The sequence below is a fragment of the Lygodium microphyllum genome, chromosome 19, assembly GCF_053477565.2.
Source record: "Lygodium microphyllum isolate KBCC chromosome 19, Lygodium_microphyllum_v1.1.10, whole genome shotgun sequence".
In the NCBI taxonomy this organism is placed as follows: Eukaryota; Viridiplantae; Streptophyta; class Polypodiopsida; order Schizaeales; family Lygodiaceae; genus Lygodium; species Lygodium microphyllum.
Window position 1 is genome coordinate 36,342,325 of NC_141153.1, and position 72,089 is coordinate 36,414,413.

A 72,089-nucleotide genomic window follows, 5' to 3' on the forward strand; every position below is an offset into this window, starting at 1 on the left:
TAACTCCACACATATATGTGATCCTACGTGTATTAATATTGAGATTAGTTTTCCCGTTCAGAAGGTGAATAGAAAGAATACTACAAGGTCAAAAAGCTCTTGTACACTCATTATAAGAGAAAGGTCAAACATTAGGGGGAACTCTTGTAAGTTAGGCAAGTCAAGGAGCGAGTCTTATAGCAAGAAGGATGTGAAATACTTCTTTTGTAAAAGGAAGGGACATATAAATAAGGATTGCTATTAGTGGAAGAACAAGAAAAAGTGCAAAAAAGGTATTGAGGATCATGTCTTGTATGTATCTGCTTTTGGTGATGCATTCTTAGGTTTCATGGACAATGACATATCATAGAATTGGCTTGTGGATTCTTGAGCATCATTCCATGTTACTCCTCATAGAGAGTGGTTTATTACTTATGATGTTGGGAGGAGAGGATGTGTTTGTCTTGGTAATAACTATGCATATGACATTTTTGGTATAGGGGACATACGGAATGTACATCATGTTCCAAAACTGACTACCATTTCAATTAGTATATAATATATCGATCACAATTTTTGAGGGGTGATCTTTGGAGATCATAGGGTCTCTTATTGTTGCCAAAGGGCCTAAATTTGGTACTTATGTATCCTTTGCATATTTTTGGGGTTAAAGACATGTTGTAGCTATCACTAAACAACAATTGGTTTTTAATGGGATCGTAGTTGGGGGCACATGTCGGTTATTGCAATGAAAGCTTTGTGAGTTTGAATTATCTTTTGTGTTTGAATTTCTTCAATCTTGGTTTTTGTGAGCATTTTCTTTTTGACAAACAAACTAATGTGCTAGATACATTTCAAAAGTTATTGGCATTTGTGGAGAATCAATTTGGCAAAAGACTTAAGTGCTTAATAGTAGACAATGGTGATGAATAGACTTCACATGCCTTTAGGAACTTTTGTGAAAGTCGAGGTATCATATTCTCTAACATTGGTCTCATTAATGAGTTTTGGGTTGTTTTTGTAGATACAAAAATGCACTTGATCAACAGATCTCCTAGTAAGACATTGGATAGCAAAATTCCAAAGGAGTTATGGTTTGGAACAAGGCGCAGTTATGATCAGTTACATGTCTTTGGATGTGAAGCATTTATGCATGTACTTAAGGACAATTGGATTAAGCTTGATCCTATGTCCAAGAAGTGTATCTTTGTTGGATACAGGGAATTAGGAGAAATGGAAAATTTCTTATGGGGTCTTGAATCTAAGAAGGTAGTTTGTAGCCATGGTGCCATTTTCAATGATGATAAGATGCTAAGGGGCCCATTAAAATGCTTGAGATTCATAGGGTATTGTCTTAGGAGGATGGATGGCCCCATCACACGACTAGTGTAACCTATTCCATATGATATAGGACTTGGATACCCAACTACTATTGAGTTTTTCAGAGGATGGACACACTGGACAACCACAGGCTCCTCTTGAGCCAGTTTTATGATGGTTTATGAGGGTTTCTAGATTGCTAGATAGATATGCTTAGTCTGTAGATTGCCATTACAATGAGTCTTCTTATTATGTTGATGCTGATTAGGAATGATAATCATAAGTGGAAAAAGTATATGTAGTTAGAGATGGACTCTTTGGTGAAAAATGCTAATATAGGAGTTAGTTCCATTGCCTAAGGGCAAACCTACGTTACCATGCAAGTGGGTCTATAGGTTGAAGGTATGTCCATCTGATGTATTACTAAGCAAGATTGGTGGCACTCAAGTAAGAGAAGGGGATTGAATTTGATGAGATATAATCATTAGTAGTTGAGATGGCCACCCTTTGCAAAGTATTCACTTTGGTTGCCAAAGAGGACATGGAGCTTATTCAGATGGATGTAAAGACAACTTTTTTGCATGAAGACTTGCACGAGGATAGTAATATGCAACAATTTGAAACCTATGTATATATGCTTTGGAAGGAAGGATGTATCTTCTCTTAGGTATGTAGATGTTTATTTTGCATGGAGTGGAGACTCTAGGTATGTATTTGGTCTTAGGTATGTATATATGCTTTGGAAGGAAGGACGTATCTGGTTTTAGGTATGACGATGTTGACTTTGCATGGAATGGAGACTCTAGGAGATCTACTTTAGATTTTGTCTTTATTTTCATAGATGATGCGATCTCTTAGGTCTCTCAATCGCAACCATGTATGACTTTATTTGTCACACTAAGGCTAAGCATGTTCTAGGCACTAAGGTTTGAAAGGAAGCTATGTGGCTTACTTGTCTATTGGGAGGCTTAGGTATTGCAGATGAGGTGCCTCCATTGCACTATGATTGCCAAACTGCCATCTAGTTAGCATGGAACCATATCTCATACAAAGACAAAGCACATTGAGGTGGAGTATCACTTCATTAAGGAAGTGCTTGAGGACAAAGTACATTGAGCTTCTCAAAGTCCATATGGATGTTAACCCTACATATCTTCTCATAAAGATTTTACCTTCTAAGTGTTTTGCATTCTCTAAATTGTTGATGGGCATTGGACAATATCTTCACTTTCTTCTTATACTCCCATAAAGACACATTAGCCTTTAAGTGGGAGGTTGTTGGGGTCAAGGCCAATGGCCAATAGTTGGGTGAGCACCCCTTGTATAAGTACACACTGTACAACCATATATAAGGGAAGATAACAAAGAATAAGGGCACCATAAATTGTACCCACTAAACTCTCTTATGTGTTGCTCTCTCTGAACCCTCTTTCACTCGATATGTCTACCTTGTATCTCACCATTATTTCCCTCTAAAATTGTAGTCTCCTTGATGTATTGAGCATTGATTACCAACCATTTGTACTTAGCTTCCAGTCTTTGATTAGGTAAATAACCTTAAAATTAAAATAACTACTGCATGATTAGAGACAAGGCATGTATAATTCACCCCCACCTCTATCATGTGAGGAATCCACTCTCCTCATTCTATACAATGCCATTTATTCAACCACGCCCAATAACCCTTGTGAGCTAGTGAGCTAGTGAGTTAAAAGTTAATTGTGCTTCACCGAATTGTAGATAGTCTTTTACACCCACAAGCCTATCCTTGTCTATTTCTTCTTCCCAAGCTTCAAGTTTCTATCCATGAATTTTGGCTATCCCAATTCATACATCTCCATCTCTTGTCACCATGTTGAGGTCTCCAGCATTAGTGTTCTTCGCCACTCATTTTCTTTCAATGCTTCTTTAGGAGACCATCATTGTAGCCATAGATATTGATTGAATTTATTAGTTATCCTTCACATTCTATCTAAACTAGTACAAGTATCCCATCCACCTAATTGAAGTTGAGCTTGGGTTGCCTGCTAAATTTGATTAGTATTACACATCTAGGTTTCCTCCTTGCTGCTTTGTGCCAACACTCAAACATGTATAATTCCTACGTGTGAAAATGTCACCACTATGAGAATGCATTTTATGTTACTTCATGAGAATAGTATCACAATTAATGAAAATGCTTGATATTGTTCGGATTTTTAAGTAAGCACATGTGTCCTTCCTCAATCTTCTCTTCCTCCATGACTCCTCTTCCTCTTCATGTCCACCTCAAATCCTTAAGCTCCACCAACTTAGCCAAACGACTTCAATTGCTACTCCTTTGTCTTCACGTGTACTTGTCCTTCTCTCCTTCCATATTGACATAGTTTTTGTCCTTTTCATCCACCCTTCACTCATGAACAACATGCCTCTTCATGATTACTTTTTGGGCCAGCGGCGGTAAAACCACCTTGCTATCTCCAAAAGCTTTTTATAAATCTCCTTTATGATCAAGGGTTGGGACCTAAAATGTGAAGGTAGTATTGTGGTTGCTCAAAATGGCAACCCACAAGGTTTGGCCATATGAAAGAGGGAGAAATAAATAAATACATAAATAAAGAAATGTGATATTAACAAACTCAGATTTTTATACAATTCACTTTGGGCATTGGTACACAAATGAACACGAACTACTAAGGTTACAAGAGTTATCGTATAAGTTAATGACCCTAAAGTAGCCTATTGCTTAGGCTTTTTGAACTCTTTTATAATGGCTTTGCCACCTTAATAAACTGCCCATTTTCCCTCTTTTCTAGTTGCCTTCATCTTGGTCATCTCACTTGGTTGTGCTTTGAGTTGTGCTAGTACGAGCTCAATTGTGATCCACATTTTGGTTCCCTTCAAACATTTTGATTGCTTTAGTGCTTCAATTTAATGTCGTACATCTCCAAACTCCAAGATTGCTTGGTTGTTTCTTTGTTTGGTGATGTGCCACGATGTCAACCACTTGAAACCTTGATCTTCTAATATTGAATCTAGTTTGCTTTCTAACCTATATGACTCTGAAAATTCTTGGCATTCTACATCCTCTAGTTCCTTCTACGTTTCTTCATGCCCCCTATAAGGAAGTCCTCTTAGTTGTGCAAAAGATTCTATCTTCTTTTGTAATGTAGCTTCATTAAAAATGGAAAAAATAGTGTTTGTCATACTTTGTTTATCTTCTTTCTTGTTTTTTATTTCCTTATGTACCTCCTCTTGAACTTTTATTGTCATGTTTTTGACTTCATGTTCAATCTTCTTATTGGTTGTAATCACCTCCATAGCTAACTTCTCTAGTTGAGCCAACTGCATATGCTTTGAAAGTGAGCTTCAAGGTTGCATTTTCTACTTCCAAGTTGTAAACTTGTTGGCATAGATATTCTTCCCATGGGCTTGGCTCTCCAATTTTGGCTTAGGTGGTGTTGCCAAGACAGTTGAGAAAGTCTTTAGGTACATCTTGGTATTAGGGTGAGGACCCTCTCCCCTTGTGGTTTTGTTCTTGTATCCTAGGGGGAGGTAAGCTAAGAACGGACTACTATGCAAAGAGACTAGATTATTGTAAAACAAAATATTGCTATGAGGAAAGAATGGGTTGCTATGGAGAATGGTATTAGAGAGGGTATCTTGGGGATTGCCAAATGCAAAAAGAGAGGATATGCACGCACGCACGCACACACACACACACGCACGCACGCACGCACGCACAGAGAGAGAGAGAGAGAGAGAGAGAGAGAGAGAGAGAGAGAGAGAGAGAGAGAGAGAGAGAGAGAGGGCCACATTGCTAGTTGCGTTGTGTTGCATCAAGTGTGACCTTTGGCAAAATTTCATGTGAGATTTGTTGACACCACATTCCAAGGCTCACAAAGCAAGAAGAAAATCATCAAATCTTTTTGTGGTAATAGACTTATCTTGCAGCTCCCAAAGCTAGGAGAAAATAATCAAATCTTTTTTAGGCAATAGAATTATCTTGCTTACACACACACACACACACACACACACACACACTCTCTCTCTCTCTCTCTCTCTCTCTCTCTCTCTCTCTCTCTCTCTCTCTCTCTCTCTCTCTCTCTCTCTCTCTCTCTCTCTCTCTCTCTCTCTCTCTCTCTCTCTCTCTCTCTCTCAAATACTAGTCGATCATCTTGGCAAGAGTTCATTGGTATGGGTAGGCAACCATGCAGCTCTCTTTGGTTAGATTTTAAGGGCACACTAAATTATGTGAATTCTATATTAGCTTGGGTTTTTAGAGGGATAACAAGAGGGGAAAATGCCTTTGTTGCATTGGCTATGTGAATTGGAGCAAATTCCATGTACCTAGCACAAAATTAGGCCCACAAGGAAAACATTTCTACTTATCAACATAAGTAGTCTTAGTGAAATAGAGCGCGTGCGCGCGCACTCACGCACACAAACAATATACAATTTAGGCAAGACAAAATTGGGAAGGTGAACCCAATGAAAATGCTTTGAGAAGGTGATTGTGGGAAGTCAAGGCAAATCATGATGATTGAGAGGTGGAAGGTTGGATATCACAAAATGCTCTTTACTTTCTACTGTACATATTTCAAATTTCTTCAGGTCTTTCAAATTAATAGTAGGCAAGCTTTCTTGTAAAGCTACCATTTTATAGTATAAAGATGTAAAAGGGCCCTTCATGTCGCTGTGGTGGGTACCCTTTGTGACCTTTCTAAACCTCATAATTTGTTTCCCATATTTTCCATGGATTTCATGCCCTCATTCAACAAGCACTAATTACATGTTGTGTGTTATTAAAAACCATGTGCAAATTCAAAGGCTACAATTACTTGAGTTTCATTAGTAGAACCTTTCAATCTAAAAGTGTTTCCCTTGCATGTATAGAAATATTTCCAAAAGTGCCAAAATTTACCACATTTTAATTTAGTCACATTTCGCATATAGCATAAACTGCAATACTTTAACTATGAAGATCTTGATCCCTTCTATCTAATGGTATGCATCATTCAACTTAATTCTAAGAAGTGCCCTCAAAAAAAATTTCAAGAGAAAAATATCGTCAATTTTCTTTTTCACAGAAAAAATGCCCTCAATTTGGTCCTAACAAGAATATTAACCAAAGAATGGCTCATATTAGATATTGACTTCTTTCTTTAATGCTCAACTTCACTAATAAAACTAATTTCAACATAGTATCGGATTCATACTTTTCAATTTTTGTAGGATTGCATCCATAATGCTAAAGTAACATTGTGCCAATTGACTATTGTTTGGCACATACCAAGTTCCCCTTAGGCTAATGAGACCTCTACCTAGGTCTAAATTTCTTGAATATCAAGCAATTCTCAAGTTCTATGTTTAGCTCCTACATTCTACAAGAAGGAAAATAAAAACCATTTCCCTCCTAACATTTACTACAATGGAGGGAAAGAGAGAGAGTGTCCTTTTGGAGACCTAAGCCATGACTTTCAAAGCCCTATCTATGTGTAGAAATTTTTTCTTCGTAGTAAGAGTCTTGCTCTATTACCACTATTTTTGTAGATTGTTGTATTCATAGGTACCATGTTATTGTTATAAGTCGACACCCTACAAGCTTGAAAAACCTAAAGCACCATCTTGAGAATCTCATGTTGCAAGCACACTTGAAGTAGTGCATTTAGCATGGAATACCATCATACATGTGTTTAGACTACTCAAAGATAGGTCACATGCTCATCATTAGCTTCTAACACTTAAGGATTAGGTTTTTCACAAACTTGTAAAATGTGTATAATACTCTTGAATAGAAATTACAAGTGCTGCAATCAAAAGAGCTAGTTTCCAATTAGCTCTCTTACAAGTTATGTCCTCACAAAGCACCAAAGAACAACACTTACATGAGAGATCCACAAGAGAAAAAACCACTAGCTTCCTGTCATGAACTCAAGTGCACCACTACATTAAGTATTGAAGTCAATAGCAACAATAAGGCAACCTAATTGCAAGACCAAGTACTCGACGTGTTGATGCTCTTTGTATTCATGATATCCATTGAGCACAAGGTGATCTCATATTAGTTCTATAACATATATATATGTGACATTTCAATGAGCATGATGCTACATCTTCCTATTACTGGTGCCATCTATGATGATGATGGTGATATTTTAATGGTTTCCAAGTGCTACTTACACTCAAGGCTATACAATATCAAGTCTATTATGATTGGGCTAAGAAAAAAAGAAAAATGCAAAACTCGAGACACCACTTGCAAGTTAATTACTCCAGATTGGATATGACTTGCACAAAGCCCCAAAGGGTTTCTACATGCACTACACTTTCTTCATTGATGTGTTTCTACTCACAATCTAGTACTTGAAGCTCGAAAAGGGCACACAATCTTTTATCAATACAACCATCTATGTCGTACACAAGTGAGATTAGTAACTTACTAGATCTATGTTATTATCAACTTAAAATGTATGATTCGATGTATGCTTGATTTTAACCAATATTTTGTTGAGTAGGCTCAAGCCACAAAAGCTCAAAAACCATTTCAAGTAATTGATTTGCTTGCATTAAAGTATCAATGAATTCTAATTTGTGATTTGATTGTTTTAATTTTGCATATGAACTATAAGTGGAGATGGCTAACATCAAAACGGTTGCATCAAACCAATTATCATAAGAGCATAACATTAGATGGAACAAGTGACATAAAGCTTTTGACATGATGGCCATGTAAAGCAACTATGTTAAAATATACCTTCCTTTGTCTTAAAAGGAGGTTTAGCTTTGATATGTCTAGCCAATTTCACTAAATTGGCTTGCCAATTCAATAGGTTCATAATGAGAAACCTTTTGCATAATGCATTCACACAATGTGTTCTACAAAACAATTCTACATAATTTGTGCATATGAGTGCACAATTCATGTCTTTTGAATCAACCAAGTCAAATTATTTTACACATTTGTCTTTTAAATTAACTTAGAAACATAGCTCTAAGTATTATCGAAGGGTCTATGTGAGGAGCAACATTTAAAGAATCCTTTGTATGTATATTTGGGAAAACTTTAAGAGGGGTTGCAAGGGATGCATCCATGGCTTGGACAATTGTGTGCACAAACCCACATGCTCAAGCCACTTAAGCTAAGCCTTCATGTCTTCATTTGAATGCTTTTACATGGACAGTACCACCATGTTTATGATCACAAACTAGGCTAGAATTTGCAAGTCCACATTGAAGCTCTTCTACATACTTCTACTCTTATTTACAAATCATAATGGACAAAACAACATTAAGGATACAATGATCAAGGATTTACAAGGATTCGTGTAAACCAGGTATATGAATTCTAATTTGACCTTTACTATATTGTCAATTTTACTTAAGTCCTACTCTTTGTCGCTTGATAATTTGTTTCAAATAAATGCTAGTCCCTTTTTCACTTATCATCGATGTACATTATTTTTTATAATTTCTAAATTAACTTTTACAGAGGTGTGTAAGATTCATACTGTTGACGGTCGTTGATTATTTTGATAAAATTCTGTGTAATAGCTTTTAGAATGGAAAGGATTTATAACTTGGATATCACTAACATGTCTATTTGAACTTTTTGAATTGAAGAATAAAGTTACAAAGATAGATCCACCTCTAACCCAACCCTAACCGAGATGGGGAGAGAGTGAAGAATGAACTCATAGAATAGAGATGCTCATAATTGCTGCTGATATGAGGCTGAAAGAGAGAGAAATATAACACTATTGTGATATCAGAAGTGTGTTGGCGTTTGGACTTTCTATTGAATTTTCTTTAAAGATATTCTGAGCATATAGCACTTGGGTGTACAGTAGCCATTGATAAAGTAAACATACCAGACCTTGCCGAAAATTGCCCCTTGTTAAAAGGGTGGCTCATACCTATCATTACAAAGCCTCCACCATCAAGAGCAGGGACAAGCTGATGAGTTGCAAATTATAAATCTTTTTTCAATGGAATCAGAATATGGGCCTGGACCTTGTTTGCATTACAGAAGGTTATTACGCCACAGGGTACAAGACTATCCACAACCAATATGTCATATATGTTATACAGCAAAAGCTTATGATATAGCACATTCACCGAGTATTGGTAACAGGGATCATTTTATTGAATGACTTCTATATTACAACAATGATAAACAACGAATGACCACCTCTGAAGCTATGCAGGTTTAAGAGGAATGCTCTCCAGCAGTAAAAGAGGTATGACCTTGAAACCACCACATCTTGTTAGTTCGTTTCTTGCGGTTTAATGATGCAGATGGCAACAGCCGTGGCAGGCAGGCCTTCTTTGAGACCTTGGACTGCTGCAAATCTGATTTTACCTCTTTGAGGGCAGGACCAAAGGTATGTAACATAAGCTCCAGAAGTCGGAGATACCAAAATATGCTCTACATGCACAACTATTAGCAATTCCTTACCTGTATCTAACTGTGGGTGCCCTGGTTTGCTTTCCAAAGTTGAATTGCCTTCTTGAGGTTGAGTTGTGAGGAAAAATTCACCCAATGTCTTTTTCTCTAGTGGGCTTGTTCGATCCTCCAATGATGTAGTTGGGTATGGACTGCCTTGTCCATCAGGGTAAATGCTAATGTTGCCTATTGCAGGTAGAAAATCTGCTAGTAATGGAAAGGCATCAATTACCTTACTGGCCATACAGCCTGCACAGATAAAATATGGGTAATGAAGAAACATTACCACCATATACACTTTCAAACTCATCCTCAGAGTCTGATTGCAACCAAACATGTGTGTCAAACCAAATCTCATCCTTGCTTCCTGACATGCACAAGCAAAGATAGCAAGGAAAGAACGTGTTTCAGTAAGGATGTGTTTGATAATCAACACCGACACTCACTGGCAAAAATGAGTGATAAACACTGCTTTAAGCTCTTGCAAACCCCCCAAATGGCTCCATCAAAAATCATAACAGTCAAATGTTTGTCATGCAATGTGTTTCTCACTGAGCAGTTAAAACATAGCCAACACTTTGCTCATCTATACTCGTTTTATTAAGCACATGAGTATGAACAAAGTCATGTAATATAGCTTTTACTGAGCACCTGATAACAGTCAAAGCAGTGTACCACCTGGCTCAAAGTAAAATGAGTATATGTGCCATTTTTGCCTGCATGGTTGTAGTTGGGTCAGCAACTCAGGTGAAGTCGTGACATGTTAGTCATGGGGGGTAAACTGTGGGTGGATAGAATTTCAATAAAGATGTCAAACTTGAAAATATACTTGACATCAAGCTAAGAGCTAAATGTTCTTGGCAAATGCGAGAGATGTTGTAGTGGGGTCAATGACCAGGACAAATGCGATTTCTAAATGCCACAGAACATTTCCTGGGTATCTTTGGAAAAGTGAGTACCGGGAAGCTTATTGCTCTCATCTCTCCCTAATTGAATGACTAGCCCACCAACAACCCCTGAGCAACAGTCATGGATCATTGCAGTTCTTCTTCTTCAGGACTTTGTGCTGAAGAAGATGAATGTCAGGTGTACAAGTGTTTTCGGCATGTACTTCAAAGATTTGGGGGGCTTTTAACCTAAATCAAGCATAGTTGAGAATATCAAATGCCCACAAGTTCTCCCTTATCATCCTGGTTTGCAGGGATACTAAAGCTGAGGCTCTCTGATGATTTGGGTGTTTGGACTCTATTTCACAATCTTAATTTCTGCAAGTCCTTTTGCAAAAGAAAATCACTTCACAGCATAGAAATGAGCAGCAGCTTCTTATACTCAACCATAGGCACACTGAAAGCATGTATGAAATTTGACAGATCAAAAGAATGTAGAAAATGTATGTTAGTAGGAAAGCAGAAATAAGAACAGATATTTCAAAGAGTTCCGTGAAGTATTACCTTTGTGCTTAGTTTGCTCGAATTGCTGGCCATCGTGACTATCATCAGGCTGATGATAATCTTCATCCTTGTTTCTCAATGTTTTTATTACCATCCCCTCTTCTGTTTGAACAAACCTACCAATTCCATTCTTTCGAATTGGCATTTGCATGTCCTTACGACTTTCCTCTTTGCTCACATTAGTGTTCTGTAAACCTTGTTTGGATGAGGCCCGTCTTTTCACAATTTTGAATTTGATAGATATGCAGCCTCCCATCTCTCCTAAAAATTATAATTGTAATATAATATGTGGAAATGTAATATAAAGCAACACATTATGAGCTGCAGGAAACCTTTAAGCAATAATGTTCAAACAGTACAGCACTACAAAATATACAAATCACCATGGTAGGAAAGAGATCATTCTGCACTTGTTGGTTTCCCCTGGAGCTTTTAGTTTCATGGCAAGCATCTTCCCATATTTCAAGCAATCAAAATCTACCAACTGATTTTCAATACAAGCTATCCATAGGTAGCCTTATTGGGAGATAATAAATATTGGAAGTTATATGATCAAACACAGGCTTATGAGCAAGCTAGACAATAAATGGCAATCACCTTTTATACAAATGAAAAAATGAAATATAAAGTGCTCCAAACTAAACACTGAAGTTTCTCAATTGATATTGCATTAAATTATAGAAACCCGTGCACTTGCTACACTAAGTGTTAATACATCCAAAGTACATCACACTGAACCAAGAGTTTGTGGGTGTGTGCACATGCATGCATGCGTACGTGCATGAGAATAACAATAAATTTTCCTTTATTGCCAGAATATGATACTGAACAATGCTACACTTTGCATATTGAGGCACCACGCATCTTTGCATACAATCCAGCTCAGCGTTAAGCTAGCTAAATGCCCTTTTGATGCGATTTTCAAAATATATGTGCAAGCCAATATCTGGTGGAAGTTGGAGCACTCTAGAATCAGGCCACAGTTTCAATGCACCATCACTTACCTTGACACACGATTGGCACCAGCATAGGAGTTAAGGACGAAGATGGCTTTCTATAGAGAGCATCTTCTCCACACAACAAATGATGGATCATTTGCCCGCCCGAGATATATGGACACCAACTCTCACATGAGATTAGATGTACTATTGGTCAGCTGCGTACCTCTTCGTACCTGTTAGAGATTGAGACTAGCAGTTACAAATCCATACCCACCAAACAAGCGCATATGCCAAAATGTCAACCAGAGCTAGAGACGAAGGAGCACTACATTTTCGAATGCCCAGCATACTATGAGATCCGAGGCTGTTTCCACTGTCTATTTAAAGACAGGTTTGGCCCACTATCTAGGGTCATGGATTTTGCTGACTAGCAATGCCTTGATCTCTTCCTTCTAGAGATACAAGCGCTTTGGGACTCACTTCTCAAGAATACAGAAGCTCTAGGAGACTACGGCCCCACCCAAAGGCAGCTTACAGATTTCTTCACAAGCGACATCCAAGAGGTTTCAGCACAACTATTGTCTCAGTCATCTACACATACATGGGGGGTATTGTCAGACCCTGATACAGGCGTTGATGACACTTCCATATAGGTAAAGGATATTATTGCCTATGCTAGGCCCTCTACATCCCCATGAGATAGTATCAAATAGAGCTCTTTTATTTGTCAACTAGAGTTTCCCTTAAAGTTCTACTATTTATTACATTGTCATTTTACTATTTCACACAATTGTACCATCATACATATGATTGTAACTCATGGTCTCATTTTGACCTTTTTGAAAATGTTAATATATCATTTCATCCCCCTCTCTCTCTCTCTCTCTCTCTCTCTCTCTCTCTCTCTCTTTTCATGACTGAGTGTATATTAATATTGAAATATTTACATCCAGCCTTCAAGCCATCCAAACAGAAAGGATACAAGTCTCACGTTAGGCCTTCTGGCCAGCCATCAGAAATCTTGTCAAGCACAATGCAAAGCCAAAAGGCTACTATGAAACAACACATAAATATCATGCTGGCTGTAGAATTGGAGTAGAGCGAACAATATCCAGCCAAGGATCAACCACATCAAGGATGACCACATTTGCTGAAATCATGGAAGAAATTTGCCACAAGAGTAACCCACCAACACGGGCCACATGACCATGAATACTTGATGCCCAGTCAAAAATAAAGACATTACAAGTAATGTGCTAGAGAGCTCTCTTCTTTACTTTCGTAAGCCAGAGAATCCTCTCTCTCTCTCTCTCTCTCTCTCTCTCTCTCTCTCTCTCTCTCTCTCTCTTCTGGTAATCAAGTGACTATCCTAGTGGTAAGCCACTTATTTCATTAACCCACTAACCTGTGTTCAAATCTTCTGGTCCCTAGAACAATGCAACTTGGGCCAATTCTTAGTTGAGATTTAGAGACTCAGAATATCATTATTACATGCAAGCACCACACATAGCAAGGGACATTAGTCACAACTTACCAATTTCTTCCACATAGCGACTCCAAATAGAGCAACCACATGGAGAGGGGTGACCATCTAGAGAGCTTAGGAGATCAGAGCATCACACTAACCATGGATACAAGGATACCACACACACACATGCGACACCAAAGAGAGAGGAGGGAGATCCGCCATTGACATAAGCAGCACATGACAAAGTTGAGGGCTCAATCGAAATACTACTCCCATACAATTTCATCAAGAATGTATAACATATTCTATCCACCGAACCTGACTGGGTGGAACAAGATGTATGGATATCACTTATCCACATAGCTAGATATATACTCGTCCATCCTCCTGTTGTTTGTCTTACATATCACTTTAGGTTCTTTTCACAGTATATCACTGATCATCTTTTAGCATGTCACACTTGGACATCTAGTGACAATTAGCACTACACATGTTTTTGTCTCATGCCAATTGGCCTTAGAAGATGTTGATCTCTCTCTCTCTCTCTCTCTCTCTCTCTCTCTCTCTCTCTCTCTCTCTCTCTCTCTCAAACACGCGCGCATGTGCACGCACACACACAATGTCTCACCACACTTCATCATTAGAGTTGCAGTGGATCATGCTTACCTGCCATTAACAATAGATCTCCAATTTACTCATGGACAAAACACCTCATCTGGCCCACTAACACTCCAAATATTACTTCTCCAAAGAGAGAATATCTACTCAACGGAGATCTTTAGAATATTATATGATCTTGATGTTGACACTTCATTACATGAGCTTGCCCAATAGTTTCATAAGGCTCTACATATGACAACAAGTGCAATATTTCCTCACAGCCCACGCAAAGAGTTCCTTCCAAGGTAATACCTCGAAACACCTAGTACGATGCTGAGGGTTGTGAGATTAAGGCTTATCTACAAAGAGAGGTAGCATTAGGATCCACCATCCACTAATAGGCACAGTTACTCATCAAACACCTATACAACAAAAGAAGAGAGCATTCTTAGCCTAGTTAAAGAGATTTATATAGTTGTTATTGAGGTAGGTGTAACTGGCCTGTTCACTGGGAAGGGCGGTAGTGTACAGCCAAAATATATAAATGCTTTCACCCAATTTACAGTCGTCCACTTTATCTGAACTTAAAGACACAGAATCAAGAAGAAATAAAGGAAGCTAGAATGCTCCTGTTGCCACATAGAAACCCTGTTGGCCCCTAAGTTAGGCGCCCCTTGCGGTATTTCTTTATTTTTAAAGAGAGAAAGTACAATGGGCTGTCTTTCACCTATTCTGGGTGAAATTTGGCAACATAACAATACAATTACTAACCCAAATCAAGTTGACCAAGAGGGGAAGCTCTGCCCAACTTTGAATCTTCTGGTTGGAGTGCCGAATTGACCATTTCAGCCTGCTGTATTTACTGGTTCAAACCTGTTCTGAAACCTGTTTACAACTCTTACTGTTCCCTGTACTATTCAGCCCACTGTAATTACTGGTTCAGACCTGTTCTGACACCTGTTCTCAGCTCATATTGTTCCCTGCACTGCCCTGCATCATCTGGGCCAAGTGCCCCTTGATTGTGACATCAATTGGGCTCTGAAACAACCTCTGAACAGTCCAAAAACAGTACTGATTCAGTGCTGTTTCAGACACTTACTTGGTGAGATTACCACCCTCACCTGTCCCTGCTGGGACAGCATACAATTGCTCCTGTTCCTGGAGAAAGGAGGCTCTTGCCTCATGCAAAAACAGCATATTCCACACAGCTGTACCTGAATCAGAAGAAAGGCCCTTGATTCTGCAGCATAACCATACTGTCAGGGGGAGAGAGAGAGAGTAGGAAGCAAGCTCAGCCCTCTGTGCATCATAGACAAGGTAGGCCAGCTCTCAAGAGCTCTCCATCTGCAGCAATCCATCTCAAATGAGCCCCTCTAAGCCAAAAAACTGCACGCCAGCCCTCTTTAAAGAGGTAAGTGCACACATTCCAGACTTGTACCGGACCTTAACTGTCCAGTCTTGACTCATTAGACATTCCTGTCCGTTTCACATACTGGCCATGCAACTCAGGCGTTAAGATTTCAAGAGGGATCCTTCCAAAAAGAAAAACCAAATAAAATATGTAATAAAGAAATCAACAAAAAGGTAATAGTTGTCACAATCTTGTGACAGTAGGATTCTTGAGAGGGTTGGAGGCTTTTCTGAAAAGCATTGTCCAACCATGCCCATTACATCTCCCAATACATTGGACAAACATGCAGCCAATTTCTACACAATGGTAAGGTCATTCCCCTTCTCCTTGATCCATTGGAGCCTTGCCCAAAGCCATCCACTTTCTTTATAGAGAGTAGGGTCCGAAAAGCTATTGATAGACTCATCCACTTAATAGAGATAGGGCATAGGATCATGACAATTTAGTAATTGATGTGAGAAAACAGGACTAGCAATGGAGAAGAGAGAAACGAGATAGTGACAACGAGTGAGTTGTAGCAAAGTATAGTGTACTTACTAACTTACTCTAGTTGCTAGTGTCACTACTTTAATGTCTAAAGACACTAGATACACATACTACATTAACACTTGAGTAAGTATCCACCACACGAAATACATTGGGCACTACTCAGAATTATTAAATTATAACACCCCTTTGTAGTGCCAATGTCATGAACTACAAGGATAATCAATCACCAAAAGGGTAATAAGTTTAAGAACTTTTGAAAAGCCTCAAACTTCTCACGGGGTAATGCTTTGGTAAAAATGTTTGCAATATTTTCTTGTATGGATACATACATCAAGTTGATCTCTCCTGCATAGCATCTTTCTCTAACATAATGGTAATGTACCCCAATATGTTTTGTGTGTGCATGAAACATAAGATTTCATGCTACTGCAATAGTACTCTAAATGTCAGAAAGAATGGTTGTAAGACTTGTGAAGATATGCTAGGATTTACATTGAGGAAACACACCATGTATGACCAAGATTGAAAGACAAAGACTCAGACAGAGACGAGCAACACTCAAACCCTAAACACAAAAGCTCAAAACTCAAACATAGAGACAAACACAAAGAGAAGAAACTTTGAAGTGAATGAATGTTGTAAATGAATGCAAGAGAGTACAAAATGCCCAAGAACAAAGCCATACAGTGTTGGAGAGTGACATCCACCGAAGGCATATCACAAGTGCAATAATCAGCAATCGAAGATGAGTGAGTGCTAAATAACAAAGGGCAGCAAGCTGGTCACCAAAACACACTAGTCCAAGGCTGAAATCTGGTAAAAGTAGCAAAGTACTACTGAAGGAAGATTGAAAACTAATCACCCGAGACAGAGAACTGTCAGGTGACAATAGGAAAGGTATTTGCTGATGTAGACCGTCTGTTGGATAACAAAAACGTAAGTATGCAATCACCTGGTGGGAGAGAGAGCAACAACTTGTCGCCTGGCACCACATGCTGAAAACGCACGTTGATCAGGTGCTATGATGATGCAACAGATAGAGACCTCCAAACAACAAAATGATAGCTGAAAACATGCCGTCTAGGGCTGGATAGTGATGGGATGTAGCCAATGATGGTTGGACAACAGATGGTAGGTAGTTGATGGTTAAAATTTACCTGGTAGAGTGAGAAGCCCGCATAAAAGGATGAGACTGAATGGTGGGCAACTCGTCTATTTATAGATGTTGAACGGTGCGGTGCCCCAAAAATTTAGGAAACATCATTGTGGCCATGGATTACATGACTAAATGGGTTGAGCTCATAAAAATGATACACAAACCATTGTGCAATTTCTTTGGGAACAAGTCACCTCGTGCTTTGGTTGCCCCATTGAAATCATCAATAATTTGTTTTTGTTTTTGTTTTTTGAGTCGGGTGCCTAATCAAACTCAAAGGCGGAACCCTGTGCCACTAGCTTATGATTTCACTACTTCCTTCATGACCAAGGTCCTTGGAAGACTCCTCCCAAGGGAAGGGGCGTGGGTAGGCACCTAGCACCCCGGTTCAAGGGTCTAGGTAGTGATGGACTCTCACTAGCTAAAACCGCCGATCTCGGAGGTTGGGCATCAGCTCGAAGGTGTTGTCCCGTCGCACTCAAGCAAACGCTGTCTCCCGATAGCATTTGCTTGCTTGAGCGAGGCGGTGCCATCATTGGTACGAGTATGAGCTTGCGCACAAGATCGCAAAGGGAGGATATCGTCATCTCCCTACCCGCAGAGGGCGGGGATCATGCATATAATGTTCCCAGGTACCTCGGCATCGCCTCGCCGACGAATGCTGCCACAAGGCGATGCCCCGAGACCACATTCCTTGAGTGCGGACCAGTGCTCGCCCAGTTGGGTGAACACCCCCCGCCAATCTCCCTACCAAGGAGTAGCAAATCATCAATAATCAAGGGACACACTTCCTCAATGAGGTAATTGAGCACCAAATATCTATGTTCTTGGGTCATCTATAGTAAGTCTAGTCCTTATTACTATCCCCAAGCAAACGGCTATGCAAAAGCCATGAACAAAGTTCTCATTAGTATATTGACAAAAACTGTGTTAACATTACCTTTAAAGTGGAACCATAAGCTCATGGCAGCATTATGGACCTATTGGACATCCTACAAGACTGCCATAAGACAAACATCATTCTAACTTAGATAAGATATAGATGCCATTATGCCTCTAGAATTTTTAGTCCTTGGCCTACACATTGGCAACCAAGAGTGTTGGAAAGGCACTAGAGTTTAGCAACATTGCCTTGAATAGCTCAATTGCTTGACTAAAAAATGCCTACTAGCCACTCACATCCTACTTGCTAAGAAAGCCTTGGTTTGATTAGCATGTCAAGCAATGATCATTCGATACGAGGGATCTTATATTACTCTATTTGATTGAAGACCATAAGTAAAAGTTGAAACCTTGAGGCCTCTAAGCCTTTCATGTTCATGTATCAGTAGGATAGGGAATGTTGAGCTAGAAATGCCAAATAGGCAACCCATTGGCCATTTTAATGCCCATAGAATAAAAATGTATTATCCACCAGCACACCCTTTCCATGAACTACTGATTGTACATAACAAAAGTTCCTTGCTACAAATAGAACAAACCTTATATGAACAATTCAAGTGATAGCAATAATACATGCCTCCACCACACTCCAACCGATTGAAGCCAATTGGCTCTATTTTAAATATTCGAGCCATCAATATTAGTAGTTTAGAAATAAAAAAACTTGCCCTTGATTCTAACCGCTTATCTTTGTATCATTCATATAGCAATTAAGTCAATCAACTTTGACTGAACCACTTACTAATGAGGGATAGGATTATATTATGCTTTCTTATTGCTATTGGAAAAGCTTAGGTGAGCTAGCACCTGCAACCCGTGGATGCAAAGTTGAATCCCTAAGATGGACAACCTTACTCCTTGTTAGGCAAATGTAAATTGACCATCACTATTGAGGCTAAGCGCATCTCACTCCTCTATATACTTTCGAACTTTGAAGTGAGTGGCATTGAAATTCTTTTGAGATGAACGTTCAAGTTCTTAACCAATTATAAGGTTAACTACATGGATCAGCACATCCATCTATCACTGGTAGATGTACCCATAATCACGATCATTAGTTCTAAAGAGATGCAATGTGAGCCTACTCAAATCACCCCCATGTCTCAATCCAAGTCAACAGCTAAGACCGCCACATTTTAACCCAGCTATCAAATGACCAAGCTTGCAAAAAGTCACCTATTTGCTCCACCACTCAATGGAAGTGACAGCCCAAGGACTAAAAAAATGCTAATCAGTTGTAAAGCATGTTTGAGCTCAACATGACCCTCCAATGGTAAATGTAGTTCAGCCAACAATCTGCGCAACCATACACATTCCACTGTTGCTATAAAGGCTTCCCTATATTCAGTCTCACAAGATGAGGTAGCCACTATAGGTTGTTTCTTGCTTAGCCATGAAATGCATGAACAGCCCAGAAAGAAACAATGTCCACTAGTAGACTTCCTAGTATCTCCATCACCAACTCAATTTGATCACTGTAAGCTTATAAGTGTAAGCCCCCCCCTCCCCCCCAAGAAATAATAATGTGTGATTGAGTACCTTGCAAGTATCTAAAGATTTGCTTAATAGCTTGCCAATGTATAGTCTCTGGGCTACATATATATCCACTCACTTGAGATACTAAATGTCAAGACCTTTTTTTGTAAAGGTAAATGTGACAGCCAACAACCTGGCTATAAATTGCAATATCATGCATCTCTTCACATATAGGTTTGCAATCTTACATATTAAACCTATGTAACAACATATCCACATACTGTGGATGTGACATGATGATACCATGTTGATTTTGGGTGATGTCAATCATAGCATCAACTTTATGTTTGCCTTCTTGCCAGGTGGTAAATCCACAAGATCCCATGTGGAGTTAATGGCAATGGAGTCTTTAACTCCTCCGCCATGGCTTGCATTCAATATAGATCTTGCTAAGTTTCATCCAAGGAAGTAGGCTCATCATCATCTAGCCATGAGTTCATAAACACATGCTCATCACAATCATCTATTTCCATTATATCAGCCAAATATCCCCCCTTGCATCATGTGCTGCATGTCTAGCAGCCCTCCTAGTGTGCCAAGATAAAGGGGCATTCATTTTACCCTCTTGGAGAGTTTGTAACAGCCATCTTGGGACTATTTTTGCTGCATTTACAACAGCCCTTTCATGTTGAACTGCTGCCTCCATTGGATGTGGCAAAACCACATCAATACCCTGCTCTTCAAGAACATATGGAGGAGCAACAGCTTGCTGTAACAGGTCTGTCCTGCCATTTACAGCAGGCACAAACTCCAAAGAAAGTGGTAAAGGGCCTTCAAAAACATCAGCAATGTCATGTGTGGCTGGGATTTGAATCTGGTTATGTGAAAATGCTGCATTTTCAGCAAATATGACATCCCTACTGACAAACACCTTCTTCATGCATGGGTCATACATATGATAGCCTTTTCTTTTTCAAACTATAGCCAATAAAAATGCATTCTATAGCCTTATAATCAAGCTTCCCATGAAGCTTTTTCAAAACATGCGCATAGGATCTAGGCTATGTCACCAAACACCCGAAAGTCGTCACTTTAGATTTCTTGCCATGCCAAGCTTCGAACAGTGTGATCGTCTTCAAAGCCTTTGTAGGTGCACAATTTTATACATGATTTGCAAATTGAAGCCCTTCTAACCAAAATTTATGTGGCATCCCCTTGCTTTTCAACATACAACAAGTCATTTTTACGAGTGCGCGATTCTTTCTTTCAGCAACTTCATTTTGTTGAGGAGTCGATTCTAACAATGGCTTGATGTGTAATGCCACAATCCAATGAATATGTCTCAAATACACAAGACATATACCTCCCAACCCCCCTCTATTTGTGCAAAGTGTTTGCATTGTTAAACCAGTTTCAGCCTCAAGCTTTGCCACAAGATGTTTAAAACGCATAAATACATCAGATTTAGCCTTCAACCCATACACCCATGTATACCATGAGTAGTTATCAATAAATGTAACAAAGTAAAGATGAAAGTATCCTCATGGAACAAGGAACATCAAAGTGAATAAGCTGCATTTTTCAGACAACACATACTGCACCATCATTTTTGAAGCCAAACCTGTGTATCTTGCCCAAAATACATCCCTCGCATACATATGAGGTGGAATCTCCATTGGAGATAGAGCATCTACCATATGATCCCTTTGAAGAGTCATCAAACTCCCAAAGCTCGTATAACAGGCATGCCAAAGCATCTTGAGACTGTCATAAGTGTCTAATAAGAATAAACCCTTATACACGGTGTCGAACAACCTAAGTGAACAATCCATCTCTCTATCCTTGACAATGCATTTGTCATTCCTTAAAGATGACTTGAAAGCCCCATGCTTGTTGAAGGCAAAAATAGACAATGAGTACTTTGTAATGCCAGGCACAAACAATACATCGAGAAGTATGAAATCAGAACCATCTGCAGCATTAATAGTGAATGTCCCAATGCCACATATATCATAACTATTGTTGTTCGCACATGATACACTTTCCAATAGGGGCTGAATGCGAAGAAGTGAACAAACACTTCCTGGAAGTGGTGTGCTTTGATGCACGACTATCAAAATATCATGCTTGCTACGTTTCAACAAATTAAATGCTGAATCAACCATAGAAGAACCATAACTGCATGTGAAAAATGTATAATCCTTCTCTACCAAGTTGATTGAAGCATCACCATCTATTGATTTGTTGGTCAATGTCTCTTGGATATTTAAACCAGAGTCTTTCTTCTTCTCCTTGGCCAATCTCTTTCAGTACTCATCATCAATATAGTGACCAAGCTTCTTGCAATAATGACATTATCCCTTCTTTTAGACTTATATGAGTATTGGATAGCCTTGTTTAATGGTTGTTTGAGACTCCAACATCATCGTTTTGCTGATTTTTTACATAGTTTGTTCCTCTTGCAACAAAAGGCCTTCTAGCTCCACAAATTTAAGGGGTTGTTCCCCCCCCCCCCTCCCCCCCAACAAAAAAAAAAATCTCAAGTATGATCCATGCTGATTTTAAGGTCTTACAAGACTGAATGTGTAGAATGATGGCCCTTTTTACTGACAATGCAAGCAAAGAAACTGCATGAGTATTCCTTCAAATCCCATATGATCCTCCGTAGGAGAGGAAGAAGAGGTAGCAGCAACAAAAACAATAACACCAACCACTTGTCCTCGAGCGTGACACTAAGGTGTCTGAGGTGCAAGACCTCTTGGTTGCTGCAAGTCACCTACAACATAGTCCGACAAGTGATACTGCTCTGATCATTATTTCCCTAATGTGACATGCTCCTAGTAACGAGCAAAAATCTACAACCAAATACTTTGATGCTGAAATATAGTGTGTACTCTTTAGAGTACCAAAAATTGCTCGCAATTATCAAACAAGTGCCAAACTGTGCACAATGTCACCCAAATCAGCACTTAGTCACAAGAATAACAGCAATGCACTGTTTATACAACTGTAATACACATGCCTTGTAATGCATGCCTAAAAAAGTACAAATTAAAACATTTTAGTGCCAATTCTCACTAAGATTTCTGAATTTCCCCAAAAAAATGTGCTCAATCTAATTGTAGCAGCACTTAAATGTTGTGTTACAACTGATTTCTTGCCCGGAGTGCGTGCAAGGTAAAAGCCCCAAATTTCTTTCTGAAATTTCAAAGAAATTGAAGAAATTCTCATCTTACAGCTCGAATTTCTGTAAAATGTCACCTTGGGATATGTACCAACGAGGAGCAATAGCTGAAATCTACTTTAGGATGCGTGTTGGAGCTTTTATGCCAAAAAGCCCCAAATCTGTTGCATGAATCTTGGGATGTGGACAAAACCCGAGACCTTTGGGTGTGATGGTGGGCAGTAGGGTGGCTTGATAGGCAAGTGGATCTCGAGCAATGCAAGCGGCATTGCAGATAGTGATGTTGGCTATAAAGGAGGCGCTGGAGGCTGTAAACAATGGATTGCAACAAAAACACCGCTATATGGGCGGTGCTGCCATAGAGTAGCAGCAACACATACGTTGCAAGGAAGGTAGGAGACAAAAATGCTAATAGTGCTGCGAGGTAGTGCAAAAGGTGTAGTGGACACAGGCATCAATGAAACATGTGGGGCTGGCTAGCAGAGGTGCTACTAAGCGTTGGAGGTGGCAAGCAGGCAAGCAATTCAGTGGGTGTGGCGCACTGTTGGTGGCGTTCTGGTGAGCAGTACTTCTTTGGTGGCATGATGAGTGCAATAGGAGACGGCCTAGGCCGCAAACTAAGTGGTAGCACTTCTAGGATTGGCCACACCATACGAAATACATTGGACACTACCCAAAATTACCAAATTCTAACAGTTGAGCACTCAATACATGCTAGAAAATTGGTGGCAAGATTGGTAGTATCACAATTGATAAAGCCATGTGCAAAGGCTCCTAAAGAGCTGGATAATTAATCCTATTACATCTATCCTTGAATCAGATGATCCTATCTTACCCAATAATTACGGACTATTATGGTTGGTTATACATTGGCTAAGTTATGTGCCTCCATTCTTAAGAATGAGTTTGAGTGGTTGGGCAAAGAGACAAGGACTTAAGAGCATAGCGATAGGTTGATTTTAGAAGAGGCTTTTCTACACTGGGTCACATTCTTATGCTCAGAGCAACTATTGAGGAGGGTAGGCCCATAGTTGACACATCTATTTTTGCTTTGTGAACTTTTGCAAAGCTTTTGATATAGTACCGAGAGATAAATTGTTACACAAAATACATGATATGCGAGTATGTAAAAAGCTTATCTGAGGAATTTTGGCAATAAATGAGAGGGTTATTAGTAGAGTATGTGTCACGGGGACGTGAAATGTTGACATGTTTTAATCTTGCCAATAACATTTAATTAAGTTTTAATTAAATGTGCAAAGTTGTTTAGCACATATGGTACACACAGCAATTATTTGATGATAATTGGCCAAGGATCCCAAGGATGCAGTGGATGTCAAATGCAAAAATTGTGATGAGTGACGTCAACTGGGCTTTGGGAGTTAGTTGGTGTTAGTTTTGACCCTAGAATAGTTGTTCGGCCAATAAGTGTCAGTGGTGACACTAGGGAATAGCATTAATTAATTAATTAATGTTAGTCTAAGGGTCAATAGAGATTGGGAACTACTCCAAGTTGCAAATGGCCTAGCCAAATTAATTATGAATGGATACATTTAATTTTGGGCAAGGTCAGAAGGGCTGACATTAATTTTAAAGATTATTTAATTATAAAAAAAAATTAAATGGCTCGATAATGTTGGAAAATGGGTTTAGGAGGTTGCCACTTAGCAAAAATGTCTATGCAAGGCTGAAAAACGTTTTTGGAGGCTAGAGAGATTTAGTTCATTAAATCTTGTAAGAGAGAGAAAGCAGAAGATGTTGTTTGATTACAACCATTAGAGGACCATCTAAAATAGCTAGGGGCAAGAGAAGACCAAATTGGAGCAGGAGATAGCAATTCTTGCCTTCCCATGAGCTGGCAACAGTAGATTGCAGCCATTGGAAGACCATTTGAGATAGCCAAGGGCAAGAGAAGACCAAATTGGAGTAGGCGATAGCAATTCTTGCCTTCCCATGAGCTAGCGACAGCAAATTGAGGCTGAGGACAGCAATTTGGGGCCTCCTGAGCAGTTGGCGATAGCATTAAATGCTGTTTGGTACAAGCAGCAATCAAATTTGAGGTTTTTCTCGCGTGAAAATAAAAAAATTATCTTCTGGCATTCTCTCACCTTCTCTAGCCTTGGCTCAACCATTCTCAGCATTTCTCAACCATTTTGATCAAATCTCAGCCATTTTGGTGGACAGCAGAGAGATCTCTCTTGTGAACCCTAAATTTCTGCATAAATTAGGGTTTGACAACCACCTCGAGACCCATGACAATAGGAGAGGGCATCACACATTGAATTCAGCATCTGAATTTTATGTACTTGTCAAGGAGTTCAAATGCCAATCCATTTATTGTAAATTGGGGGTAACATTTAGCCAATTGGTGGTTCCATTTATGCAAGTTCCGAGTAAAAATGAAGGGGCCATTGGCCCAAATTGATTGCTGACTTTTATTATAGCAAGGGGTTTTGGAACAGCAAAGAAGATTTTGGAATCTCAACTTGTACTCATTCCATTAGCAATCAAAGAAAGTTAAAGAAATACCGAAAGGGGTGCCAATTTTGGGGCCAACAGGGTGTCCAATGTCCAAGATTATTAAGGTAAATTGTGCATTTCAATTTATGTTTATTTGTTGATTAATATAATTAAATGCTTAATCATGGAATTACCACCCTCTTTGCTGGTTTCAAGGTTCCATTGGCTGATACCACTCAATCCCTTGATTTGGTGGGCCCAAGGCACTTGATTGCAAGCCAAAGCTTTGTGCTAGAGATGATTTTTGCTCTTAGCTAAGAAATTACAGCAATATGTCTTTATACAATGAGATGCAATCAAGCAGTGATAATGCCTCTCGCTATGAACATTCACATGGGAATGAAGGAAATGCAATGCTTGATCTTATATAAGGCTCAGACCATGGATAGTAAGTTGAAAATGTTGTTGTTGGGCAAGATTAGGGCCTTCCAGGCATAATGAGGCTGATGATTAGCAAAGTGAAGAGGAATTTGATGACCAGTTTAAGAATCAGTTGAGGACGATAGCAAATCTCTTTGCTGACTTGGCAAAGGATCTTTAGTTCACCAGATTTTTGAGTGCTCCGAAGAAGGATAGCAAGGGCAAGAAAAAGAAGTCATCTTCTACACTTTCGGGATAGCAAGGTGCATTGAAGGAAATACCAAAGCCTTCACTTGAAGCTCCCAAAGTTGTTAATGAAGTTAAACAGTTGGTACTTACAGGGCAAGAAATGCAAATGCAAGGTCATCATGAAGTGCCAATCCAATGGATTTTGGATAGCCAAGCATGCATGCATGCTATGATGGAGCAGCTAGGATACTTAGGTGGAAGCATGATTTTTCATACTATGGTTGGACACGGACCGCATATTGGAATGCATGGCACAAATCCCTATGGTATATAGCAACCAATGCATGGAGTTCAAGGCCCAATGTATTCGGGTATGGTTGGAAATGTGCAAAACCCTATGTATGGCAACATTGGTTTGATGCACGGGGCACAAAGTAGAACGTTTGCTAATGCATATGCACCCCCCAATGCTTATTATGGGACTCAAGGAATGAGTGGTGTTGATTTTGATGTAAATTCCGCAAATTCATCCTTTTTGCAGCAATGAGTATATGACAACCTGACACCCGAAAAGCAACAAAAGACTATGATGAGGGTGGAAATGCAGTGAAGTTTAAATCCTTCAGCAGTGCACAAGATGGGTTGAAAGCTTTGACTTTCATTGAACAGTTTGATACACCCTATTCAAGGGGAAACTTCACCTAGTCCTTGAAGATTCGAAAGGCAACCACTTTCTTAAAAGGAAATGCATTGTAATGGTGGTCCACTCTTTTGGTGCAAGATAGCGCACTATCAACGTGGGTACAATTCAAGCAAATGTTTGCATCAAATTGGTTTACAAGTACCTTTGAGGTGGACATCATGACAGCTTGGAATAAGTTAGATGCTAAGGAATGCAAGAATTTGGAGTAATATAATAAGAAATTTTGGGATGCATTGCTGCCTATCACTTCTTATTGCCCCATATCCCTTCATGGGCAAGTGGAAAATAATGTTTGTGGGCTGCTGCCCAAAGAAATCATGGATTTTTGCATTAAATCCATTGTATCTAGCATATCTCAACTCATAGAGACTCCTACTACAGCAGATGCTTTGCTGCATGGGAAGGATTTCAACTTCCTAGAGAGTGGGGAGAAGTTGAATAAAATGTTGTTTAAGGATGAGAAAAGGGGTGGATCTGAAAATCGATTTGAAAAGAGGCCAAAACAACAAAGAAACGGCTCAAAAACATTGGCACAACTTAGGGAATTAATGGTTGCAAATAAATGTTTTATTTGTGAACAACAAGGTCACATTGCAAGGGACTATCCCAATAGCCAGCAAGCTAGAAAGCTCAATAAAAAGTTGTTTAAAGCTGAGAAAAGTGGTGGATCTGAAAATCAGCCTGAAAAGAGGCCAAAACAGCAAAGAAACGGCTCGAAAAGAGTGCCACAACGCAGGGAATCAATGGCTGCAAATAAATGTTTTATTTGTGAACAAGGTCGCATTGCAAGGGACTATCCCAATAGGCAATAAGCTGGAAATTCAGAAAATCAGGGAGATTCTAGAGGAAAGAAGGCAAAAACATCAGTGAGATTGGTGCCCAATGTCATTAGTGTCCAGCCCAATGATGATGCTACTGAGTTGTGCAGAGCATAAGGCAAAATTAGGAATCAGCATACATTGATTTTCTTTGATAATGGTACAAAAACCAACTTCATCTTTGTTGGCATGGCAACCCATCTAGGCTTCAAAGAGAAGGAGATGGGACCCATGGGGAAAGTTCGAATGGCATGTAAAGGCCATGCACCGCCCATCACACCACTCATTGGAAAGCTTCGGTTGCATATACATGGATATGCGGACAACGAAGAGTTCTTCATTGCTCCACAAGGGTTGTGATGTTTGCTTGGTATGCCATGTTGTCACCGTATGCATGCAATGATTAATTCTCGTACAAAAGAGATGACTATTTAGCATAAGGGAAAGACACTCACACTTGATGTAAATTTGAAAGGTGACTCTCTTCCTGTTGTATCTACAACTACCATTTCTAAAGTAATGAAAACTCATCTTTCACATACTTGGTTTTTACTAAGGATGAAGATGATAGCGAGAATGTTGGGAATTTGTCTAAGTTAAAGAAGGATCGCATATCATTTCTAAAAATATATGCTAATTGCTTCTCTTAGTCACTAATAGGGCAACTACTGCCTGAAAGGCCAAAAGATCATGGTATAGATCTTATACTTGGAAGTAGCCCACCTGATAAGCCACCCTACAAAGTGCGTGTAGCCCAACAGGGGATTACGAGTCATGTGAATGAGCTGTTAGAAAAAGGGCTAATTAAGCCCAACTCTCATCTCCTTTTTGTTCTCCAGTGCTTTTGGTGCAAAAAAAGGATTGTTCATGGCATATGAGCATGTGTATGTGAGCGATGCCCATATGCATTACATTCTAATTTCTCCCCTACTAGAACTATGGTTATCCCTAGTCATATAGTCTCCTAGTAGACCCAAAGCAAAGGCAAAGAGTCATCAATGATCAATTGAGACTCATCCAACCATATTGTCTCATGTATCAAGTAATCCTAAAAATTGAGCAAACACTAGCACTCTTTCCTCTTTCCTCCAAGTACCCTTCTTGTACTGATGAAACGATAACTGTTCTAGCACCACCAAATCCTCAAGCCTGTCAGCATCCATTGACTTTGGCTCTAGGTTTGCAATAGAAATAGGTCCATGATATTTCAATGAGATTACTCACATGAATACCGGATGTATCTTCCAATTAGAGGGTAGCTCTAATCAATAAGTCACATCACTTACTGAAAGATGATTCGAACAACACAGAGAGAATCGATGAACAAAATCCTGAGCACGAGTGATTCTTCTCCTCCCAACCACGCCTAGATAAGTGCTGGCCCCCCTCATCCGTATTCCTTTGCCAGCCGTCCACTTCTCTGGAGTCCTACTATTCTTGGACTCTCTTACTCTCTAGGCTCCCCTTAACCCCGTTCGGGCGCCCAAATGCCCGGACGGTCATTCTCATGCATGTTCCCCTAGATTTACCTTAATGTCACTTTTAATGTCACATTCCATATTTATGACCTTAACGTGACATTAAATATCACTCTTAATGTCACATTTCCTTCCTCTTAAGAATCGGTTTCATCCTCAAAAACGATACTTGGAAGGTCTAACTGTAAATTGGAAAACCTTTTTTTTTAAGTACTTACTCGCTTCCATGTTGAGCTTTCTTCTGAACAATCTTTCCACTTAACCAAACATTCCTGATAAATAGTGTTCCTTGTTCATCTATTACGAACATTAAATATTTTTTCTGGTTCATGTGGATTAGATTGGTCATTGAATAGCTCCTCAATATCATCATTTAAGATTAAATTATCCAAATCACCCAGCTTCTTCCTTAATTTACTTACATGAAAAACTGGATGTATTTTACTACCAGCAGGTAGTTGGAGCTTGTAAGCCAATTCTCCCACCCTTTTAAGTATTATGAAAGGACCACAATACCTTGGTGAAAGCTTTGGACATTGTCCCTTTTTCATAGTTTTAGTTTGTTCAGGCACTTTAAGATAGACCAATTCTCCTTCTTCAAAGGAGATGTCTCTTCGGTGAGGATCTGCATATGCTCTAGCTCGATTTTAAGCTTCTTTAATATTTTCTTGAGCAAATTTTAACATACTATTCATATCCTCCAAAAAGTCTTTAGCTGCCTGAACCTTTTCCTTATGCAGTCCTACTGCAAAAGAAGCTCGGGGCTGAAACCCATACATTAACATAAATTGACTATATCCAGTGGAAAAGTGCTTGGCACTGTTATATGCAAACTCTGCTATCGGTAAATACTCTTCCCAATTAGTTTGCCTATTACTTACATATGCCCTAAGCATATCTTCAAGAATTTGGTTAACCCTTTCAGTTTGCCCATCTGTTTGCGGGTGATCCGCCGTACTCATGCTAAGTTTAGTATCCAATTTCCTAAATACCGCACGCCAAAAATGGCTATCAAATTTTCTATCCCGATCAGAAACTATATTTGCCGGAAGGCCATACAATCGGTATATGTTCTCTACGAACAATCTAGCCAATTCTGGTGTTTTAACATCAGTTGAAGTTGGAATGAACCTAGCCATTTTGGTTAACCTATCCACAATCACCCACACAGAGTTGTGCCCCCTCTGTGTTCTAGGTAAAGCAACAATAAAGTCCATGGAGATACTCTCCCATTTCCTCGAAGGAATTTCTAATGGATGGAGAAGTCCTCCCATTTTTAATCTTTCAGCTTTATTAACCTGGCATTTATTACATTTAACCACATAGTCAAGGACGTCCTTATTCATTCCAGGCCAATAGAACTGCCTTTTAATAAGACTATAAGTCTTATTAACTCCTGGATGTCCCGCACTAGGGGTATCATGACACTCAAAGAGTATCTGGCGCCTTATTTCTATATCTTTCGGGATACATACCCTACCCTTGTAGAGTAAATAACCATTATCAATGGTAAAATTCTTCCACTTGAATCCAGTTTGAGCAACCCCTGATGCTCCATTTCCTTGTTGAACATCGTCAGATATTCCTTCCTCAGTAGAAGCACTTCCATTTGGATCCCCATTTTTTATTGCTTCCCATATATTGGAATATGTTGGATCAACCTGGCATTTCCCTTTTAAAGATTCAAGCAAATTGGAAGTGAACTGAGTAAAACTCAATTCATTAATTATGGGCATTCTACTGACTGCATCAGCTACTATATTATACTTTCCTTTTCGATATCTTATCTCATAGTCGAACTCTTGGAGGAGTTCGGCCCATCTGGCTTTACGCCCGTGTAAATCTGGTTGATCATTAAGCCACTTAATGCTTTCATGATCCGATAAAATCAAAAGTTTGGCACCATACAAATAGTGCCTCCATTTCTTCATTGCATGTACTATTGCATACAGCTCCCTCTCATAAACAAAGTAGTTCTGTTTTGCACGATCTAATTTCTTGCTTTCAAAAGCAATTGGTCGACCTTCTTGTAATAAGACCGCGCCTATCGCCTTATCACTGGCATCAGCTTCAACCACAAATGGTTTATTGGGATCCACTATTAATAATACTGGAGCTGTAGCAATAGCTACCTTAAGTTTTTGAAAACTTTCATTTTGATCTGTTCCCCAATTAAAACTTTTCCCTTTCCCTTTAAGTTGGTCTGTCATTGGAACAGCTATTTTGGCATAATCTCGAATGAATTTACGATAAAATCCAGATAAACCTAGGAAGATCTGCAGCTCTTTCAGGTTCCTTGGAGGTGGCCATTCAATAATCGCCCTTACTTTTTCTGGATCCATGTTGATTCCCTCTTTCGAGATAATATGCCCCAGATATTTGACCTCTGGTGCAAAGAATTCACATTTAGTTTTCTTCGCATAAAGGGAATGTGTTCTTAACAGTTGGAATACTAATTGTAAGTGTTCCAAATGTTCTTCTCTTGATTTACTAAAGATCCAGATATCATCCAAGAAGACTACTACAAAATGTCCTAGATAGGGCCGTAAAACACTATTCATCAGCTTCATAAAGGTAGCTGGTGCATTAGTGAGGCCAAAAGGCATCACCAAAAAAGCATAATTCCCGTATCTAGTATGAAATGCTGTCTTGGAAACATCTTGTGCCTTAATTCTTATTTGGTGATAGCCTAATCTTAAATCTATCTTTGTGAAGAATTTTGCCCCTTGCAATTGATCAAAAAGATCTTCCATTCTGGGCATAGGAAATTTATTCTTCACCGTTATTTTATTAAGTGCTCTATAGTCAACACAAAGTCGCATAGAACCATCTTTTTTCTTTACCAATAAAATTGGTGAAGCCCAAGGTGAATTACTGGGTTGAATAAACCCTTTATCCAGGTAATCCTTAATTTGTCTTTCAACTTCTTAATGCTGTGTTTCACTTAACCTATACGGTGGTTTTGAAATTGGGTGTATATCCTTATTTATATCAATTGGGTGATTTATATCACCCCTATCTGGTGGAAGGCCACTTGGTAAATCAGAAGGAAACACGTCTTTAAAATCATCTAACAAACTATTCAATTCATTATTAACATTCAACTCACAAACATAAGAAAAATATTGCTTTATATTACAGAAAGTAAAAGTATTCTGTGTAGGAAGAGACCATAGCATATATACCTCACACACTTCCTTCTTTATCAACTTCTGAACTTCAGTAGAACACAGCAAAGGATTATCAGATACTTCATGTTCACCTTGAATGACAAAAGTCTTACCATCCCTTTCAAATTCCAGTGTATTATGGTGATAGCTACGTTTTAAGGATGGTTCCAATCCCCATAGCCACTCCCTCCCTAGAGCAATATCAGCTCTTTCCATGTTCATTATTTGGAAATCAAGCTTATCTTTATATCCTTGAATCTCAATTTCCAAATTGGATACCATTGTATCCCATATTTTATTGTCTTGGCCTTGCATCATACGAACAACATATTGATGCTCACTGTTTTGTTGGGGAAGTTTCAATTTTTTGACAAGTGCATAATTTATAAAATTATGTGTGGCAGAGTCATCAATCATGACTCTAACCCGTTTTCCAGCTATCAATCCATGTACTCTAAGTAAATCATATGGCCCAAAAGTAGGCTGCCACATAGAAGTTGACATACAACACTTATGTTGTACATCCATGTGCAATACCTCTAAAGATTTGTACTTTTCATGGCCCTTTAATTCTAAGGTCTGCACTACATGGATTTGTTTTTCTTTTCCCTTGCCCTTGTCCTTATCCTTTACTTTGTCTTCCCCCTTTTTCTTTTGAGGGCAATTCCAAGCAGCATGGTTAGGGGATAGGCAATTAAAACACAACTTTTCTTTTTCGGCCTTATCAAAGTCATCAGGACTTAACTTTGGCCTCATATATGGTTTCTTTTCAAAAGGTTGTTTTTTACCCTTAAAAAATGGCATTTTTCTTTTAAATTTGCCCACAAATTTTGAGGTTTCCAATTCCTTAGACTTGGGCTCCGTATCAGTGAGACTAGTGAGTGTACCTGGACGCATACTATCTTCATAAATTAATGCAAATTTAATTGCCTCTTCCAACGTCTTAGGTAGACTCCATTTTACTTCCTTTTTACAGGCTTTATCCAGTCCCCTAATGAATCCTCTTGTTTTTTGGAATTCATCTATTCCTTCCAGTTTGAGGATTATCTCACGATATTCCTCCAGATATGTCAGCAGGGGTCTTCCCTTTTGTCTGACATAATCCCAATCTTCCCAATTTCTTTCCATTTCATTTTCAGGAAGAAATTCTTTCAAAAAGACGGATTCAAATTGAGCCCAAGTTTCAGGTATTTTATTCGCCTCCTTAAAAGTTCGCCACCACTTATATGCTTTGGGCCCCAAAGTTAAACTAGCCTCCAATGCTTGGAGATGTGGTGGGGTATTTTTTAATTTATGTAAATCTTCCCATTTTTGGAGGAAATTAAAGATTGTGTCTTTATTCCTATCTTTTTCCTCCCCGTAAAATTGAGGTGGTTTCATATCCTTTAGAACTGGATTATCCCTCAATTTATGGTAAGATTGGGGTTCCTTAGGATCTCACATAGTCACATCTAAATCTTTCGATGAAGATGGGACATCCGAGGTTTCTATCTTATTTTTATCTCTTTCCAACAATAAAGTTAATTGAGATTTTACTTCAGTGAGTGTTTGGGTTAAAGATTCCATTTGAACCCCCTGAGCTTGCACACGAGCAGTAAGATCATCAAATTGCTCTCGTGTAGCAAAAAATTCTTCCCACTGTTCTTCTTGCATTTCTGGTTCTTGGGGATCTGCCATAAGGTGGTCCCCAGAACTAAAACTTTCCATTACTTTCTCTTTCTCTCTTTCTGCCATTAATACACTGGAATTGGAAAGCAAAAATAAGAAATTTGCATACAAAGTAAAGTATTTCCCTGATTTTAATGGCACGCAGTGGCTGTTGATTTGGAAAGAAACTCAAAGAGTAAGAAACAGATTGTATCTTCCCGGATTAGAACAGTGAAGCAATCGTGCTGGAAATTCAATTTCCTGACTTCAGTCGTGTATGATATTTTTCCGTCCGTCTCACAGCAGTTGTCTCACGCACAGCAATCGTGACAACAGTCGTGTCACGTTTCATATTTTGCCTCCATTGATCACTATCAGATCACGTTTTGCCTCACTGCTGATGCCTCACGACTAATGCAGCTGACGCCTCACCTTTGTTAACCAAAAACAGGAATCTTTTTGTCTCACGCTGGTTCATTCGGCAGGTCGGGGACCAGAGACGAATCCCCTTTTCTTTTTCGCCTTACGCCAATCGTTTCACCCAAAAAAAATGTCACTTACGTGACATGGCGTATCACATATTACTTCTTCGAAATGTCCTTCATCGATTAATGATTTTCGAACCTTACGCGGCTGGTATGCTAGCGAGCGACCCGTCGACTGATAGCGGGCAACTCGTCCACAGAAATGCTGGCGAGCGAGCTTCAGCTTAACTAGCGAATGGTGGACAGGCAACTCATCGACAAAAACAATCACCAGACCATCGATGAAGAAATCCACACATCCACACGACACTACATGTCGGCTCTGATACCAATGAAAGATGATTCGGACAACACAGAGAGAAATGATGAACAAAATCCTGAGCACGAGTGATTCTTCTCCTCCCAACCACGCCTAGATAAGTGCTGGCCCCTCTCATCCGTATTCCTTTGCCAGCCGTCCACTTCTTTGGAGTCCTACTATTCTTGGACTCTCTTACTCTCTAGGCTCCCCTTAACCCCGTTCGGGCGCCCAAATGCCCGGACGGTCATTCTCGTGCATGTTCCCCTAGATTTACCTTAATGTCACATTAAATATCACTCTTAATGTCACATTAATGTCACACTTACCTTCTTAACAATGCAAAAAGGGCCCTTTTCTCAAGGTGCTAGCTTGGATGAAAGCTCCCCAAACTGCTTCAAAAGACCTTGTGATAGCACCATTGACCTTCCCAAAAGATCAAGTCACATCAATGTTTGTCAACCTCCTCCTTTTGCTTCTATTGTATCCATTGGATATTCTCCCAAACCTGCTTCAACAATAATCCATTTCCATGATCCTCTAATCCACCATATAGCTCCTGACAAAAGTCTCCAAAGCACAATTGAAGGTGTTGCTAACCAACCACCAATAAACTATCTCAAGCAAGGTTTGCTTGGTAGATGTGTGGGCCATACAATTGATCGCATGCTCAATCAATGGTAGATATTCCTCCTAGGCAACATCATGATCTTGAAAATAGTGACAAAGCATAGTAATCATAGTGCAATTGGAATTCTTCATTTACCCAATCAATTTGTGTGCGAAAAGTGGTAGAGAATGCTAACTTTGTGCCAAGCCCATAAAACAAAGCCTTCTAAAACCCACTAGTGAATTTACAATCACGATCAAACATGGTCCTCTTTAGCAAGCCATGCTCTCTGAAGATCTCTTTGATGAACTACTATGCAATGCCTACCACATCCACAACAGATTTTTATGGAATCGACCTCGCTTGTTGTTGAATCTATCCACCACTATAAAGATGGCATCATTTGAGATATACTTACTCTCCGGAAGCATAACTGTAGGCCATCTCATGGGCTATGTATTGATCCCCTTTGATCCGTGATCCGAGCTCCCTAGGCATTTAAACGATCATTAAACACAGTTGTTATCCCTAGTATCCTAGGTACTAAGTGAAACTAGGGTTAGGGTTTATTTTAGGGTTTCCTATGACGATTAAGCCATTAGGGTTTTATTTTATTATAAAAAGACATTTTGTGCCATTAGGGTTTTATTTTATTATAAAAAAACATTTTGTGCCTCATTAGCACACAACTGTGGCAGCATTCATTGTGATTGCCTTCAACGTTGTATTTTCTCTCACTCATTGATACATCGCCTTTCATCTTGTGATTGAGTTATTGTGCATCGACTAATTAATTCTCTATCTTTCATTCTCTACCAATTAATCACACAATTACTTCACGCTAGGGCCAACAGTAGTATCAAAGCCACTACCTTCATCGCCCTCGCAATTATCCTTCTTGCAACCATTGCCATTAAGTGCCACACTTCAAATTGCCATCGTGCCAGCTTTTGTTGCCCCAACGCAACCAAGTGATTATCAATTATTGCACATCATTGTGCTACCATTGTCGTGATCATTCAAGCACTATCACTAGGACGAGCAGTAAATACTATTGTTGTAGCGGGCATTGCTATATTACCTCCGCCCGAGATCCGAACCACTACATGCGTGCCAATATTTGTTGGCAATCTCTTGGTCAATGCAACTCCGAGCTTGCATCCACTAATTGTAGTTTAAGTATTGCCCTTGTGCCAAATTCTTCAACAAATTAAAGATTTCACCATCAAATTTGGGGCTTTTCTAAAATTTGGCATTCTTCATCAACATCGAGGTTCAATCATTTATAAGTACAACACTCAATATCATTTAGATAAAAATTCCACAAAATTTTTCCGATTCCTCTTCAAGTTCTTGATAAAATTTGCAACTTTTTGTCACTCAAGCTTGATTTCACCCAGATTTCTTTGGAAAAAATAGGCTTTTTTAAAATTCAACTAAATTCATCAAAATCAAGGCTCAATGTGGCTCCAACACTGGCATTCAACAATATTTGTGTAATATTTTTATCCAATTTCCTTAATTTCTCTTCAATTTTTAGGAAACTTTTGGGCTTTTGCCCAATTTCCCTTCTTTGGCATATGAATTGCCCCTACCAACATTGTCTTCGCGCTTCTTCATCATTGGGCAGCCAAAATTAGGGCTTTCGATTCATTTCGTATTCTTTGGCTGCTGTACATTGAAGACGTCTTTTAGGGGACTATTCATGCCCATTTCCATCAAGATTGAGGACAAATTATCTTGTTTTGGCACATTTATTGGGTGAATGTACTCAAATTCTATTGTTGTCTACATTATTTGAGCATCTCAACCACTAATTTCTGACTTCAGCATATTGCTAATTGCCACCTTGATCGGGTAATACTTTATTTCTGAAAATAATTATTTTCTACATATTTTTCTCTCTTCTCAATAGGAGAACAACAAGAAAAATGTATTATTCTTCGTATTATCCTACTTCATTGAGGTGGGCAGCATTTCTTCTATCAGTGATATATTGCTATTTGGGCATTTATTCTCTCTCTTCACTTAAAAATTATTATTTTATTGCTAATCATTACTCATGACCAGTAATAATAATGCTTTGTTGGGCATGTTTGGCACCGATGACAAGCTCGGCAAACATCAATTACCCACATGATGCAACATCTTCTTGTCACAAAGAATTTATGGCATATTATCAACGGCATTGAGCAAAGGCCAACTTCTCCAACACCAGCACCACCTCTGCATCACAAGGTAGATAGCCCTCATGATACCGAATCATCTTCCTCTTCCACAATGCCTCCCACTCAAGACCAAATTCAATGGGATGGCCATGACGCCCAAGTGCATGCCTTAATTGCTTTATCGGTGAAGAAAGGTATCATTCCACACATCAAAACATGCAAGATAGCCAAGGATGCATGGCATAAGCTTGCATCATTGTATCAAGGGCGCACTGAAGCATACATTGCTTACCTACGTAAGCAACTGGAAGACGTTTGCATGAGAGGTAACATGGATGCCTATATCACCTACATCAAAGATCTTATTAAACAATTATTGAATATTGAAAAAGAGATCCTAGATAATTAGCTTATTTCCATCACTCTTAAGAACTATCAAGGTTTTGCTACCATCTTGCAATTGGTAACCATGAGCAACCAAGTTACCTACAGTTTCAAGCAGCTTATGTCTCTTTTATTGCAGAAGGAACAAAGTTGTCTCAGCCACAATGCTACCATGACGACCAAACAAGCCTTTTCTATCCACCATTCTGGAAAATGTCAAAATTGAAAAAAGTACAAGCATATTGGTCAAAAACCAGCAAATACCCCTGCTAGTCATTCATCTTCTTCATCAAATAATTCCTCCAGGATACCTTCCCATGCTCATCCATTATCTTCCAACCCTTCCAAAGATACATCCAACAAACCAAAGAAGTGCAATTACTATCGAAAGATAAGGCGCAAATTAGAATGTCGTAAGCGCATTGCATCCAAGAAGAAAAAGAAAAAATCCAATCTTGTTGTCACAAACAAAACCGCCAACCTCACCAAGCACAAGGAATACACTTTCTTCATCAAACGTAAATATAATCCTCCTATACATGATGCTTGTCCTTTTATCACTAAGGTGGCTTCAACTTGATATTTTGACAATGGTACTTCTAAGCACATATTTTCTCATCGAGAATTATTCACATCCATTTCTCGTATACCTAAGGGGGGCATAGCCATGTGTGGAAATAATACCTCTTATGCAATTGAAGACATTGGTACTGTGTAAGTTAATCCTATTTCTAGCACTTCCACAACATTACAGAAAATGCTCTATGTGCCAAGCATTAAGAACCTTCATTCCATCTCAACCATTGCTACTTTGGGCTTTCGTGTTCTCTTTGATGGCCCTCTATGTGCAGTTTATGATGATCGGATTCCTTCTATAGTATTGACCAGCACTCTTACATCAAGACTTTCTTGTCTTGGTACTTATGATCAATAGCATATTGAAATTTCTCCTAATCATGCTCCTTCGGCAAGTGATCCTTGGATGACACACGTTCCTATAGTGCCATAAATTTCAAATTTGCTGATTTTTATTCCATATATTGATGATTTGCTTATTACTCGGATCAATGCTGTCCAAATTGCAACATTACAGCATTATTTCCAGCAACAACCTGCTGTCATTTATGTTTGTGTTCTTTGACCACCTATGGCTTCCCAATTTGTCACCGTTGAGGGGGGCATATTTCCATCGCCAACAAAGTATTCCGCTGCCCACTCAAGCATCATAATTGAAAGCCCTCTTGTGAATCATTGGCAAACAGCGAAGAGTGTCTTCACTTACCTCTTCAAGGGAGATTCCGCTCTTGGAAACAACTCAATCCAAATATCCTGCAGTTGTGATGGGGACAACTCCCAAGATAACTCATCCGAGAACAAGAGAATCAAACTCCTGCAGCAATGCCAAGCCTGTCTTGTCCATGTCTCCCCTAAGAAGCAGACTTCAAAAGACAACTTTGCAAGAAAATTATGGGAGATGGTAGAAAACAATGCAAGGAATAGTATGGTCACCCTTGATGATAAGCAGCATCATTGTTCCAATAAGGGTACTGGAGTGTGATGTATGTGAAATGTTACTTTGTCTTGCCTTGACCAAAAAAGGAACAATCTCCATTGAAAAATGAGATATCTTCAAAACTGCAGAGAAATGGCATATAACACGATGTATATGCACTGAACCATACAGCATAAACAAATTACCATCTTCTGTGAACTTTTCGCCTACTTATGTAGACCTTAACTGAGCCGCACAAGACAGTTGGAAGAAGTCTATTGACTGAAGCAACAGAAGTTGCAAGCGGACTGGTGCTAGTGTCTCTCTCTCTCTCTCTCTCTCTCTCTCTCTCTCTCTCTCTCTGAGAATATAATATGCACTGAACCATACAGCATAAACAAATTACCATCTTCTGTGAACTCTTCGCCTACTTATGTAGACCTTAACTGAGCCGCGCAAGACAGTTGGAAGAAGTCTATTGACTGAAGCAACAGAAGTTGCAAGCGGAGTGGTGCTAGTGTCTCTCTCTCTCTCTCTCTCTCTCTCTCTCTCTCTCTCTCTCTCTCTCTCTCTCTCTCTCTCTCTCTCTCTCTCTCTCTCTCAGAATATAATATGCACTGAACCATACAGCATAAACAAATTACCATCTTCTGTGAACTCTTCGCCTACTTATGTAGACCTTAACTGAGCCGCGCAAGACAGTTGGAAGAAGTCTATTGACTGAAGCAACAGAAGTTGCAAGCGGAGTGGTGCTAGTGTCTCTCTCTCTCTCTCTCTCTCTCTCTCTCTCTCTCTCTCTCTCTCTCTCTCTCTCTCTCTCTCTCTCTCTCTCTCTCTCTCAGAATATAATATGCACTGAACCATATAGCATAAACAAATTACCATCTTCTGTGAACTCTTCGCCTACTTATGTAGACCTTAACTGAGCCGCGCAAGACAGTTGGAAGAAGTCTATTGACTGAAGCAACAGAAGTTGCAAGCGGAGTGGTGCTACTCTCTCTCTCTCTCTCTCTCTCTCTCTCTCTCTCTCTCTCTCTCTCTCTCTCTCTCTCTCTCTCTCTCTCTCTCTCTCTCTCTCTCTCTCTCTCTCTCTCTCTCAGAGAATATAATATGCGTACGTCTTATTTCTAGGAAAGCTTTACCTACGTAGCTGACAGTGATCTAGGATATACATAATCTTGGTGGTTTCATGTCTGATTCAAAAACGTTTAGATTGAAACTGACACAGCCACAAAAAAAAGAACTGCGAAAGAGTATCGAGGAATCCTTTTGTTTGAGATCGAGAATGCTGAGCAAAAAAAGAGTCCAAACAAAGGTGATGCTTACAAGGAGCTATGAAAGAACGCTGGCTGCATTCGCCTTTGCACAGCAGATCGTTGAGACGTGCACGCCTCGGCAATGTCTGATCAATGCTGGCAGAAGGAACAGGATTGTCCTCTGCAGACTCGTCTGGAAGGGAGGCGCTCTGACATCTTGGCAGATTGACTGCACAGTAGAGAGAGAGAGAGAGAGAGAGAGAGAGAGACGGAGAAAGAGCGAGAGAGAATGAGAATCGACCACCTCCTTCCAACAGAAGCAAAAAAACTCACAGGACATCCGTCACCGGCACTGTTGCCAAACGAGAAACCATACCGTTCAATGCCTGGTTTTTCCTTCGTCTCTCCATACCGCTTTCCTTTCTGGGCTCCTCTGTGTAGGTAGTGGGAATCAGCTTTTTGGCGTCGGAAGACTGGCTAGCGGAAAGTACTCCAATCATCAACCTGCTCGTAGCCTTGTTTCTTTCCTCGGGCTTCACCAACCTCCTACATGTTTCCATTCCCTTACACCTCTACGGTTCAGTACTCATGTGCCTTGTGTGGTGTTTGTGTCTAATGTTACCTAGGCTACTCTGGGCCAATCTCACACCCATTGTATGTGCACGCACATGTGTCAGAGAGAAGGGCGATTTTCACAACCTCAAAACCCAAGTTTGGTTTTTGAGATACACATTTGGTTTCAAAGACAATAGTATCTACATGCCCCATCGCGCCAAAAATTAGGGCTTAGTTGTGCTCAATGTTTGTGGGGGCAAGGTAACCCTCCTTCCCCCAATCCCCCCCCCCCCCCCAAACACTATTCACAAAATCACACCCAGCTACTATGGGGAGTGGGGTTTGTTAGCCCCATATCAACCCCACATACCATTGCAAAGAAAGGAGTTCTTGTGGAGGAGTTAACATAGTTAAGCAATCCCATTGGTCGACAAAATAGTTCCAGCACCTCACGACCAATCATACATAGCTATCTAACAATGTCCATGCTCCATTTCTTATATTTGTTGCTCGGCTCTCCATGTTGCCTATTGGTGTGACATGGAAGGAAGATAAGCCCTACTACCTTCCTCCTCAAACCCTCCTAACCTGCAATGGGGCTCACTGTGGGGCTAGTAGGAATGTAGTAACCCCACTAGCATGTGAGAGTGTGGAGTAGTGGGGTTTCCTTTGCCCTACATTACCTTCTTAACACTTGTAACAAATGGGAGTGCTAGCAAGGCTACACATGGGATAACCGATTGCTTTCATTTACATTGTCAACAAAGATCAACAATAAGACAAACCAAATGATAAGATTTTAAGGTTTGACATATTTGCCTTTGCTTAATCTCCATCGAACCTTTGAGTCTCCCTTCATTGATGTTTTGAGAGATATCTTCATTACCACTAGTGTGAGGTAGCCTAACATGTTTCAAGAGTACAAGGGAAATTTTTAAAATGATCTATCTTATTGAAGCCTAAAACCACACCCAATATGTTCTCCAATGAACACTCCCCATGCTATTTGGAGAATGGTTTTAGCTTTCATAGACCAACCCTACCTATAGTGAGCCTTGGTTTTTAGAAATCAAGCTCACATGGTGTAAAGTTGAAACCAAAAACCTAGAAATTGCACAGAAATCAATTGTTAGTTTCAAGGCTCGTGGAAATAACTCCATAGAGTTGTGTGACATGTATTATACTACATTTGGACTATGCACTAAATAAATGGATATCAAATCCTAAGAATAATTGGAATAAGGTTAAGAAATCACAGTGGTCTAGCTAATGAAAATGAGTAAGGGGTGAGTTATAGGCAATAGGAAAATTAGAGTGGAAGAACATGGAGACTTAGGTGGAATAATTTTAACTAGGGGTAGCAATGTATATTGTTGATAACAAGGCACAATCATTTGTCCAAATCCAATCCAAGCATGATCCTTTAGTTACATTGAGTTGAAATCCAATATTATATGTTTGAGGGTTATTGACAATCTAGTTTTTGTACACATTCAAAAACCTAAGGATATCCTCCATTCTCACATGATATTTTGAACACCAAATTCGTTCCCATGTGGCAACTTGTAAATCTCCCAAAACCATTGAATGTGACTATGGCCTTGAAATTTTGTTAGGAGTATCTCTATGGCTAGGTGGATACTTTGAGTTTTCTTGTGTTCATTGAACCAAGGTCTATGGCATATGATCAAGCCATGGCTAATGGTTGTGGAGGAGGCTATGAAGAAATGGAAGGCATAAATATTAGGCTTTAAGATGTATGTTTCTTGAAAGCACATCATTTTTGTTTCAAATAGCCATTAATGTGTTAGTATGTTCATATATTGGGACAAAATGTCTTTTGTGTACCCAAAGCGATGGCTTAGTAGTAAAGCTTGTGTTTCGTAACCTAGAGGTTTTAGGTTCAAGCCTCACGAGCCTTATCATGGGTAGCGACACCTATGTTCACACAGAGTGTTTGAGTAGTCAGGGCCCTTGCCCCTTGCACACTTAAGCGAACCCTCCTCCTAGGGCCACACTCCTCCTAGGCAGGTGGCCCTAGGAGGAGGATCCTAGGTAAGCCATGTTGCTCGTTTGCTCATGAATTATCATTGGTGTCCATAGGAGATGCCTACATTGTTTCATGGCTAATGTTTGGAGGAATAAACCCTCCTCCCCAGTGGTGTTAGGTTGTGTGAATCTAATAAGGAAAAAAAGGCACTTTCTTTTCAAATTTGAGTCTATTGTTGCTTCTAGCTTCCATGCAATGCACTCCCATTTTGCAACTAATTAAAGGCTTCACTTTATGTTTGAGACCCTAAAAGCCCTGACTTGCTAGAATCAAACAATTTTATGTAAAGAAAGTCATGGCTCTTTATGTACTTTAGGCTAACTACAACTAAGGATTTGGGGATGCCTAGTGAATAAGAGTTGAATACAACAATGAGAAAGTTACAATTATGTGATTGGCTTAAAACATTAATCAAATAGGCCCTTCTCAAAGCAAAAATATAGCACCAATGGTTTTGCAACCCTCTTTACACATTCTTTCAAGCACTCCATGATAGCAAAAAAAATTAAAATGCAAAGAATAATAGTAAGCATGAAGCAAGGGAAAAAAAACGTCCTTCCTTCTGATGAATTTTTTGTATATCATTCTCTAAACCCTATTCTATATTGAGCTTGATTGGATGTTTTGGTGAGCTTAAGTTCATCAAAGCATGGTCAATCTAAACGACTCTTTCTTGATAGAATAAACCTTTAATGGCTCTCTCCAAAGACTTCTAGGCCCTAGTAATAGAACCAAAATGGAGAGCAAGTCAACTTTCTTGGTATATTAATAAGCCCCACCATACACCTCTTGCACATTAAGCACAATCTTTAGTACTTGTGGGGTATCACAACATTTTCCAACATGCATAATTAATGATTTGCAAGAAGAAGTTAGCAATTAGGAAGTGAGCTGGAATCAAGAAACAAGGAGCTACAACATAAGAATGGTTACCTTTTCATATGAAATGGAGAGTGACGGCTTGAAATACCAATGCTTTCATCATGAGCTGGCCTATCTATTTATATAGTCTATACAAGCTAAAACTCTTGGCTCAAGACATCCATGCCTTTGTTGATAAGCCTCCAAGCTTTAGCTCCTTTTATTTCTATCTTGATCTCCATATTGATGATTGCAAGCAAAGCTCCTAGTACATGCTATAAGTTGTAATGGATTATGAGAAGAATGAGAAGAAGTAGAAGATAAAAGAAGAGACTGAACACACCTCACCCATTCTCTCTTACTCGCTCATTGTCACACAAGCTCTAGGAGTTGAAGAGAAAGCTCAAGTTTTACTCAATCTCATTAGTTTTAAGGGAAGGGTGTACAAATACCAAATAGAGTGCAAAGTAAGTGTATTGGTAGATATTATAAGCCTTGGCCATGCACTATGATCTAAGGGGTTGACCTCACACCGTTATCTAAGAGGTATTTCCCCCCTTTAACCCCCGAATGTAGAGTTTCTAAGACCAAGGGTAGGGCTTGATTAATGTCACATGTTTCTTGGGCTAGTTGGCCAACTATACTTGCATGGCATGCTATTGTATGCTTCATGTTAGGAAACCAAAGTACACTATCTATGCTATCCCCTTCACTATATAATAAATGCTTCATCAACAAAAAACAAATAGCATGGTGTGGCTAGTCACATGCTAGTGCTATCTCATGCAGCAAGTACATACTAAATTAACAAGGAAAAACCAAATGGAAATATGTGATGCCTCATGCAACAAACCTATATACTCACACTATGAAAGTAAGGTAGCGTGGATTTTTTTAAACACTTCCTTGTGTAGTTTATTATTTTGGATACTATTGCATTGATTTATGGATGCACCATGAGTAAGATTATTTATGGTGTTATAACCATGTATTTTAGCCGTAGCATAAGATGATTATTTTTTTAGGTTAAAAGATCAGAAAAAATTGGATAGAACCTAAAAATTAGGCCATAGAACTCAAAGCGATAAGCGTGCGCACCAAATGTGCTCCATTGGTTAATACAAAAATCATTGCATCTGCATTACTCTGACTACTAGTAGTGTGCTCATAAACACACAAAACACCTTAATTCTGTGCATATCTACTTAGTAGAATGCAACTAATGTGACATGCATACACATAGTCATTATTTTGTAGTAAGTAAAAAACAATATGAAAATTTTAACAAATAAATAAACATCTCATGTTCATAGCAATTAATCAAATATCATAAGACACTAAATCCACAATTGGCAAGTATACATGTAAAGCAAGGTATCATTTGTTGATTAATTGATTTTTAATTTGTAAAAAGCTTAAAATCCGCAACTTCACATAAACTCGTAGCTTGAGGTAGATCTATTAAGTATAGAAAGTTTGACAATTTAACACAAGCATCAACCCCACCCTTAATTGAGAGTTTGGATTTAGCTTTGACGATCATCCCATACTTGAGGAAAGCAAATAGAGAGCTCATTCTTAGTTATGAAAACTTTAGAGAGCCCTTTTTCTCTTATCTTGTTCTCCTTCTTCCCAATACCATGGCTTGAGAGAAAGAGAGCTTGAGAAAGATTGACCAAGGTAGAAAGCTTGAGAGTAAGCGAGAGAGGAATCCATAGTTGTCATGTTGATTTTTCTCTTCCCACTTGTTTTTCATCTTCTTTTTCTTTCAATCGTGGGAGAATGAAGTACAGATTGAGGAGGAAAAGACTTGAGAGGAGCTTCTATTATTCATACACCTTAGATCAAGTGGGCATTAAGGTTGTACCTTAGCATTCAAACTACCATGAAAGAGTGATATCAGTGAACATCTTATATTCTCTCACTTTCCTTTTCTTGTTTGCTTGTATGTGTAGGGGCTTGGGATTTTTGTGGTAGATATTCTCTTGATTCTATTGTAACTTATTGGCTACTTGTCAGACTAACTCAATCTAGTAATTGATGTTGCTAACTCCCACTATGAGGCCTCAAAGGGAAGGGCAAGAAGCGAGTTTTTTTTGGCAATCCCTCTATTCTTGTTCCACATAGTTCACTTATTTCACCCATCTCCATTTCCACTTCCACCACCATCGTCGCTAGCTCCACTCCACCACCGTATATATATATATATATACATATATATATATATACATATATATATATATATATATATATATATATATCTATATATATATGTATATATATATATGTATATATATATGTATATATATATATGTATATATATATATATATATATATGTATATATATATATATATGTATATATATATATATATATATGTGTAGGGGCTTGGGATTTTTGTGGTAGATATTCTCTTGATTCTATTGTAACTTATTGGCTACTTGTCAGACTAACTCAATCTAGTAATTGATGTTGCTAACTCCCACTATGAGGCCTCAAAGGGAAGGGCAAGAAGCGAGTTTTTTTTGGCAATCCCTCTATTCTTGTTCCACATAGTTCACTTATTTCACCCATCTCCATTTCCACTTCCACCACCATCGCCGCTAGCTCCACTCCACCACCGTATATATATATATATATACATATATATATATATACATATATATATATATATATATATATATATATATATATATATATGTATATATATATATGTATATATATATATATATATATATATGTATCTATGTGCATGTGATGCAATGAGGGGAAGTGATTATGGCACGCAAACAAAGTCCTTCACATATAAAAATGTTAGAACAATTAGAGCAAGAGTTTGATTGTTCTACACTTCATGTAAAGAACATTCATAAGATCAAATGGCTAAGTCAACACAAACTTTTTCAAACCATTTGTGAGGTTCTTGAGCCACTTTTGGAACTCATAGCAGTGATTGCCCTCCTTCACTTACTCTTAATGTTGGATTCTTGATTTTAGGATTTCCTTCCATGTTACCTCGCATCGATATTGGTTTCATAGCTACCATATTGTTATGGGTTCTATTAGACTAGGAGACAACACTACATTGTATATCATTAGTATAGATGATGTTAGATTGCAATTAGTTTGGTATTGGTTCTCCTTTTGTGCTACACGATATCCATCATGTTTCGGCTTTGATGAAAAGCCTTATTTTAGTTGGAAAATTGGATGATGATAGGTACCGTGTATGCTTTGGTGATTCTTCATGGGAGATCACCCACTGAAGTCTTGTTTTTGCTAGAGGAGCCAAGGTTGGTAGCCTCTACCCTTTGCTTGTTTTTAGGTTTGTTGACCATGTTTTGGTTGTGACCACAATCTTCCACATGTATCTTTATGGCATCGTTGCCTTGGGCACATGCCTTTGAAATGAATGAAAGTATTGACCCATTTGCAATACTTCCTGCCCTTGGATTATTCTTGTATTGATTCATGTGATCATTACTTGTATGGCAAGAAGACTCATAATTCACATAAGTCTGGTTCTACACAAATGGGTGAGTCTTTGGTTCTTGTGCTTTCAGATGTTTGCAATCCCATGCCTTGTCAGTCCTTGACTAGTTTGAAGTATTTTGTCACATTCATAGATGAGTATTCACATAAGGTTTGGGCCTATCCCATTAAACAAAGATTGGATGTTTTGCCTACATTTTAAAACTTTCTCACCATGGTTGAGAACAAGTCTGGGTATAAGCTGAAATGCCTATGGTCTAACAATGGGGATGATATATGTTTCTAAGGCTTTTGAGTAGCTATGTGATGAGAGGGATATTAAGCATCAATTAACCACCCCATATATCCCACCCCAAAATAGTATTCTTGAGTGGATGAACATGACTATTTAGAAAACAACTGAAAGTGCATGTAGTATGCTTAGTTAGGTAGGTTTACTATAGCACTTTTGGACTAAGGAAATTACTATTATTGTGCATCTCATTACAATAGATCCCCATGTACTGCTCTTGATGGTAGAGTTGTAGATGAGGTATAGTCTAGTAAACCTCTCTCGTATGCATACTTGTGTCTTTAGATGTGAGGCTTTTTGGCATATTCCTAATACAAGTGCAATAATTTGGATCCAAAGTCTGCCAAATGCATCTTTCTTGGATATGGTGATGCAAGTGAGATGAGCTATCATCTTTGGGATTTGCAAGCTCACAAGGTTATCCATAGCCATGATATTATTTTTCATAAGGAAAAGATGTATATAAGACTAGAGTAGGTGATTGAGGTATGTAGAGTGATCTTTCAGGAGGAGCCTCTTGTCATAGTATAGCTAGTCTCAATGAGATAGCCTGCTATAGTTGTTGATGATATAGTGATCTAGAATACACATGTTGTGCAAGATTATGATATTGGATAGAGAGGATAGGCCGTACATGCCCCATAGCTAGTTTTGAGATGCTTTGATAGAGCTTCATGTCCTCCTGACTGTTATGATCCCTCTATGGATTATGTCATGGTGATAAACTTTTTCAAGCCACTTACCTATGAGGATACTATGTGCAAAGGTGATTCTCATTCTTAGCAGAGGGCTATGTAGTTTGAGTTTGATTCACTGTAGAAGAAGCATACATGGAACTTTGTTTCCTTGCTCAATGGAAAGCGTGCATTTCCATGCAAGTGAGTGTATAAGTTGAAGAGTACCCCTAATTAGCCTAAGACAACATTTAAGGCTAGATTAGTTGCTAAGGGCATTAAGTAAGAAAATGGAGTTGATTTTGATGAGATCTTCTCTCTTATGGTCAAGATGACTAGCCTACACTTAGTCTTGGGTTTGGCTACCTATTTGGATTTAGATCTTTATCAAATGGATGTTAAGATGACTTTTTTACATGGGAACCTACATGAAGACATTTATATCCAGTAGCCTAAGGGATTTGTGGAAAGAGGAAAGGAACACATCGTATGCAAATTGAAGAATAATATTTATAGGCTTAAGCAATCACCTAGGGAGTCGTACTATAAGTTTGATGATTTCATGCATTCATAGGGGTACTCCTACAGTGATATGGATCCATGTCTATACACGAAGAAGGCCCATGATGGTAGCCTTATTATCTTGATGCTTTGTGTTGATGATATGCTTATTGCTAGGAAATGCACATGCTAAGATGGATGCTTTAAAGACTTAGCTCAAGAAGAGCTTTCAGATGAAAGACACAGGGTAGCCCTCACACATACTTAGTATGTGCATTACATGCAATCACTCCAAGGGACTTTTCTACTTGTCCCAATAAGACAATTATTCCATTGGTGCCATTGAGCCTCTTCCATGTGAAGATGATTAATAATGGGGATGCCATATCGATCCCTATGAATGCCATCACTAGGTCTCAAAGCAAAAAGATAGGAGTCAACATCACTAGCCCTTCCACCACTACTAGATCAATAATAGGTAAGAATAACTCATATAAAAGGAGGAAGCATACTGAGGGTAAGGTTGCCTTAAAGAGTGACATACTTACTATGTTACCAACAAAAATAGTAATGTTGAGTGCAAAAAGTGCCACCACCACACCACATATTGAAAAGGTAGCCATAGCTAAAGTATGAGAATACCCTAATCTTAAGCACCCACTATAAGTAATTGATAAGGTGAAACAATGGGTATAGGAAGCATAAGACGAGGTGCAAATTCAAGAGGTAGTGAATGATAGGAGTGCAATTGGCTTGTCCAATACATCACCTTTCTCAACGCCTATAGGTGCACATACCTTTGGAACACCTATCTCTAGTCCACCTAAAAAAGAGGATAACCAAAATATATTGATTCTGAGGCATAAACATGACATGAAACACAAGTATTTCTAGTGTGATGAAATAGATCTAGGTGTCATTACTGCCTTGGGCTCTACCAATGTATCAATCCCATTAGGAATGATACTAAAGGGAAGTCCTTCCCTTTGGAGAACTTTCAAAGTTTGGATTGAAGGTATGGTAGAGATAGTTGAATCAATACCCATGAGTCTCAAGGTAGTGGCATACCCAACCTAACTCCAATTCCAATGTTAGGGGCACTAGATGTCAACACATTCTGGGATCGAGTTGAGTGTCATGTCATCCTTTGAGTGGAAGCCCTATCTGATTGTGTATGAAAAGGGAGAATCGACATGAAAGTAAGAGGTAGCATTGTAAATCAATTGGTTTTAGAAACCTAGTGAAGTCCAACAATTGAGGATGTACACTTCAATTTGACTATAGTAGACGTGTTCAAGTTTCACCCATTAGGCATGTTGAAATATGGGCTATTAAGATTATAGGTATCAAGTTCTCTATATATTTTGTGGCCATTAGAGGGATAGACTAAAACTTGTTGCCTAGACATCATTAGATGTTGAAGGCAAGATTAACCAGAGATTAAGAAAATGGCCTAGTTTTCCCAAGAAACATGAGTGAGACAATCTATATAATCTTGGAGCTAACTTGCTTATTTTTGAAGACTCGTATGTTGATATTTAAAAAGTGGAGATAACATAATCATTGCTTTATTTCTTAGTCGAGTATCTCAATATTTGGTCAATTTGACTCAATCCAAAAGGACTCACTATCTTTTTCTCATTTAATTATGATAGAATTAGTGAGAAATTGTAAATTTCAAAATCTTTCATGAACCATTAATTACATATATCAAAATAAAAAAGATCTATGAAGTGCAATGTTCTAGGCCCATCAACATTGTATTAAGCCCATAAAATATTAATCGAACTATAGTAACTTATTGCATGTTGGGAATAAAGGGCCATTGTGCCTTTTATATGTGTATATATGTGTATGGGTGTGAACACACCCTTGGCACATTTGTACTTTCATATATATATATATATATATATATATATACTAAAAACCTAAAGAGGTACCAAGAACGGCATGCTTACTCTCCTCTCTACTCTACACACACACACACTCTCTCTCTTTGTCTCTCTCTTGTGAGAAAGCATTGCATGTATTGATCCTCACCCTCTTTGTCTTAGCAAACTAGTATTAGAACTCAGAGGTCATGCACGCTTTTTGGAGTTGGCAGTAGCCGTCAGTGTTTTGACAAGTGCAGGAGAGGTGTCGCATGCGAGCAAGAATTGCAGGTCACGGGCTGTAGACGTCATGCGAGTAGGTGAGAGTAGCAGCTAGGCATGACAAGGAAGCATCGTGGCATAGGGCAACAAGACAAGGTAGGCGTGGCAGCGCAACGGCGGACCAGCGAGAGGCCATGTGATTGATGGGGGGCTACGATGACACGTTGCAGGTGTGGGCGAGGCAATAGTCAACAGACGACGGCTTGTAGGTGCCAACAGGCGCATGGTGACCTGCATGGCGGGTCAACAGACCCTACGTGACGGCTTGTAGGTGCCAATAGGCGCATGGTGACCTGCATGGCGGGTCAATAGACCCTACGTTACGTTTTTTTTTTTGTTTCCTCTCAAAAAATCATTTTTTTACCCTTTTCCTTTGTAGGCATTCATGTGTGTAAGCACAGTTCATGATTTTGGGTAAATTTGTGCCAAAATTTTGGGGATTTGTCTAGATTTGATGCGAGCAAGATACAACAGTGATATCTGTCTCAGAAATTGCAGGGACTTGTGACATTTTACCTCCGACATTTGGGGCTTTTCATGTACATCCAAGAATTTGGCTGAAATTTATCCGATTTGTCGACATTGATGCACATTGGACCCCGTGCAATTTGGGACTTTTTCTATTTGGGAAAAATTTGTGCACCATTTGGTCATTTTATGTACATGTGGGTTTAATTTCATGTAATTTGGACACCTAGCACTTGGAAAAAAATTTGGGGGTTTTGCTGAAATTGCTCTATTTTGGCAAAATTGGCATGTTCTATGCATGTTAGAGACAGTGCAGATGTATGGTTGATGCTTTGAGCACAAAAATTTTGGGGCTTTTGACCATGAGTGTCAAATTTTGTGCCCGTGGGTGCATGTACAATAGAGATTGTAGCTAAAATTTGGGACTTCTCATGTAATGTGATGTATTTGTCCTTAGAATAGCTATAATCAGTTGTGGAGTACTGTAGCACAAGGTTCAATGCTTCAGAAAATTTATTTGTAGGTCTGAAATTTTTACTTTTACATGGTCATTTATTACTGGTTGGTACTTGTTTATACCTTGGTCACTTGTGTGACAGTTTGGGCTTGCATTTGCTGAATTTTTTGTCACATTTGGGCTGAAAATCATGGCTAGCATTAGTGATAACAGTCATCTCATGCACATTAAGAAGCTTGAAAGGAGCACACAACTTTGTAGTCTAGCAAAAATAGTGCTATAATATCCTATTGCAGAAGAAGCAGGCAAAGCTGATTAAGACCAAAGGGGCAAAGCCCACAGATATGGAACAAGAAGATTGTGATGAGTTAAATGAGCTTGCATGCTCAACCATTGAGCTATCGATTTCTGATACCTTGCTGTTTAACATTAAAGGTTTGGATTCTGCCTATGCTATTTGGACTCGACTGGAAGAACTGTATGCACAAAAGAGTGCCACAAGCAAAGTTTATTGGTTGAAAAAGCTTATGGATTTGCGTATGAAAGAGGATACATCAATGTCTACTCATTTAAGTGAGTTTAACTCCATTTTTAGCCAGCTAGTGCCTTGAAGTTCATGATTGATGAGGAATTTAAGGCTACATTCTTGCTTTGCAATCTGCCAGAGAGTTGGGATACATTCATGACTGCTATGAGCAATTCTAATGCAATCCTTTTGTATGGTGATGTAGAGAGTGCTCTACTCATGGAAGAAATGAATCGGTAGAACAATGCATCCAGTAAGTCTTCCAATGCTTTGCATACTAGGGGCAGATCATAACATAAAGACAAATCTAATAGCAAGGGACACAGTAAAACACGTAGAAAGGATGTTGAATGCCATCATTGTGGCAAGAAGGGTCACTTTAAATGTGACTGCTACAAATGGAAGAAAGAGCAAGGAAAGGGCAATAAGACAGATGATAGCAAGGAAGAGAAGAAAGAGAGTTAGCCTAAGAAGAGTAGTGTCAAAATTGAAGAAGTGAATGTAGTCACTCATGACAGTGACAATGGCAATGACGTACTCTTTGTCTCTTCACACTTTAGTGCACATGCTTTACGTGCAAATACGGATGATGACATGCATACTTGGATTCTTGATTCAGGTGCTTCCTTTCATGTCACCCCTCACTGTGAGTGGTTCTCTGACTATACAGGGGGTCAACATGGTGTTGTCCATCTTGGGGACAACTATCATGTGACACTGTAGGTATTGGCAGTGTGTAGTTGCAGTTTCTGTCTTCACACTTTAGCATGTACGACATGTACCTTAGCTCAAGAAGAGCTTGATTAACACAGGGCAGCTAGATGACAATGGATTTCATACCATCTTTGGTGATGGGAAATGGAAGATCTGTAAGGGATCTAGAGTGATTGCTAGAGGTTGTAAAAGTGACACCTTGTATTCTCTCCATGTATCTAGTGTGAGTGATCATGTTGTTGCCATGACCGAGCAACCAAGTGTTTCTTTGTGGCATGGCCGATTGGGACACATGAGTCAAACTGGAATGAAAGTGCTCTCATTTGGGTTACTTGCCTTGTCTTCATTATGCTGATTTTGAGAATTGTGATCATTATGTTTATGGTAAACATGCACAGACGTCTCATAAGAAGTCTCTTTCATTGAAATCTTCTCCTTTAGAGTTAGTACATTCCGATGTATGTTAGGTGCAAGGGTTATCTTTAGGGGGAAAGAAATACTTTGTCACCTTTGTCGATGATGCTACACGGAAGGTATGGGTTTACCCTATTCGTAGCAAGGATGAAGTACTTGATAAGTTTAAAAATTATTGGCATTGGTTGAGAATCAGACTGATAAGACACTTAAGTGTCTTCGCTTTGACAATGGTGGAGAATATATGTCCAAGGCCTTTCATGCATTTTGTGACAACAAAGGAATAGAGAGGGAGCTCACTCATAATCCACCCCAAAATGGAGTTGCAGAGTGTATGAATCGGACCGTATAGGATAAGGTCGATATGATGTTGTCTCATGCTGCTTTACCTCATGGTTTTTGAGTAGAGGCTATTATGACAGTCGTACACTTGATTAATCGGTCACCAAACAAGTCTTTTGGGGGAGGGGAGGGAGAGTTCCCTAAGAAGCGTGGTCAGGCAAGCCACCTTCGTATGCACACTTGAAAGTGCTTGGCTATGAAGCATTTGTGCACATACGTAAGGAAAAACGCAGCAAACTTGAGCCAAAGTCCTATAAATGTATTTTCCTAGGATATGGTGGTGAAGGTGAAATGGGATATAGATTATGGAATCCTGAGAAAAGAAAAGTAGTACGCAGCAATGATGTTATCTTCCAAAAGATTGCATGCACCAAAAAGATTGAGGAGGTTTGTAGGGTTGCATTCTGGGAAGAAATACCTTTTGGACAACAAAATGTGCCTGCTGTACAACAATAAATGCGCGTTGTAAATGAACCTGCAAATGCAAAAAATAATGTTGAAAATGGTCAGCCAGCTATTGCCCATAATGATGAGCCACACGATGTGCACGAACATTCAGGACATCAAGCTATTAATGCTGATTTGCAAGCTGGAATGCTAGGATAATAAGTTGAAAATGGAAATTTGTATTGGGGGTAAAAGCGCCTCTGCCTAGCCGCCCGTGTATTACTACACTGACAGTCACCGCCACTGCACACTGTAGGTGGCGGGTGCCCGTCATCATCACTTTATTCTTTATTCTTTTAGTGACAATTTGAATAAAGGAAGGCCCGGTCACACATTGTGACTGTTGGAGTTCTCATTTCTAGTCTCTCCCTTTCTTGCTCTTGCTCTCCCGCCATAGCTCTCGAGTCCAACCTTCGATCCGTCGCTCCCTTTCAATTGGTATTAGAGCTTTGCTTTCCGACTCTTGAGCTTGGTTTGTGTCATTCTCAGCATCCCATTGACTCCCTACTTGCATTGGATCTCCTTCTCGGCAGCCATATCCGACTCCTTCGAGCTCCCGTCACTCCCCGGCTTCCCGAGCACCTTCCCGGCATTGTTGGGCACCTTCAAGGCATTAGATCAGAGGTATTTGATCATTTTCTTCAGGGTTTACTTCAATTCTCAGGTCTCACAGGCTGTAAACAAGTTGTGGGCAGCCATAGTTCACACCTCTTGGAGATTTCTTCACTTGGATCTTGCTTCCCGCTTATCAAGGCTTGCTGAGGCTTGGTGTAGACCTTCTTTGGCCCTCATTTGTGCCCCCTTTGGGCCCCATTGTTGACACATGGGACATCAGACCCCCCCAACTAGCTCACATTTTTTTTTTTGCGCATGTTTCAAAATATGGCCCAAAAATCACTCTTTTTGTCATATCTCGGGCATTCAGAACCCGATTTAGGCAAGGTAAGAGTCTAAGTTGGGGTTTTGGCATGTTCTAGATGCGATGATGATATTGGATTTGCTAGATTCTGATGATAGAATCTTTTGCAATAGATTTTAGGTCCGAGACAGCATGTATTTGTATGCCTATGCTTGTTTGGGCATGACTACATAACTAGTTTGATGCCTATTGCATCCCGATTGATTGGGGGATTGAAGATACATGTAATGCTATGATTTTGGCCTGATTTTGGGACTGGAAATACATAGTTTATAACAGTAAATGCATGCTGAATACTCTTGGGCTGAAGCTATCTTTCATGCTCTGACATATGCCTATTGGTTCCGGATGTATGTCTTGGGTTATGCTATGATGTATTGATCATCGAGGGACGACTTTGAGCTTGTCATTGAATCTGGATACCTTTGGAAGCTTGAGCTTATTTCAGCCCGCACTTATTGACATTGGTATATGCTTTGATAGTGATGCTTCTTGGGTTTATGCATATCTGTTGCCTACGGCTTGATGCTCATGGCACGGTTGATTACCCTATGCATACGTTGAGCTTGAGTGCTCATTGAAGCTCCACCTTGGATGCATTTTGGATTACCTGGAGTAGTCTTGGATGTTACTTGGCTTGTCAGAGTTTGGATTGGGATGTATTTGATGTCTTGCATGCTTACGGATGCTACATATGGATGCTCTACCGCCTACATGTTCGGGATGTACTATTGATGTATTATCTTGGACTTATGTCATTGGCACTATGTCTTGCCTTGGCTTGAGCTCTTGAGCTTGTACATATGACTTTTGTACCAGTGGGAGCATTCTTGAATGCTTATCAGACATTGAGCAAGCGGTACTTTTATTCATTGAGCTGTTACATGTCATTGAGCAGTTTTATAGACACTTGAGACTTTGGGACTTCTTACCTTTTGGGATGATACATCATATATCTTAGTTCATTGTATGCTTATGAGCTAAGTCTTAGTTTTGGATCCGTATCTTTGTGAACTGACACCTACTTGTGTCAAGTTTTGGTAGTGGCAGGAACACTTTGCCCCGTTGACTGGGGGGTGTGCCTACTCACTGGCAGATGTTTATATGACATACTTGGGTGTTAGATTCATGCTTATTGACCGTCATATGCTTATGCTATGCCCGCATGATGTCGGCTTTAGTCTTGGCAATATCTGATTGCCTTGGGATCCGATTTTGGCACTGTTAGCTCTCTTTTACTGAAATCTGAAATTTATTACAGCAAGCATATATGTATGGATTGACATGGATTTTTCATGCTGAAACACTCTGAAATGATGTACTTTCACTAGTACTTGGTGGGCAGCAGCTTTGGTTCCACTTTCCTCGCCATTTTCCCTCGATTTTGGTGATTTTTTGGTCATTTTCTGCAGTAAACAACAAGCAGTTTTGAACTTTTACAGTCTTCCAGCCTGCATTATGGCGAGTTCATCCACTGATCATGCTATTTTCAACATCACTAAGCTTGATGGTATGAATTACTCTTATTGGAAGAGCCAGATTTGGCAGGTGTTGGTGCAAAAATCGCAGATCAAACCTTTGAGGTTAAGCGGGCATCCACCTACAACTATGCCAGATGAGGAATGGCTTGAGCTTGATGAGTTATGCAAGTCCACCATTGTATTGTCTCTCACAGAACAGGTTCCCTACAATGTATTTGAGGAAAAACAGAGTGCATGGTAGTTGTGGGATAAAATCGAGAATCTCTATGACAAGAAAAGTCCAGCGAGTCAAATGTATTGGCTGAAGCAGCTTATGGATCTGCGCATGAAGGAGAATGTGACTATGTCTGCTCACTTGAGCCAGTTCCATGCTATACTCAAGAACTTGACTTCGCAGGACATCACTTTTGCAGAGGATGTTACTCCTCTTTTCTTGCTTGGTACTCTTAATGAGTCATGGGATGTATTCTGCACTGCATTATGTGCCTCTACTGCTACCTTGAAATTATTTGATGTTGAGAGTGCTCTTCTGCAACAAGAAGAGGTTAACCGTAAGAATTTGGATGCCTCTCGTGTGTCGCATGCTATGACAGTTAGAGGTAGGAATGATGGATATGGAAAGCATGGCAGTGGCAGTGGCCGTGGACGGGATTCTCAAAAATCTCGGTCCAAGTCTCGTGGGAAGTCACGTAGCAAATTCGGTGGCAGGAATGTAGATGTTACTTGTCACCATTGTGGAAAAAAGTGTCATATTAGGCCACAATGCCATGAATTGCGTAATGAAAGGCGCAAAGATAAGGGGAAAGACAAAGTGTAGGATAAGTCTTCTGATCGCAGCATAGTGCCTGCAAAGTCCAATGTTAAAATTGAAGAGATCAATGTTATGCAACCTGAGGATATTGATGGTGATGATTATATCCTTGCAGCTTCTTCTAGTGCTTTGCATATGACAGAGATACACTCTATGTATGCATAGTGTTGGCTCTTGGACTCAAGTGCATCCTTTCATGTGACACCTTGCCGAGAGTGGTTTCATTCATACTGTACTGTTTCAGGTACTGTACGCTTGGGTGATGACAACTCTCTTGATATTGTGGGCATTGGTGATGTTAGGCTGCAGTTTCCTTCTGGCAACAGTTTTATTATGCAGGATGTACATCATGTACCTGCTTTGACACGCAGTCTCATGTCAGCTGGACAGCTTGATGATGCAGGTTATCATGTATCTTTTGGAGACTCTACATGGAAGATCACTCATGGGGCAGACTTGTGATTGCGAGAGGTGCCAAGGCTGGCAGTCTCTACCCCTTGATTGTATCAGCTTCTTTCCTTGATCACATTTTGTCTGTGGGTTCTATCCCACATGTATCTCTTTGGTATGCCCATTTGGGCCATATGCCTTTGAAGGGAATGAAAATGCTTTTTGGTTTGCAGTACTTACCGCCCCTTGATTATGCATGTTTTGATTCATGTGAGTATTGTCTTTATGGCAGGCAGACTAGGTCTACATATAAGAAGTCTGGTAGGCCACGCATGAGTGAGCCCTTGGCATTGGTACATTCGGATGCCTGTGGGCCCATGCCTTGTCAGTCTATGGGTGGTGCAAAGTATTTTGTTACGTTCATAGATGATTTTTTACGAAAAGTTTAGGCTTATCCCATTAAGCTGAAATCCGATGTCTTGGCTGTGTTTCAGAGATGGCTTGCATTGGTTGAGAACCAGTCTGGGTATAGGCTAAAATGCCTAAGGACACATAATGGGGGTGAGTATGTCTCACGTGCTTTTGAGCAGTTATGTAATGACAGGGGTATTAAGCGTCAGTTGACTGCTCCCTACACCCCCCCCAGAATGGTTTGGCTGAGCGGATGAATAGAACCATCCAGGAGCGTGTACGCAATATGCTTAGTCATGCAGGCCTACCACAGAGCTTTTGGGCTAAGGTAGTTAGTACAGCTGTGCATGTCATAAACAGATCACCTTCTAGTGGTTTGGATTTCCAGGTTGCATAGGAGGTATGGACTGAAAAACCCCCCTCTTATGCGCATCTTTGTGTCTTTGGATGTGAGGCATTTTGCCATGTGCCCAGGGACAAGAGAAGTAAGCTGGATCCTAAGAGTGTCAAATGTATTTTCCTTGGTTATGGGGATGCAGGCGAGATGGGTTACTGTCTCTGGGATCCGCAGGGCGTAGAAAGTCATCCGCAGTCATGATGTAGTCTTCCATGAAGACAAGATGCATAGGCAGGCTGAGAGAGTTGTTGAGATCCGCAGGGTCATATTTCAGGAGGAGCCGAGAGTTCCCGCACAACCACTTGGACAGCCTACAGCTGCAGTAGATGCTCATGGTCAGGGCATTGGACAGGCAGCTGGGCAGGTAGCAAAGCCTGCCATGAGACGGTCTACTAGAGACAGACGTCCACCAAATCGATTTCAGCCCTCGATGCATTATGTCTTGGTTACAGATGTAGGAAAGCCTTTCACTGATGATGAGGCTATGCACAGGGGTGACATTCACTCCTCGGAGAGGGCTATGCAGTCTGAGATAGACTCCCTGCATAAGAATGACACTTGGGATTTGGTTTCCTTGCCTATGGGCAAGAAGGCTTTGCCATGCAAGTGGGTGTACAAGCTAAAAAGTACCCCTGGACACCCCAATCCGGCATACAAGGCTAGATTGGTAGCAAAGGGTTTTAAGCAAGAGCATGGTGTGGACTTTGATGAGGTCTTTTCTCCTGTGGTTAAGATGACCACCCTGCGCTTAGTCTTGGCTTTGATTGCTCAGCTTGACTTGGATTTATACCAGATGGATGTCAAGACGACTTTCTTACATGGGGACTTGCATGATGAGATTTATATGGAGCAGCCTAAGGGCTTTGCAAAACCTGGCAGGAAGCACCTAGTATGCAAATTGAAGAAAAGTCTTTATGGCTTGAAACAGGCATCTAGGGAGTGATATCATAAGTTTGATGCCTTTATGCAGTCAGCCGAAGTTTTATGGATCCGTGTCTTTACACAAAGAAAGCTCGTGATGATTTTTTATTGATTTTGGTACTCTATGTGGATGATATGTTGATAGAAGGGAAAGCTCATGATGAGCTAGATGCTCTTAATGCTCAGCTCAAGAAGAGCTTTGAGATGAAAGATTTGGGATAGGCCACTCACATACTTGGTATGTGCATTACATGCGACAGGCATCAGGGACTCCTCTACTTGTCACAGAGGGAGTACATTTATAAAGTCCTTGAGCGCCTCCGCATGCAGGACGTAAAGCCTATTGGTTGTCCATTGCCTTCTTATGTGAAGGTATCACAGGCTAATTGTCCGCAGACAAAAGAGCAAAAGGCTGAGATGGCCAAGATTCCCTATGCATCCGCAGTGGGCAGTCTTATGTATGCCATGATAGCCACTCGTCCAGATATTGCCTTTGCAGTTGGTGTTGTGGCGTGCTATATGGCTACACCTGGCAAGAAGCAGTGGGATGCCGTGAAGGGTATCATGAGGTACCTGAAGGGCACTGCAGATATGTGCATATGTTATGGCAGTCAGGATATAGGAGTCATGGGGTACACTGACTCTAATTGTACAGGACATGCAGATAGTAGGAAGTCCACTTCCAGCTATGTATTCACCTATGCTGGAGGTGCTGTTTCTTGGATGTCCAGGGTGCAGAAATGCACGGCCCTTTCTACCACAGAGGCCGAGTATGTTGCAGCCATTGAGGCTTGCAAGGAGGCCATTTGGTTGGGTCATTTAGTTGCTGACCTTGGTATTGATGCTATCCCTACACTGCATTCAGATTCTATGAGTGCTATTCAGTTAGCCAAGAATCCGGTCTTCCATGTGAAGATGAAACACATTGAGGTGAGGTATCACTTCATACGTGGGGTCGTTGAGGATAAGTCTATTGATCTTGTCAAGATCTCGACTGACCAGAATCTTGCAGATCTGCTCACGAAAAGCCTCTTTACAAAGCGCTTTGCCTTCCTCAGGAGGTTGATGGGCGTGGGATGAGATGATGTCTTTCCTCATCCTATTGTACATGTGTACATGTTGTACTGTCTTTTTTCTTTTTCTTTTTACTCCTTACTGGGGCAGATTCGCCTTTAAGTGGGAGGTTGTTGGAGGTAAAGGCGCCTCTGCCTAGCTGCCTGTGTATTACTACACTGACAGTCACCGCCACTGCACACTGCAGGTGGCGGGCACTCGTCACCGTCACTTTATTCTTTATTCTTTTAATGGCTGTTTGAATAAAGGAAGGCCCAGTCACACATTGTGACTGTTGGAGTTCCCATTTCTAGTCTCTCCCTTTCTTGCTCTTGCTCTCCCGCCATAGCTCTCGAGTCCAACCTTCGTCACTCCCTTTCAATTTGTAGGAACAACCAATAAATAATGATCATTGGGTTAGGAGATTGTCTAGTGCTACTAGACAACCTGATAGATTTGTTCATGGTACAAACATTGATTATGTAATGTTGACAAACAGTGGTGAACCGTCTTGCTTCAAGGAAGCAATGGGTAGATAAGACACCAAGAAATGGTATAAAGCCATGTTGTCAAAGATGGAATCTCTTGAGAAAAATGGCACTTGGGACTTGGTACAATTGCCTAAAGGGCAGAAAACCCTTCCATGCAAATGGGTTTACAAGATGGTCACTTCTGGTTCCTCGCCAAAGTACAAAGCAAGATTGGTTGCAAAGGGGTACAAGTAGGAACATGGAGTTGACTTTGATGAGATCTTCTCTCTTGTAGTCAAGATGACTACATTGAGAACCATTTGTAGCTAAAGATATGGAGCTCATATAGATGGATGTAAAGACTGCATTCTTACATGGTGATCTGCATGAAGACATATATATGCAACAGTCTGAAGGGTTTGTGGCACAAGGGAGAGAGAAGATGGTATGTAAACTCAAAAGGAGTTTGTATGGGCTGAAACAAGCACCAAGAGAATGGTATCATAAGTTTAATACATTTATGCAATCTCAAGGTTTTCATAGAAGTCAAGTGGATCACTACTTGTACACCAAGAAGGCCGCAAATGGTAGCCTGATTATCTTGGTTCTGTATGTTGATGACATGCTGATTGCTGGCAAGGATACTCATGCCTTGGATTCACTAAAGCAAAGTCTTCATGGCAGCTTTGACATGAAGGATCTTGGTGATGCAAATCATATTCTTGGCATGCGAATACTCAGAGATAGGTTAAAAAAAATTCCAATATCTATCTCGGCATGAGTATATCTCCAAGGTTTTGCAGCATTTCAATATGGAGGGGGAACAATCGAGGTTCCATTGCCTCCATATGTGAAAATCAGTGCAGAGGACAGCCCTATGTCTAATGATGAGAAGCGTGAAATGGCCAAGATACCATATGCTTCAGCTGTTGGCAGTTTGATGTATGATATGGTTGCTACATGTTCTAACATAGCCTTTGCAGTGGGAGTGGTAAGCATATACATGGCAAACCCTAGTAAAAAGCATTGGGAAACAGTGAAAGGTATTATGAGATACCTCAAAGGCACAAAGGATTTGTGCATTTGCTTTGGAAAATAGAAGGCATCTGTGGTTGGCTTTACGGATGTAGACTATGCTGGTCATGCACATTGCAAAAAGTCCACTTCTGGGTATTTGTTTACCTTTGCAGGAGGAGTAGTCTCTTGGATCTCCATGCTACAAAAGTGTGTTGCATTGTCTACTATAGAGGCAGAGTATGTGGCTGCCACTGAGGCATGCAAGGAGGCTTTATGGCTTTCACGTCTGGTGGGAGAGCTTGGCATTATAGAGTTACATGTTTTCCATTGTGATAGTCGGAGTGCTATCATGCTAGCATGGAATCCCATCTTTCATGCAAAGACGAAGCACATACATGTGAAGTATCACTTCATTAGAGATGTACTTGACAGCAAGAGCATTGAGCTTATCAAAGTGCATACAGATGATAATTCTACAGATCTTCTCACGAAGGGTCTTCCAACAACGCGATTTGCTCATTGCCAACAAATGATAGGAGTTTGATAGATATATGTATTTCAGCTTTGTACATACCTAGACTTAGCTGATTCTTTTCTCCTCTAAAGGCATATTGCCTTTAGGTGGGAGGTTGTTGGGAATAAAGGGCCTTTGTGCCTTTTATATGTGCACGGGTGTGAACACACCCTTAGCACATTTATACTTTCATATATATATCTATCTAAAAACCTAAAGAGGTACACTTATCATTGTACCCAAGAACAGTGTGCTTACTCTCCTCTCTACTCTGTACTCTCTCTCTCTCTCTCTATTGTGAGAAAGCATTGCGTGTCTCGATCCTCGTGCTCTCTGTATTAACATTGCATCTCTCTCTCTCTCTCTCTCTCTCCCAAAAATAATCTTGATACTAATTTAAAGATTGAACATGTATCCCCATTGATGTAGTATCTATATTTATGTGGGATTGCAATATGTATACTATAGTGTATGACATAGAGCAACATACTAGTAATTAACAATTAAAATATGGGTGGTTGATGAGTATATCTAACTTGCAAGCTATGGGGACAAACTACAACTTTTGCTCTTTCAAAGGCCACTAGGGGTGATGCAAATAATTTATCAAACTTAATATAAAGTTCGCATTTAAATTAAAAAAAATCTTACAAGCTATATCTCATATGGCCATCAAAGTCTTTTTTTAAAGTTTTGAAGGGAGACTTGATATTAAATAAAATTACATTTATAAATAATCTTGCATAATACTTAATTGAATAGGTCCAAAATCCAAGGTTCAAAGAAATAGGCTCTAACATGTATGCCTATGATTCAAAAGGATGATGATCCTACACAGCATAAACTAGTATAATAGGAGTTAACTAGCCATGACAATACTCAACCTAACTAGTCAATTAAATACTAATATGATAAGTCTTGAACTAGGTCAAATATTTTACCGAGTCCTTCAAATGAAAATGTTAATTTGGGGAAGAAAGAGCTCAAAATGACCTCATTAAGAAACTTCATTTTTGTTTAAAGAGATGAAATGTCATATTGGTGGTGATTATTGGATGTTCAATCAAGGAGACATAATTTTGTTTGCTAACTTTGGATTAGCGATTTTTCTCTTGACAAGTTGAATCAATTTAAATTTGAAATGAGATCATTTGAAGGAACTCTCTCTCATTTGGCATCTAGGTTGAGTAACTTTGATATCATTAGTTGGCAAGTCTAAAATTTAGAATCTCTCATAAACCATTGATTACATCTATCAAGATAAGAAAGATTGATTAAGTGCAATGTTTTAAGTTCATCGACATTGTATTAGGTCCATAAAATATTAACCAAACCACTGTAACTTATTACATCTCTCTCTCTCTCTCTCTCTCTCTCTCTCTCTCTCTCTCTCTCTCTCTCTCTCTCTCTCTCTCTCTCTCTCTCTCTCTCTCTCTCTCTCTCTCCAAAAAAAAATGTTGATACTATCTTAAAACATTGAGCATAAATCCTTAGTATCTATATCTATATGGCATTGCAATATGTATACGCAATGGCTACATTATATATTATATGAAATAGAGCAATATAATACTAATTATCAATAAAGTATGGGTGATCGATGACTAAATCTAACTTACAACTTGTACCCTTATATGAACATCATTGTCTTTTTTAAAGTCTTGAAGAGAGACTTGACATCAAATAAAATCATCTTTATACATAATCATACACAATGATTACTTATTGAGTCCTTCACATGAAAATGTTAATTTGGGGAAGAAATGGCTCAAAACAACCTCATTAAGAACTTCCATTTTCATTTAAAACTATGAAATGCCATATTGGTGGTGATTATTGGATGTTGAATCAAGGAGATGTAGTCTTGTTAGCTAACTTTGGATTAGTAGGTTTTCTATTGGCAAGTTGAAATCAATTTAAATTCGAAATGAGATCATTTGAAGGAACTATCTCTTGTTTGGGCAGCTAGGTCGAGTAACTTTGATATCATTAGTCAACAATTCTAAATTTCAAAATCTCTCATAAACTATTAATTATATAAATCAACAAAAGAAAGATTGATCAAGTGCAATATTTTAAGTTCATCATCATTGTATTAGGTCCATAAAATATTAACCAAACTATTGTAACTTATTACATCTCTATCTCTTGCCACCCTCCCCCCCAAAAAATAAAACAAAATCTTGATACTAAAAGAATAGAGCATATATCCTCATTGATGTAGTATCTATGTCTAGATGGCATTGCAATATGTATGCACAATGATTGAGTTGTATATTATATGACATAAAGCAATATACTAGTGATTAATAATAAAATATGAGTGATTGATGACTATATCTAACTTATGACTTGTACCCTCATATGATCATCATAGTCTTTTTTAAAGTTTTGAGGAGAGACTTGACATTAAATAAAATTACATTTACAAATAAACTTATAGAGTGCTTACTTGAATTGGTCAAAAATCCAAGATACAAAGAAATGGGCTCTAAAATGTATTCCTTACCATCTAGGTTGAGTAGATGTTGTGTTGTGGTTAGTTAACTCTTATGGTGGTCATACTTAGTGAAAGAGAAAAAATGTTATCCATCTTCACTATAGAATACTAAATGCTAGAATCTACATGCACAAATCCATATTTGACAATGCTCCAACATTATGAGACTTTTTTCCCATTACAAAGCTCATCTCTATCACATGATCTCACTCCAATTTTTCCAAATCTTGGAATTAGACACTACCAATAATTGCAAAGGATTGTCCTACTTATTCTTTCATTTTCTTGGACAAGATCAAACCTAATGTATATTTTTCTTCACTTGTAGCAAGCATTAAATAAAAAAAAAGGAGATTTTCTTGCTTGACATGATTGACCAAGGATTGTCCTTATCCAAGTCCAAGTTGATATATGCATTGTGCATGTCCAATAAGATACATGCTTTTAAATCTAGGGATGTCACATGACTAATAAGCATAGGGAGAACCAACCTAATCAAAGAAATTAGGATATGTACTTCATGTTTTAATCCGTTTAGGCAATGCATGTAGAGTGACCCAAACTGATAACAAGTACATTCCACTAATTGAACAATGCAGCATAGAGGCCATCCACTTTGCCACACTTAAGTTTCATACAAAACTAATGTTCAACGTCAATTGATTATAAAAATTGGAAATAAACCATTAAAATTTTAAAGATAGGGCATTAAAATTGATGAATTGAGACCCTTTTAGTTTTATTTTGATGGAATTCCATTCGAAAGTTTTGTCACTTTTGATATTCACATGCATGTGCACGTACAAGTACACACTCACTTTCATGCCTATATGTACATGCCAAACTTCTCACTTGTATGGCTCCTCACATGTGCTTATATTTGCTAATAAATACCTAGGATCTCCATGAGTTTTTGTTTTCTATATTGCAACAATTACATGAGGGTCCATTGAAACTATAATGACTTTACAACAACAAATTGAGCTTATTCTAGCCTTATAAAGGGAAGATGCTCAAAGCTTTTATGACCTTATTTAATAATAAAGCATTAACTTATAATGCATATCCAAATGCAAATGCTAATTTTCTCAATAAAGTAGATCATAAGGAAAATACCTTGTTAAGTGTAATGCTTTATGGAAAAAGAATAAATATTCAAGGACAATAGTAAAATAATGGAAGAATCCTAATACCTTTAAAGAATGATATCATTCCTTTCAAATACGATTTTAAAAAACAATTGTTTAGGCCCACCAAGGTTTTCCAATGATCATTTTGCCTAGCTAAAAGTGACCATTGGCTTGTCCTTCATAGTATAAATATTTTTGATGGTTTGATGCCATGCTAGACTCTATTGTGTGCCTTAAAGCTCTCTCTCTCTCTCTCTCTCTCTCTCTCTCTCTCTCTCTCTCTCTCTCTCTCTCTCTCTCTCTCTCTCTCTCTCTCTCTCTCTCTCTCTCTCTCTCTCTCTCTCTCTCTCTCTCTCTCTCTCTCTCTCTCTCTCTCTCTCTCTCACATGATTGTAGAAAGTGCCACAGTTGTATTGTGAATAACAAAATTTGACTATTGTAAACTATCCTTGAGGATACCAATGTTTGTAAAGGAGAAAATGTCATAAATAGTATACTCATGACACTTTTTGGTATCTATATGCACTAGTGTAGGCCTTCTCACCATAGCTTCATGTATCCTATGAAGCTACTACAAAACAACATTACAAGGGGGAATAAAGTTGTTGTGCAACGGTGTTTGGTTCATATCAAACATGGGGTGGTAGCATGGCAACTTTGCTTCCCTCATGCTAGCTAGCTTATATGTAGGTTTACAGATGTTGTAGCCCATATTTGTTAGGGAATGTGTAGGTGCATCAAGATGACTGCTAGTTTAGTGTATGAGAATATATAGATGTAAAATGTGCATTGAAGTCTGCTTTTTAGTGTGCATGTGTGTGAAAGAAACAAACTTAGAAGTTATTTTGTTACTTATAAATGACCATACACATGTTCATGATATAAAGTGTCCAAAGTGAATAGGTGTGAGGATGACAAACGTTACATAAAAGCATAATTAAGATGAAATCTTAATCTTTATAAGCTAATGTTTTGTCCCTCAATGAGATGGGCACATTAACACGATCTCCTTGCAAAAAAGAGAGCTTGAAAGATGCATCTACATTGTTGGATCTCAAAAAAGGCATTGGTAGATCACCTCTTCAATTATGGTCTTGCTTAGAACCTCCCCATATCAACAATTTGGTAAAGTACCCGACTGAGAAGCCCTCAATGGCACTTCCATCAAGAGATAATTCTAAGTGACTCCACCCAATACTCCTTCGAATAATGTGGGTTTTGTCAACTTGGTTTGCTTGAGTTCACTTCACAATGAAAGGTTCTCTACAAGGATCAACCTGAATCCAAGTTCCTATTTCAATGTTAAGGTCACCTAAGCCTTTGAGCCACTGCATTTGCAAGTCAACTCAAATGGAAGTAAATAAATATTGCACTTGGTTTGTAGCAAGTGAGAAATAAGGGGGAGCAATACACATCAACCCTTATCTCGCAGGGTATAGTCTCAACTCCGATTCTCTAAAACACCATTGATTGGGATCTAAGGTGACATCCTAGGCAGTCAAGCATTCAACCTTTTCCTAATCCTAGCACCTTGAAGGAAAAATCTTGGCTCACCGGGATCACCCATCCCTAGGATGGGGTTCCGCCTTTCCGCTTTCCTCGATGGTGTATTTTAGCTATTTAGTTACCTACCATGTTTATGTTTTAATAGGTAAAGACAACTTCCATAATTAACCTTTTCAGATGTACATTAATCCACAACAAAAAGGCAATATCAAACATTTGTTTGAAAACAATTGCAAAACAAGAATATTCATCATACACCTTCTCCAAGGTGCAATGTTGCTTTGGCATTCCATCCCTTACTTTTTGGAACTCACGTCCAAATCTCTTGGCACACGATATGCCAATCCACCCTTATCTAGCATCAGGGCCTTCCAAGAAGTGCATCCTAGACTCGTAGAGGTTAGGCTTATCCTCAATAGACCCAAGGGATTTGCGGCCAAAGCCCCCTAGCATCCTTATCACTTCCTATTATAATGTCCTCCCTATGGAGAGACCTTTCGCATCTTGGATTCATATCGATCCTTGTGGCCTATGGTTGGAACCTTCCATTGTGAAGCGGACTCAAGTGAACCTAGGTAACAAACCCCGTGTTTTTTAAAGGTATAATGGGCAACATCAATTAGGATTATCTCTTAATGGGCCACTAAAATCATACAATTGAAGGCTTCTCATGAAAGCATGTTACAGTAGGCATGTTCCATTTATAACTTAATACAATCCACATAAAAGAATTAACTTGAGCATTAGTAATACTGGAAAAAGGGGGTTTGTATCGTGACTATTCTCCAATCATCGTGCTACCAAGGGATGTGGTGGGTGAGAAGACAAGATGGAGAAATGTAATGCATGCATGGAAATCTCTCTCTCTCTCTCTCTCTCTCTCTCTCTCTCTCTCTCTCTCTCTCTCTCTCTCTCTCTCTCTCTCTCTCTCTCTCTCTCTCTCTCTCTCTCTCTCTCTCTCTCTCATCCATGCATGACAATGGAAAAGAGTGGAGAGATGAGAGGAACTACAATACAATGGAGTAGGTAAGATAGCCCTCATTGCCTCTTACTCTGTGTATAAGACTTTATATCTCATCGTAGCCCATTTTGATGGAGCTAATGATAAATTGCTTATTCCTCATCATGATATATGTTAAGGGTGCCCCCAACATAGGCAATGAATTGAACAATTCACAAAATAAATTAAGGGTTATTTTATTATAAAATACCCCAAGGATATGTGGCCAAGAAAATGTGTATACTTGGCATAAGAGTTGGGGGTGGGTTCATGTTACATGGCCTAAGGTTTTTGTGAGGGAAACATGTCTAAGGTTTTTGTGTGTGTGTGTGTGTGTGTGCATGCATGTGTGTGTTTCGTGTCCCAAAAGTTGTTTGAAGTAGCATATCTCGCCTCTCTCTCTCTCTCATTTTGTCCCTCTCTTTCTCTCTCATGGTACTAGGGCACAAAGTAGGATTTCTTTAGACTCATGTTGGTTTTAGAGGCCAATTAGGGTTTTCCTGGGCCTTATGTTTTCTCTCTCTCTCTCTCTCATAGTTTTAGGGGAGCAAGGGTTTTTTGGGGCTCATGTTCTCTATGTGTCTCATGAGTTTAAGGGGAAAAGTGGGGCCTCTCTCTCTCTCCCCCCTTTGTCTTTGTGTGTGTGTGTTCCCCTTGTGTATATGCGTGTGTGTTCCTCTCTCTCTCTCTCTCTCTATGCGTGTATGTCTCTCTTAGATTGTTTTAGGGGCGTACATTGGGATTGCTAGGGTTGGTGTTCTCTCTTTCTCTCTCTCTCTCTCTCTCTCATGGTTTTAGGGGGGCACATTGGGGATTCCTATGGTTCATGCTCTCTCTCTGTCTCTCTCTCTCTCTCATGCTTGTAGGGGGCGCATTGGGGATCCTTAGGGCTCATTTTCTTTCTCTCCCATGCTCCCCTTCTCTTGTTTCTCTCTCATGGTTTTAAGGGGCACATTAGGGTTTTCTATGCTCTGTGTGTGTGTGTGTCTCATATCCATGCATGACACTGGAGAAGAGTGGAGAGATGAGAGGATCTACAATACAATGGAGTAGGTAAGACAACCCTCCTTGACTCTTGCCCCATGTATAAGATTTTATATCTTGCCATAACCCATTCGATGGAGCCAACGATAAATTGCTCATCATTACTCATCATGACATATGTTAGACCACTAATGCAACCAATGAATTGAAGCACTCAGAAAATAAATTAAGGGTTACTTATTTATGAAATACACTAAGAACATGTAACCAAAAAATGTGTATACTTTGGCATAAGAATTGGGGGGTGGATTTGTGTTATGGGACCCAAGGCTTTTGTGAGGGAAACATGCTTAAGGTTTCTATTCGTGAGTTTAGGGTTTTGCATATACTATGAATGTGCATCTTTCTGCGTGTGCACATCTTTATGTGAGAGAGAGAGAGAGAGAGAGAGAGAGAGAGAGAGAGAGAGAGAGAGAGAGAGAGAGAGAGATTAGACTTGCTAAGACATTTAAGAGATTGCATTCATCACATGAACTTGTTGATGAGGGAGAGAGAATTTCATGTCCCAAAAAGTTGCTATCAAGGTGCATTTCTCGCCCCTCTCTCTCCTTTTGTCTCTCTCTTTCTCTCTCATAGTCTTGGGGGAAAATTAGGGTTTCCTAGGGCTCATGTTGGTTTAGGGGCGCAAATTAGGGTTTCTTGGGGCTCATGTGCTCCCTTGCTCTCTCTCTCTTCACCCCATGTGTGTGTTCCCCTGCCCCCCCGCTCTCTCTCTCTCTCTCTCTCTCTCCCTCTCACTCAATCATAGATGGTTTTAGCGGGGGTATATTGGGATTGCTGGAGTTTCTCTCTCTCTCACACACGCTCTCTCTCCCCGCCGCCCCCCGGTACACGACCTTCAATTGTGATGCCCCTCTCGCCACGCTCTTCGCCACCCACCGCCTGCTCTTCTTTTGGCTGTGTGCACAACCTTCAGTTCTGGCCTCCCGTTGCTGTGGCTACCACCCCTGCCCGCTCAAGCAATGCTAGTTTGGGACCTCAATTGGACGACAACCCACTCCTTCTTCTACACAATGTTTGCTGTGTGTGCTGCACTTCGGCTCTGCCTTTCCCGCCTGCTGCACATTAGCTCTGCCTACCCCGCCCTGCTATCTCTTGTCACCCCTTTGCTGTGCCGTGAGCGAGAGAGAGAGAGAGAGAGAGAGAGAGAGAGAGAGAGAGAGAGAGAGAGAGAGAGAGAGAGAGGCTATCTGGGTTCCTGCCCAATGTAGAGATATTGAATGAGGATTTTTGAGGATTTTAAAAATTCAATCTTGGTAGATTTGGTGGTGGCTCGAGAGGCTCTTTGGAGCTTCGAAACTTCCTGAAGCAACATTTAAAATAATAAATAATAGAGTAGACATTTATATATGATATTTATATATACTAATAGATGTATTCACATACTTATCTTTGAACTTTGTGTATGAGCATACATTTAAGTGGGTATGTATACATGTTCTATTTGTAGGTGTGTGGCAGGTATGTGCATGTGCAAGTTAGTGTTTGGAAGCATCTATGTGTTAAAGATTCAAGTCTCTACTAAAACTAAGGGAAAAAAAAACCTTATAACACATTTTAATCACATCTTACTACTATATTATTTTCACTATAGGTTTGAAAAACTTTGAACTTCCAGAAGGTTTCTTAAACCTACCCCCTTTTCCAAACCTCTTTTCTTCTTTTAAAACCCCCTCCCCTCCTCTCTTTCTCACGTGTAATATCTCATTTTCTCTTTCCCCTTTCTTTTTTCATTAAAGCATCCCCCTCCTCTCACCTCTCTTTTTTCATTAAAGCATCCCCCTCCCCTCCTCTCTTTCTCACGTGTAATATCTCATTTTCTCTTTCCCCTTTCTTTTTTCATTAAAGCATCCCCCTCCTCTCACCTCTCTTTTTTAAATTAAAACCCCCTCCTTTCTCTCTCACTTATAATCTATTTCTTTTTTTTTCTCCTCATCTTTTTAATTAAACTCTTCCCCCTTTCCCTCTCTCTCTCTCTCTCTCTCTCTCTCTCTCTCTCTCTCATGTGTAGTAGAGCATAGGTTTTTTCTCTCTTTCTCTCTCTCATTTAAATAAATCAAACTTCTTTTTAAATCAAAAGTCTCTCTCTCTCTCTCTCTCTCTCTCTCTCTCTCTCTCTCTCTCTCTCTCTCTCTCAATTAGATTAAACTTCTTAATTTA

At 39.5% G+C, this 72,089-nt stretch overlaps 1 protein-coding gene across 7 annotated transcripts; it reads right to left on the reverse strand.

The window, feature by feature from the left end:
* Positions 1–8,943: 8,943 nt before the first annotated feature.
* On the reverse strand, positions 8,944–40,948 carry LOC148019747 (uncharacterized). Of its 7 annotated transcripts, XM_087699894.1 has the most exons (7): positions 40,797–40,948; positions 40,491–40,649; positions 12,180–12,349; positions 11,176–11,436; positions 10,011–10,091; positions 9,737–9,928; positions 8,954–9,642 (listed from the first exon to the last, which is right to left on the reverse strand). In XM_087699894.1, the coding sequence occupies exons 3-7, from the start codon at positions 12,268–12,270 to the stop codon at positions 9,488–9,490; spliced, it is 780 nt and encodes a 259-aa protein (XP_087556020.1). In that variant the 5' UTR covers positions 12,271–12,349; positions 40,491–40,649; positions 40,797–40,948; the 3' UTR covers positions 8,954–9,487. The 7 variants fall into 7 exon arrangements, with proteins under 7 accessions (XP_087556021.1, XP_087556022.1, XP_087556020.1 ...); XM_087699895.1 differs by lacking the exon at positions 40,797–40,948 and having other exon boundaries at positions 8,944–9,630; positions 40,491–40,789; XM_087699893.1 differs by lacking the exon at positions 40,797–40,948 and having other exon boundaries at positions 40,491–40,783.
* Positions 40,949–72,089: the final 31,141 nt, after the last annotated feature.

Excerpts from the sequence above, each read along its gene's own strand:
- LOC148019747 (XM_087699894.1), bottom strand. The coding sequence starts at position 12,270 with ATGATCCATCATTTGTTGTGTGGAGAAGATGCTCTCTATAGAAAGCCA. Across the intron at positions 11,437-12,179 it reads GGTGCCAATCGTGTGTCAAG|GAGAGATGGGAGGCTGCATA; the intron begins GTAAGTGATGGT and ends TATAATTTTTAG. Across the intron at positions 10,092-11,175 it reads CGAGCAAACTAAGCACAAAG|GAAGCAAGGATGAGATTTGG; the intron begins GTAATACTTCAC and ends TGTGCATGTCAG.